Genomic DNA, 72,089 nt, shown 5'->3' with positions numbered 1-72,089 from the left:
ATGTTGTTTTAGTGGGAGTATACATTTAGATGCTCATATGGTTTAGACAAACTTACGAATATAGATATTTCTACAAAAATAAAGTATTCAGTTTTATTTTCACTCTAACTCATGATCTCATAAAGTTTATTAAAGTTAGACTAGTTGAAAATATGTATGCATGAGATCATTTTCACATGTAATTTCTGAATTTTCTCATTCAAATTCGATCTATATTCGTCGAGTATATAAGTATGGTGATCATCGTAGTTCAATCGGGACACTAATGTGATAAAAGTTGTGGTAACTCCATGATTGATATATAAGATGGACCAAATTGCTAAAATAATAAGGAAAATAACATTTAAAAGCACGTATAAAGTTTGTAAGATGTAATTATTTTACTCAAATTTTTGTTACATTGTTAACAACAAATAAATCAACAATTTTTGAGTTTTGTTTCACAATCTTAATTCAAGGAGCGAAAACGACTCCTTTTATGGGTGTCTCAAAGTCTCAATTGTAGTTTCGAAAGTAAAATTAAAGATAAAAAGGAAAACATACAAGGTGCCGGAGGCAAAGTAAAATGCAGAAATTAAAACAAACAGGAAATTAAAAAGAAGATGAAAGAAGAAACATGAACGTAAAAGAGAAAAAGACGTAAAAGTAAAGAAATTTTATTAATAAAAACTGAAAGAAAGCAAAGTACAAGTGTTTGAGTTCAGAGGAATTACTTAAGATTCCCAATTTTACTCTGTGATGCCAAGGGGCTGAGAGCGTTTTGGGTCTCTCAGTGTTTTCCAAGAAGAACTGAACTCCTTACAACGTATTCCTAAAGCTCTATTTATAGACCAGCCTAATCTCAATGGGCAGTTACTCTTTGTACACCACTTGCAGGAAATTTGAATTTCTTGTAGCTGTTTCCCGCACTTCTTGCTTGATGTTAATTTCAAAATTTAAATAAATAACTAACTATCAAATGATCTAACTTAATTTAAAATAGATATAAATATTATATATAGGAACATTACCAAATAACTAATTATTTCTTTTTTTAATTTTCTTATGAAAATAATATTTTGTCTAACATAATGCCCCCCAAAAATTTTCACTTGAAGTCATATAGGGATTGAAAGTGAAAAAAAAATTGTTTTTTATGATAATAAGGAAAGTATATACAAGTGTATGTTTATTTATTTAGTTAATCTTTTTTTTTTATATAAATGATAATAATAAATGATGATAAGGATGAAATTTCGAAACACCATCTAGAGAGTACGTATTGTACTCTTTCTCCTTTTTTTCGTTGTTGTTTTGTTTATTTATTTGAATTGGCTCAACAAAAATGAAATTACTCAGTCCTCTTATCTTCTTGTGGTACGTGTGAGAAAGATAATACGCTAGTGTTAAACTTTTCTTCAACTCTGTACGCCCCACGTACTCTCCCAAATTTTATCTGTTACGATTGGCCTTCTCTGTTCACAAAGGTTTGATTATACCTAATTTTCCAATATTCCAAGTAAGGTTTTACTGTTAGCTCTATCTCTATCTTTTCTTTTCCAATATCTTTTCTTTTCCATCTTTATCTTATCTTTTCTTTTCCAATATCTTTTCTTTTCTATCTTTTTGCAAGGTATCCCTTATATTATTTATGACTATGAATGTTCGAATTTTACTATGAAGAACATTTTTTTTATAGCTTGTTTGTTGATCGTTGATAACCTTAGCACTCAATATTTTAAATTTTCAATTTGTATCGTTATGGCAACCTCAAGTCACCATCTGTCAACAATTCCTCCTTCTTCATCTAAAGCTGCCACTTGCGATAAACCTGTTGTCAAGAATGGTAAGGATTTTGCTCCTGAACCAGAGGCCTCAGAATCGAAGACATGGGAATCTCAGGTGCTACTCTCTTTAACCATTGACGGTATAGATTCAGCTTTTGTTGGTCCTATTATCTCTCTTGAAGTGGCAAATAAGATAAAAAAATATTTTTCCTGGTCACCCTCAAAGAAGACCCGTTGCTTTTCAAGACTCCATTCCCATTGGCTACTTCGATTCCAACAACAGACTATTCAGAAATCTTCCAAAGACCAACATTGAGGGTTACCACGCTTGGTTAAGTAGGGTTGAGACTGAGAAGACGACCTTGTGGAAAGAGATTGGGATATATGACGTGATTCAGCTTAGTAAAATTACCTACACTGTTAATTCAGGATTAATGGGAGGTGCATTGTACTTTTGGGACGAGACTTCTCATACATTTCACACTCCTTATAGTATGATTACTCCTACTCTTCTGGATGTAGCTGCAATAACCGGCCTATCTCCCTTGGGAGAGGAAATTTTAACCACTACCCAGTCAACCACAGGCGTTAAGTATTTCATTGACCTTTCTTCCACTACTTATCAGAGTTTCATTCTTAATAACAGAGGTCAAGATGGAGAACCTGTTTCTGATAATGAGCACATAGCCTTCCTTCTCTATTGGTTGAGTGGCATTGTTTTCTGTGCCAAAAATATTCAAGTTGAAATCGCCTATGTCCCATTAGCCGTTATGTTAGCTGAAGGCAAAAAGCTATGTTTGGCCAAATTGTTCCTGGCTCGACTATATCTCACTCTAGATTGGATCACAGCCCATATGAGGGAAAAGAAAAGAGTCACCAATGCCGATGGTCCCGTTTGGTTTTTTTCAATTGTGGTTATCCGCTATTTTTGAATCCGAGCTACAACCGCGTTCGACCCAAAAAAGTCTTACAGATTCTGCGATTGCCGGACAACGTTTGCTCAATTTAGTCTTTCCTGATAGGTTGATGCCCTCACATGACAAGATGAAATACTTCTTTCGCACTTTTTATTACTTGCCAGAGAAAGACCACAACATAAATTTGACTCCTTTTGCTAATTGTCAAACTGGTCCGGAATGGTTGACGCAATCTCTTACCCCAGCTGGGGTTACACAAAAAGAAAGCATCATTATTTGGTCGCAGTTTTTAACTCCTCGATTACTTTTTGCTGGATTCCCGGGTGAAAATGACCTAAGAACAGCAGTCTATATGCCAAACGCAGTTTCACGACAGTTTGGGTTAGCTCAGGCCATTCCGTCTCCATATCATTTTCAAGAATCACAACCCTCGCATGTCAAAACTATTTCATTAGAAGACCTGCTGCGTATTCAGAAAGATAATGCTGTACGGAGAAATAAATTCCACCTATTCCCTTTCAAGCCTTGTCCATTGACCACCTATTCATTCTTTTTTTGGTGGAAAAACTATTACTCCTCTATTGAAGTTGCTTTCAATACTTGCTGTCAAAGGATGACCACTGTTCTTGTAATGCAACAAGTGAGAAGAGCAAAAAAGGGTAATTACCACTAAACTATTTGCTTATTTTATTATTATTATTATTAGTTAAGGTAATTTCCTCTATTAGTAACATGTCCTCTCTGTGTTGTTGCTATTCATTTTCTTCATGCACAATGTCTTCTAAGGCTATCACAATGGCACATGTTTTAATTATTATTATTATTATTATTATTATTATTATTATTATTATTATTATTATTATTATTATTATTATTATTACAGAGAACACAACTACCCCACTTGCCGCAAATTCTCTTTTGAGAAGGTCTTCTAGTAGGCTTATAGGAAAAAAGAAACGCAATTTTAATAGCTCAAACCGTCGGGTAAAAAGAAGACTTGAACCAATTGAAGCTTCAGTATCTTCAAGTAGTAACGATAAGAATGACGCATCAAATACATCCAATGACAATCTTGATGGACCGGTAATTTCTCAACACAATGAAAGGGACAACGAGAACATCTCGTCAAGTGATGAATCAGTCAGTAAATTCTCTTTGGAAAAATATGTCAATGCTCTTAGCGCCAGTGACCGGCTTGCTTCTCAGGTATTCTTATACATTTTCACATTGAAATAACATCATCTTAAAGAACTTACATGGTGATGGTATACTCATGCTGAGTCCCCTTTTATTACCTTTGTCCTCATTTTACTTTTTGATTTAGGTCACTATGACTCCTACCATTTCTTTGATCGCGCCTAATACTGAAAATATGATGGCTGCCACATCTAATAGACCTATGCCCAAAACCAATGCAAATAAGGTATGGTATGTCATTTAGCCTGATGGTTGATATCTCCTCCTCGTATCTTCCTTAGTTTTATGTTAACATTTGCTTTTGTATTTTTGTCTAGCTTCAAGCTTCTGAACTCCCCCCAAATGATCGGTCAGAAAAACAAATACCCATCACTTCCATCCATGCTCAGACCCCTAATGTGGTGAATGACTTATTGGTTGATTTAGAAAGTCTAAATGAAGCATATGCATGTAGCATGGATACACAGAAGGCCATAGTTGAATCTTGTTCCACCATTCAAAGTCACCCTTCAATAGAGCAGCCCCATACTACTCTTCCCACAACCAAGATTGTTGACAATTCCATCCTGCTTCCATTAAGCCAACAACTCAGTGTCATTCTATCCAAACCTGTTTTGACACTTGCTACGGATCCGCAGTTTAAGGCTCAGCTCTCTGATATTCTTCAAACTTTTTCAACTACACCACATCCTGAGACTACTGATCCTTTGTTGGCTCACTTGCGGATGGTCTATGAGGATCTTTATGCCAAATTTCCAGATTCTCAGGCAGCCATCTCATCGTGTCAACAACTAACTGAATCTCTTTCTAAGTTGAAACAAGACATCTCCTCTTTTGAGACTGTCAAAGCTACCCTGGCTGTCCATATTACAAAAGCTAAAGATCGGGGTCATGAGCTATCTGAAGAGATTCGAGACTTAGAACAACAGCTGGCTGTCAAGAGAGGAGCAAAAAGTAGGCTGGACGCTGCTTTGATAAAGAATGAGGCTCAATTTGCCAAAGCGAGTAGCATGCTTGACAGTAGCAATGCAGCACTACAGTCACTTGAAGAGAAGATGCTCTCCGCACAGGAAGCTGCCAAAGAAGCCAGAAACTTCCAAACCGCTCTCCAAGCTGAAGTTATTCGCTTGAAGGAGATCTTTGAATCTTAGTCTTGCATTTCTTGTGTGAACCTTTATGATTTTAATATGTGTCTGCAATCTTTACTTTTTGAACCTTCAGAATTTTGTTTATTATTCGCTTTTGAATGCACTTTTATCCTTACTTTGGAGATTGGACACTTGCTATTTTTTTTTTTAAAATAAATGCCTACTAGTAATAGACTTAACAGAATTTCTAAGTCTAAAAAATTTTTACATTACTAGTTGAACTGTCAATGGGGTCTATTCTTTTGTATGAAATAGTCTTGACTCTCAATAGTTAATATCTCCACACTAACATTCTCAATAGTTAATATCTCCACACTAACATTTCAATAGTCTTGACTCCAAGCGCTAATAGACTCAACAGAATTTCTAAGTCAATTAGGCTCTTGTATTTATGAAGTACATACCCAAATGTCAATGAGAGATTATTTTTGTCCAAGATTTTAAACCTGATGCTTTGGACACATATTTGTCTCATAAGCTTAATGCTTTACACTGTCAGTAGACTTTGCAATTCAAAGAAATCACAAGGACGTGTTAGCTTTTACAAATTGAATTGCAAATATTAATTATCTCTTTACTTTTTCCTTTGACACTTCAACTGGATATTTTTGTATCCTTAAACATGTGGAATGTTTATCTCATGTATGCCTGGCCTATATACTTTTAAATATTTTCCATTTATTGAAGGAATTCTTCTTCCTGATCCGATTTCAATAATCTTATAGGCATTTCCAGGGTAAACTTTGTCAACTACATAAGGTCCTTCCCAAGTTGGAGACCACTTACCATAAGTTTTCGACTTTCTTTCTATAGGCAAGATTATTTTCCACACTAAATCTCCAACTGCAAATGTCTTTGCTTTAACACGGCGGTTGTATGATTTTGGCATAATCTCTTTTTGTCGAATCACCCGCTCTAAAACTCTTAACCTTTCGTCATCTAGTTCATTAAGCTCGTCATACAAAGAATCCCAATAATCCACTACTGGTATCTCATCTTGTCTAGCCACCCTTATACTTTACAGATTAATATCAATTGGCAACACTGCATCATGACCGTAAACTAACTTATACGGGGTGGTTCTAGTAAATCCTCTTGGAGAATTTCGGTAAGCCCAAAGAACTTGACTGAGAGTTTGGTGCCAATTTCTTGGCTGCCTTCCAATGTGTTTTTTAATTAATGCAATCAGAATTTTATTCGCTGCCTCCACTTGTCCATTGGCTTGGGCATAATATGGTGTAGAGGAAAGCATTTTTATATCCCTAGATTTGGCATATTCCATTACCTTTTTCCCAATAAACATGGTTCCTTGATCAGTGGTAATAGACTGAGGAATTCCAAACCTATGCACAATATGCTCCTCAATAAAATCTATTATTTCATTGTGAGTCACCTCCCTTAGAGGGATAGCCTCTACCCATTTAGAGAAATAATCCACACCAACCAAAATGAACTTATGACCTTTAGAAGACGGTGGGTGAATCTGTCCAATAAGATCTAGAGCCCAACCTCTAAATGGCCATGGCTTAATTATAACATACAGTTCTGACGCTGGAATATGTTGAAGGCTTCCATGTTTTTGGCATTCTTCACAGGACCTGGCATAGTTTATACAATCTCTTTGAATAGTTGGCCAATATAATCTTCTCCTATTTATCACCCATTTCATTTTTTTCCCTGATTGATGGGCGCCACAAATTCCCTCATGCACTTCAGCAAGAGCCAAGTACGCTTCTTTTTCTCCCAAACATGTCAAGAGGTTCCCATCAACAGATTTTTTAAACAAGACATTACTTATTAGAACATAACTTTGAGCCCTATATTTAAGTTTTCTATCGACACTAAGACTTGGATTTTTTAAATATTCTACAATTGGTACTCTCCAATCTTCTGGGTCTAGTTTTTCTAATGACAACACTTCTCTTTCTCTCAAAGGCATAAATATGTCTTTTATCCTTACCAATTTTTCTAGTGTTGAGGGCTTGATCTTATATCTTGAAGCAATTTGAGCTAATTCATTTGCTTCTTGGTTTAACTCCCTTGGAACATGCCTTACAATGATATTATCAAATTTACTCAACAACTCTATAGCCACATTGAAGTACTTTCTTAAATTTTCACTAACACACCTATATTCGAGTGATACTTGACGGACTACAAGCTGTGAATCCCCAAAAATTTCTACATTTTTAACTCCTCTTTCTAATAATAATTCCAGTCCCATTATTAATGCTTCATACTCTGCCTCATTGTTGGAACATGAATAATTCAATTCAAAGAGGAATTTACTTGGCTCACCACTTGGAGAAATAATTAAAATTCCTATACCAACACCACCCTTATGGCATGAACCGTCAAAATACAATTTCCAAGGCACCAAACCAACGAAACTCAGTGAATTCTCATCAATGTCAATACAAGGGTGATCAACCAAGAAATCGGCTAGAACTTGACCCTTAACCGCTCTTGCAGGAACAAAATGCAAAGAAAATTCCGTTAAGGCTAGCATCCATTTTCCTAGTCTACCATGCAATATTGGAGAAGACAACATATATTTAAGAACATCAAACTGAGAAATTACATAAACATTCCTAGGAATTAGATAGTACTTAAGTTTTAAACAGGAAAAATATAAAGCTAAACAAAGTTTCTCAATTGGAGAATAACGGCTCTCAACATCATTTAGCACTCGACTTAGATAATAAATCACTCTCTCGTTACCATTCTCATCTTCTTGAGCCAGCATTCCACCAATTGTTACTTCAGAAGCTGACACATAAAATTTTAGAGGTGCTCCATGCCTTGGAGGTGTCATAATAGGAGGATTAGTCAAATACTGCTTGATGTTGTCAAAAGCTTCTTGATGCTCTGTTTTCCATTGGAACTCTTCCTCTTTTTTCAACTTGATCAGAGGCGCAAAAACCTTGGTTTTTCCTGACAGATTGGAAATGAACCTTCTGAGGTAATTGACCTTCCCTAAAAATGCTTGCAGTTGCTTTTTGTTAGCTGGAGGAGGAGCCTCTAAGATAGCCTTTGCCTTATTTCTGTCAATTTCAATCCCTTTTTCTGCACCAAGAAACCAAGAAAATTTCCTGCACTCACACCAAAGGCACATTTTAAGGGATTCATTTTTAATTTATGCTTTCTCATTCTTTCAAATGCTTTCTTTAAATTTTCTAAATGCTCTTTTTTAGCGTTTGATTTGACAACCACATCATCAACATAAATTTCCATAAAATTTCCAATAAAATCATGAAAAATTTTATTCATCGCCCTTTGATAAGTTGCACCAGCATTTTTTAACCCAAATGGCATCACAACCCATTCAAAAGTTCCTAAAGCACCTGGACACCTAAATGCTATTTTTGACACATCTTCCTCAGCTATGTATATTTGATTATAACCTGAATATCCATCCATAAAACTTAATATTTCATGACCAGCAGTAGAATCTATCAACATATCAGCTATAGGCATTGGATATTCATCTTTTGGTGTTGCAGAATTTAAATCTCTAAAATCAATGCAAACCCTTAATTTTCCATTCTTTTTCATGACAGGGACAATATTAGAAATCCAGTTGACATACCTTGCTGTTCTTATAAACTTAGCCTTAAGAAGTCTTTCAATCTCTTCTTTAATCTTCTGCACGACTTCAGGGGCAAATCTCCTTGGTGGCTGCTTGATAGGTTTAACGTTGGCTTTCAATGGCAATTGATGTTCTACCAATTCACGACTCAAGCCTGGCATCTCTGCATAATCCCATGCAAAACAGTCACAATATTCCTTCAAAATCTCCACCATTTCTTTTTTGAAATCATCAGGCAGCATCTTGTTCACATATGTTGGTCTAGGATAATCACCGTTACCAATATCTACTTCCTCCAAAGGATCCTGCACTTCAACCTTTTTTACAGTGTCAGTATTATTATTTTTTTCAAAACCTAAAGGACCATCATCATATATACAATCATAAAGTACACTGTCAATGCACCCTTCTCTGTCTGCCATATAGGCTGACAGCCGAGCCAGTTGGCTCGTCAAGCTCATCTAAGTTTCTTCTGAGGCCGCATCCGCCCCGGCCTTAGGGACCAAAATAAAACCATTCATATCTATTTTGCACATCTCAATATTTTTAGTATTAAATGCATTGGTGTCAACGGTCAATGGCTTGACTCTAGGATTATACATCCTGAACTCCACATGCATCTCATCGTAGTAACAAGTACTATTGTCAGCAAGAACTTCTTCCACTCCTCCATCTTCATTCCAGAAAATTAATTTTTGATGTAAAGTTGATGGAATAGCACCCATTCCATGAATCCAATCACGTCCCAAAAGCAAGTTAAAACCAGCCTTTGAAGGAACCACAACAAATAGAGTTGGCCTATTGACAGAACCAACCTCAATTGACAGCAGAACCACACCTCTAACAGAAGAAGTCTTTCCGTTAAAATCTGTCACCCCAATGCTACTTTTAATCAGATCTTTTTCAGTCTTTCCAAGCCTTCCCATAATTCTTTCAGGCATGAGATTAACAGCAGCTCCCCCGTCAACCAAAATCTTATTGACTATCCTTCCGTCAACATGAGCCTTGATATGCAATGGACGCAAGTGTTCCTTATCATTTTCAGTAGGCTTCTCAAATAATCCTCCACCACACATATTGTCGTCTAGCAATAAACATTCGCTTCCAGGAAAGACATCATAACAATCATCTTTTAATGACTCTACTTCCTGGACTTGACTATACTCCTCAGGCAGTATTGACACCACAGCTATAGGTTGCTTAACACCAAATATTGCTTCTAAGCTGTCATCAAAACCAGTGTCAAAATTATCAGTAATTAAATCTTCATCCTTTTCTCCCTTGTTTTCAACCATCACCCTCTTCCCAGCAAGATTCTTCTTGATATTTTTATTGCATTTAGGGTGATTAGAAGAATTGCCTGTTTCTACAGACTTGGCCATGGTTGGCAAAGGAGGAAAATCTACTCCGTGTCCCTTGTATGGATCCAAAGGAACATACTCAGGCATATTCTCTTTCTGCTCAAAAGTTGTAAAAGGAGAATATTTGGGAATGTTTTGACAATTTGGCCAAGGAGAATAATTAGGAACCTGCTGCATGTTAGGACTATAACAAGAATAAATTGGCTTTGAGGGAATAGGCGCATTTTTTGGAATATATATACTACCTCCGTCTTGTGCATGATTCATGTTCCATAACTGAGACTCATAGTACCTGGGCTTGAAAAGTCTAGGCTTCACTCATTTGTTTTTTCCTCTTGCAAAAGCAGTAGGTTGATTCTGCACATTTCTCACATTCTGGACCCATTTATTGTTTGAGATTTTGGTGGGAGGAACTCTTGTCTTTTGAGAAAATCCATCAGGTCTTCCATCAATCATGACTACAGTCTTCATCTTCTGGTTGACAGGTTGTACTCCAGTGTTGTTGACGCACTTGTTCAAAGGAGTTTGACCGCCCAACTTTTGTTTTCCCTCGGCTATCTTTCGCTTTAGCTCGTTAGTTTCATTTTCTTTTTCAGCAATCTTCTTTCTCAACTCAGCCTTTTCTTTCTCTTCAACTTTGTACTTTTCAAACTCTTTTACAGCTTCCTTGTCAAAAACAGCATTGCACTTTGGGCACATGGCAATGGTGCTGTCAGATTCTTTAATTCTCAACAAAAAATCTAACAAATCCTCACCAGGACGAGGATAAACTGGCTTCTTATCTTGTTCAAAGACTCTCAGGTCTTTATTTTTATTTTTAGCACTAACCATCGTGGCATCAACTTCTACCATGTTGATTGACAAATCGAATGGCTCAACATAATTTGAGTCAGCAGCAAATGGTTCAGTGTCCACCTTCATAGTAGTTTTATCCTCAAACTTCAGTCTTCCCTCCTCAATTGCTTTTTGTATCAAATCCCTGAAACGGACGCAATTGTTAGTGGTATGCGAAAATACTTTATGAAACTTACAAAATTTCTTATTCTTTATTTCATCAGTTGTAGGCATCTTTTTTCCTTCAGGTAAAATAAGCTGCTTATCTTTTAATAAAACTTCAAATATTTGATCTGCCTTAGAAATATCAAAAGAATAAGTCTTATTTTCAACTTTAGAATAAGAAGAAACTTTTTCCTTTCCTTTAACAGGCTTCAAAGATTTGCATACATAAGGAGGACCCCTACGTAATTCGGCAATATAAATCTCTTTTTCATCTGAATCACTACTATCGGAAAAACAATCAACATATGCAACCTTTTTTGAACCCCTTTTAAAATTTTCTTTTTCTTTCTTAATTTGTTCTATCTGTCTTACTCTCTCAGCTAATTGGGAAAGATCTAAAGTATGTTGATTAACAAGTTTCTTCCTAACTCCGAATTCTAGCCCATTAGTAGCCATTTTGACAACTTCAAATTCTGGAATCGGAGTAAAACATTTATTCCTCATGTTTCTAAACCGCGCCAAATAGGTATCAATGGATTCTCCTTCTGCACGTTTGACAGAGAATAAATCCGTAAGACTATCTTTCAATTCACCTCGGAAAAACTGATCATGAAAATTTCTCTCTAATTGCGTCCAAGAATGAATAGAATTTGGTCTCAAGTTAGAGAACCATGTAAATGCATTTTTTGTTAAAGAAGAAGGAAAGTATCTCATCTTGAGATATTCATTAGAAGCTGCTTCCCCAATTTCAACAGTATATCAAGCAATATGCTCTACTGTAGATTTATTTTCTTCTCCAGAAAATTTTGTAAGGGATTTTGGAATTTTTCAACCCCTTGGGAGCTCTGCTTGTTGGACACACTCAAGAAAAGAAGACACAAAATATGGCCTATTCAAGCAACCAACATTAAATCCCAAACGGTTTAAAACTTGTTCAACATTTCTTGCTAGATTATAATGCCCCCCTAAGTTATTTTGTCTAAGTCTTTCTAACATATCATCAGCATTTTGACCATGTCTAGGCATATGAACATCATAATTAGGAATTGCCCCACCGTTCTGATTGACATTATCAAATCTTAAACCCAAGTTATCATTTTCTTCTAAATTTACCACAGTAGCAATCCTATTGACTTGCCTATTTAATTGTTCAATTCTAGTGTTTGTGTTTTCTAGAAGAGGATTTAAAACTGTCACCATTTGATGAGTTAACATGTTTACTAGATCATGGTGGCTTTCATCCATCTGTTGCCTAATATTTGCTAAAGATCCCACAGTTTGACTAGGTTGATTAACATGCATTGCTCTTGACATGTCAGGAAATACAGGTCTGGAATTTTTTACCCTAGTGACAGTGGACGTAGTAGAATTAGATGCACTGTTATTTCCTGTATTAATAGCATGTGAAAAATTTTTTTGTGATACGTGTGAACCTGACACCCCAGAAACAGGTACATTTGACATGCCATATGGATTTTGATAAAGAGGATTTTGAAAAGTTGAGTAGAGAGGCACAGGCAATCCTTGTGTCACCATGGAGGGGACATACCCCGGTGGCAAGCCATATGGCGGCCACCCCATGGTATTTATGTGAGTTGCATTTAACCCTGTATGGGCATGGCCAACGCCATCATGCCTCACTGACATCAAGGTAGGCTCTGCATTTGAAATCACAGGAGAATTCCCGGATTCATTTCCTCTAATCTCATCACTAGAAGTAGAAGAAGATGCTGCGGAAGTATTTGACATGTCAACTGACGCTGATTTTCTTGGCTCTGGACGCACGAATTTACCACTGCGCAACCACATGCAAATTCAAAACTCTTGATTTTTCTTTTGACAAACTACAATCTATTGACAAGGTCCCACCGGGCGTGCCAATTTGTTACTCAAATTTTTGTTCCATTGTTAACAACAAATAAATCAACAATTTTCGAGTTTTGTTTCACAATCTTAATTCAAGGAGCGGAAACGACTCCTTTTATGGGTGTCTCAAAGTCTCAATTGTAGTTTCGAAAGTAAAATTAAAGATAAAAAGGAAAACATACAAGGTGCCGGAGGCAAAGTAAAATGCAGAAATTAAAATAAACAAAAAATTAAAAAGAAGATGAAAGAAGAAACATGAACGTAAAAGAGAAAAAGACGTAAAAGTAAAGAAATTTTATTAATAAAAACTGAAAGAAAGCAAAGTACAAGTGTTTGAGTTCAGAGGAATTACCTAAGATTTCCAATTTTACTCTGTGATGCCAAGGGGCTGAGAGCGTTTTGGGTCTCTCAGTGTTTTCCAAGAAGAACTGAACTCCTTACAACGTATTCCTAAAGCTCTATTTATAGACCAGCCTAATCTCAATGGGCAGTTACTCTTTGTACACCACTTGCAGGAAATTTGAATTTCTTGTAGCTGTTTTCTGCACTTCTTGCTTGATGTTAATTTCAAAATTTAAATAAATAACTAACTATCAAATGATCTAACTTAATTTAAAATAGATATAAATATTATATATAGGAACATTACCAAATAACTAATTATTTTTTTTTAATTTTCTTATGAAAATAATATTTTGTCTAACAGTAATTATCTCAAAAAAATATATATGTGTAGTCCAAGTAAGAGATTGTTAAAAAATTATAATTTCTTAATATATTTATGAAAAATACATATAAGTGATTATCACATTAACTATTTCATATTAAATGACTTATATAGATGATTTCATTTATTATTATAAATGCTAACTGAAATAAGTATTATCACTTTTGATTTGGGTTTAAATAAGAATAAAACAAAATATATTTTTTTTGAGCTTTCAGAATTTAGTGAGAATCAATAGCCATATATAAATAAACTTTTAGAATTTTGGTCTTTAATATACCAAAATTATCTTGCAACTCTTGCCCCACCAAAAAGTTGTTATTTAACATAAAATAAGAATTTAATAAATTTTGGTTGAAAAAAATTTTAAAAATATAAAAATTAAATTCTATTAATTATATTCACAAATTTAAATATACTTTTGGTCTTATATATCTTTTTTAATAATTTATCATAAATAATTTTAAAATTAAGAAATTCAAAAATTTCAACAATAAAGCACATAACTGTCACGCTGAATCAGGTAATAATTAGTTGAGGTGACAATTAAAATTTGCCGAGCCAATGTAATTCTTCTCCCCCTTTATAACCAGGGTGTATAAATAATCAAATTATGGTTAATTGGTTAAAAAATAGTAATTATATTTTGGTTAACCGTTTTAATAAAATAATTTTAAAAATTATATCCATATTATTAAAAAGTGGTTAACTAAAACTAAATTTTTAAAATTAGTTTTTAACTGATTAACTAAAACTAAAACTAAATTTTATGTAACTCTTATGATCAAATTAGTTAATCTATTTTTTTGTAAATATTGGTTTTTAACTTTGGTTTTTGAAAAATTTAATTTTTTTATATAAAAATCGATTTTTTCTTAAAAAATCGATTATTTTTTAAAATTAGTTTTTATTTTTATAATTGATTAAAAAGTGATTTTTAAATTTTTTAACTGGTTAATAACAAATTTTATCATATAAAATTAATTTAACTAATTAATTAAATTATATTTTTAATTAATCCAAAAATAAATTTAATTTTTAAATTAACCAAATCATGTACAGTCTTATTTATAACTCTAAGTTCAGCCTTCTTTCATTTTCAACGCATTATTGTTGTAGTTCATCCTTCTTTCATTTATCAAACAAATTCTATTTCATTTATCAAACAAATTCTATCTATCAGTCATAGAGGAGGAAAATTTAAATACAAAGAGTTTGAGTGAAAAAAAAAAATATATATATATATATATATATATATTAGTCACTCTATTAATTATTTATGTTAAATTTTATGATAAGATAATATTAAATTTATTTAAAATTTAAATAAAATTTTTAAAATATTAAAATTTAATTTAAATATTAGAAAATAAAATAATATTTTAACCTAATAATACTCGAATGTCTGTTGGCGAAGTAGGAGAGAAAGGGGGCGCTTGCATGCACGGCAAAATCCAGTGGGCCCCAAACACGTAACTTAGTTAAGATAATCCCCATTAATTGAAACACGTAAATTAAGAAAGGTGTAGGCCATTTTTCTTGATTTCCCATTTGAAATAATTTCTTTTTTTCCATAAAAGTTTGCACATTCTTGTAAGTACCTTTCAACCTCATATTAGCCTGTCTTATACTCTTATACCTTTCTCCAGCTGCTATTCTTGTTTTTGCTCTGTACTGTACCTTTCTCCAGCTCAACCTTCACATGATCCTACACCCAAGTTGCTCCCCCAATTAATTGCTTAAGAACCTGGATGGGCAATTGGTCATTAAAATAATCCTATGATTTCATGACTAGCTTCATTTCTTTTTGGTTTTCTAAGTTACGTACAAGTACGCTATGTTGAAGAAAAAGATTATTTCTTTGATAAATTATTATTTTAATCATTTCATTTTTATTAATTAAAAATTGAGTGCACGCTAAATAGGTCCTTATAAAAATTTTGTAATGGGACATATTAATTCCTATTTTTTTTATAATAATAGTCAATTAATCTCTAACAAAATAATTAGACAAGTTTTTATTTTATCTTTTGAAATTTTAGGCAATTTAGTCTCTCAGTTATGTTATTTTTTAAAAAAAATTAAGGACTAACTTATCATTTTTAAAAAAATAAATGTTAGGATTAAATTTGTCTTGTATTATATTAAGAAATAATTTTTTTATATTAAAAAAAGACCAATTTGTGTTATTATTTTTTTTCAAGAGCTAGTTTATCTGAAATAAAAATTATTGGAGATCAATTTTGAATTTCACTTTTAGAAATTTAAGTAACTTTTTCACCGATTAACACGTTATGAAATATGGTATGCTCAAATTTGAGAATGTACAAACTCCTCCCTTATTTCTTGGCCTAATTTCCAAAACATAGAAAATTAAAAAAAATAATTATGTCTCTTGGCTTAATAAACTCAACTACTCACAAATTTTATTACAATTAAATATAACATAAAAAAATAACTAAAAATCTTAATTATTTTCAATTAACTAATTATTTTATTTTTTTTATTCTCGTATCAAGAAGGAAAAGAAAAAGAACACAAAAGAAAGAGTATAAAAAAAAGAACATATTATATATATGACTTAGTTAAATTTGATTATTAGATGTCTTACCGTTTTAAATTTGATACGATAGATTAATAACTTATGGTTCAATATTCATCTTAACAATCCAATTTTAGGAATGATATTGTTAACCTTATTGAAAATAATAATGTTGATTAAAAAAATAATGCTGATTAAATTATTGTACTTCTATTTTTACTTTTTTTGTTACTAATTCCTAAGAACTAACTCATTTGTTTTCGTGATTAAGTGTGATGTAAATTTGAAACCTGAATCTTTCTTCCATTTCATGGTGGAAGAAGCCGAGTTAAGTTGAGTTGGCATGAAAAATGATTAAAAAAATGTTTTTTTTTAAGTAAAGTGAGCTCAACACAATAGAGTTGAGCAATAAAAGTAGCTAAAAGCAACATCGAAAATTCAAATACAACAACCTTTAGTCATTTTCGGCATGACCATCAACAACCAAAGGGTTCACCCCCAATCCATTCCTCGGGATACGTAAACGACCTGTTTATAATTTCCACCACACTTGAGGCATGATTTCGGAAAAGGCTATCATTCATTTCTAGCCAGATTGTTCATATAACAACAAAGAATCCAATAAACCACCTTTTCCTGTCCACCTTCCTTGGTGATGAAGCTATAGCTTGTGATTTTCTCCGGTAGTGTTTCCGCTGCAACACCCAAACAAATGAATTAGTTGAATAAACACCTGTTTTATCAAATTTTCATACCACTCTATCCTCTCTCTCAGTTGTGGGCTTGACTGATTGTAATATCTCATGAAGTTGGTTTACTAAATCCAACTCCCATTGGAACAACTCTCTCCTCCATTGGAAACTCCAAATCCACTCTAACCCATCTCAAAACCCACAATCACCTATAACAGATCTGTGAAGGTTGGAAACCGAGAAGAGCCTAGGGAACAAGTATTTCAACACCCCATTAGGTAGCCAGCTATCCTCCCAGAAGTGGATTGTTCTACCATTCCCGAGGTCCATAGCCATCCCTCTGATCATCTTTTGTCTCACTTGCGGCTTGCTTATTTGTAGCTGACATATATTCTTCCAAGGACCCCCTCTTGTGGGTACAGGCTGGGCGCCCAGCATCACAGCAGTATCCATGTTGTTACAGGAGCAAACCATTTTCTTCCATAAAGGACAGTCTTCTTTTGAAAATCTCCACCACCACTTAAAAAGCAATGCTGTATTTCGAACCACTGCATCACCAACTCCCAATCCACCTGCCTTCTTGGGAGCCATTACCACTTCTCATTTCACGAGCGGTATCCCGTGCCTCCCACCTTCTGTACTCCACAAGATCTGTCGTTGTAGGGAAATCAACTTCTCTGGCACTGTCTTTGGCAACTTATATAGGCTGAGATAGTAAATAGGCAGGCTATTAAGGAAAGACTTAATGAGGATCAGCTTGCCTGCTTTGTTGAGGGTATTTGCTTTCCACAAACTCAGCTTTTCTTCCACCTTGTCAATTACCGGTTGTCATGTCTTCACTAGCCTCGGATTTGCTCCCAGTGGGATGCCCAGATATCTTACTGGTAGTGACGCCTCCTTACAACCCAATAGAAGACACATTCTACGGACCTACAGCCTATCACAATTGACTGGGATAAGGCTGGACTTCTCAAAATTAATGCTCAACTCGGACATCAGTTTAAAGCATCAGACCAGCCGTTTATAATTCCTAATGGTCTCCTCTTCAGTCGGGCAGAAAAAAATAGTATCATCTGCAAACTGCAAGTGGGACAACTCAATGTTCCCTTCCAACCAGTAGCGGAGAGATACGTTCGTTTCTTACCGCCTCACCAATCATCCGATGGAGGACATCAACAACTAATACAAATAGAAAGGGAGATAGTGGGTCGCCTTGCCACAAATCCCTTTCCATTTTGAAAGGCTTCGAAGGTGATCCATTGACAAGTACCGACATAGATGCAGAGCAGACACACTCCTTGATCCACCCTCTCCACCTCTGACCGAACTCCATCTTCTGCAGTACAATATCCACAAAGCTCCACCTGACCCTATCATAGGCCTTTTGGAAATCAAGCTTTATAATCACTGAGCTCTTTTTCCGTGACTTCAGCCAGTGCACAGTTTCACAGGCGATCAGAGCCCCGTCATGTATTTTCCTGCCCTTTACGAAGGTGCTCTGTGTCTCTCCTACCAAATCCGACATTACTTTCCACATCCTCCGAACCAACACCTTAGATATGACCTTATAGACACAACTCACCATACTAATCGGCCGGAGATCCTTTATTTTTCTAGCTCCAGTAAACTTCGGCGCCAGTGCCACCCAAGTGACATTCGACTCGCTAGGTAGCTTAGATGACTGGAAGAACCCTATCACCGCTCCAGTGAACTCCCTTCCTATTTCTCCTCAGCACTTCTTTATAAAATTCATATTATACCCATCACTGCCTGGTGCCTTTGTTGACTCACAATCTCAAATTGCATCCTTTATTTCTTCAAAAGTTGGCATCACCTCTAACTGTTGCCTCTTCCTCATGAATCTGCTTTACCATCCCATCCCTAAAACCAATATTCGGCGCTGCCTCCTGGTGGTATAGCCCCTTATAGAAGTCTCGTATAGCAATCTTGATCCTGGCTTTATTCCTTATCAATCTCCCATTAACCATCAAGGCATCAATCCGATTGGACCTTCTTCGGGCTGAGGCTAAATTGTGGAAATAGCAAGTATTTTTATCCATCTCCTTTGCATGCCGAGACTGGGACATCTGCTTCCAATGTAGCTCCTTTCTGATATATCATTTCCTACAGAAGCTCACGAGCGCCTTTCTCCTTGCTTCAACCGTCCCATCAGCCGCTCCGGTGCTTACCATGTCATCTACTTTCTTTATTTCATCCTCAAGCTGTGTAATCCTTGTGTCTATGTCCCCAAAGTTCTTTCTATGCCATCTTCTCAGTGGGGTCGTCAGAGCCTTTAACTTGTCCATGAGCTGTACCTCACCTAAGCTCCTCCATTCCTCCTTTACCATCCTCAAGAACCCATCGTGAGTAAACCATGAGTCCAGACTCCAAAAAGGTCTTGGCCCCCCTCTAAGCCGAGTGACCTCCATAATCATTGGACAATGGTCTGATAACCCTCTTGGGCCTCCTCGCAGCCTTGTTTCAGTAAACTCTTCTAACCATTCCAAATTAACCAGAACCCTATCAATGCGGCTGCAAGATTGCCCCTCTGAACCAGGTGAACAAGCGATCAGTGAGTACCAAGTCCACTAACTCCATATCCTGAATCCATGATCTAAACTCTGCTGCAGACACTATCAAAGAAGTAGCTCCCTTTCTCTCTTCCACATGAGTTATCTCATTAAAATCCCCATGTAACAAAACGGGACTTGGCATAACCCATATAAGAAGCTTAGCTCTTCCCACATAACAAGCTTTTCCTCCCTATCACGCGGACCATAAACTAGGCAGAAAGCACAAGAAAATTTATTTTTTAGTAAGACACCCTCCACACACAACCATCTAGCTCCTTTAAAGCAGTTGTTCATCTAAAATATTGTTTCATCCCACATCAAATATAGGCCACCTGAAGCACCAAACGACCCCACAAACTCCCATTTAACTGCACTATTATCCCACAGTTGCACTATATCAAAGTTATTCATGACCTCTTTCTTTGTCTCTATCAATCCTAACATATGCAATTTAAACTTTCTCCGAAAATTCTTTACCATGCTCAGTTTACCAACTCCTGCCAACCCCCTAATATTTCAGGAGCTAAAGATCATTTTAAAGCATTTATACACACCTTTTTCCGATTTTTTGGTCGACTTCTCCGTGCTTTCTCCTTCTGCTTCGCCTGTTTTTTCTTCTGTGGCGATTGCCTCGTTCTGTGCTTGTAGTATTGTCATAATGTCATCTTCCTCGTTATAATGCACTGTCCCAAATTCCACTGCAAGTTTTTATGCTTCCCGATTTTCTTGCATTTCAGCTGCCTATCTGTTCTCGACCGTTTCCGATTCAGCTTTGCTTCCTACGTCACAAGTGGCATTGCACTGGCCCTTTGAGGCTCCCCCCGTACCACCGGTATGTAGCTCCGACGGAATATCAACCAACCCTGGATAGCCACCTATGCCACTACCCTCTACAAGACCCTCACCTTTGGGATCATTACACTGCTCTCCCAAGCCACCCCCCTTCCATGGCAGCTCCACAGATAGATCTCCCAACCTTATTCCATCTCCTTCCAGCTGACAGCACCACTCTCCCTCATGGCTTTCATCAATATTTCCATCACATGCCACCGCATATCCCGTTCCCCGCCAGAGAGAGTCACTGCCAACCCACCGCTCACCGACGGTGTCCCCCACGCGTCAATCCCACCAGAGTCATCTCCCTGGTCCTCCTTCCCAGTGAGTTCCCTTCCCATCGCAAGCCTCTCAGACTCCCTACCTGCAGCACAAGGCCAAGATTCATGTGGCCTCTGTCGCGTCCCACTAGCCCCAGCATCGGTCGCCAACCAAACCGGGCACCCCTCACTGACAGTCGCCTGGCTCGCCATCGCCCCAGCACCATACACCACCGTGGAGGACTTCAAGTGGTAACCACCCGTGACAAGGAGGTGCATCGCGCTCACCGAGTCAAGGTTCCCGCAGGCCTCCCTACTCCTATCCGCACCGACCAAGACTGCGCCGCCTTGTTCACCCTCTTTGACGTCGCAGCGCAGATCCACAGCAGCCCTGCCCCCAGGTCGAATCAAATGAGGACTCCGCACTGTGTTGCCTCTGACCCGCTCCACTTCAGGCCCAAGTAGCACCAGCTCAGATCTAACAGCAGGCGTAGCATGTGGGCCTTGGTTGGTTAGGCCCAATCCGCTTTCAAATTTCTTAGACAACTCTAATTGGGCCCTGGAGCTAGGTCTCATGTCTCTGGCCCTTCTAGCATTCAAACCCACCCTAACCCTACTTGTAACCTCACTCGCAACCACCCGATATCCATCATAATCCCATGATTGAGTTCTTTCTGACGTAACTACTGCATGGTCAGCCCTTCCCTCTTTGGGAGCCAAATCCGTATCCGTTGCCGTTGATGTTTTTGAATTCGAAAAACAGTTACTCCATTCGTTCAATATCTTGGGAGTAATTACGACTCTGCCCTCTGGCCTTTCTTCCATCCTATTCGTCAGGGCCACTATCTCAGCCGTCGTGTCCCAACCCTTTCGCTGCATGGGACTTCGAGGACCACTAGCATTACTTTCAACGTTTCCCTCATGCTCGTCCACAACAACTTGCGTCACGCCACCCGCATAACCATGCGAACCGCTTCCCATCTCCCTGACACACACATCAAAGCCAGACGACCCTATAGATAAGTGAAGCCTTTCATGAATAGCATCAAACCTACATGTATCGATCAGCACCCGGCCAACCCGGAACGACGTGACAGAGTTTGTTTCGTCCTCACAAACGACCACCTCACCCCATTGGCCACCAATCGCCCGGAATGTATCCTCCGTCCAAACATATAGCGGGACTCCATAACACTCAATCCACACTCTTCTCATATCACACCTTTCCTGCTCATTCCAGCAGCACACACTCTGAAAAAACTGTAGGAGGCTATCCTCGTAAAGCCCCAGCGCTTCTTCCGCACTCTCGGTGGTATCAAAAATCAACAAGGCCTTGTATTTCCCCACGTCCCAAATTTTAACAACGTGAGGCTAGGCCTTTTGGGCTAGATCGTTCAACAATCGGAAGTCAATTTCTCTCGTGGTACTCCCAATAACACTCTTCTACAGCCAGTTCATATTAGTCATAGCCACAGAGACCTTCAGACCCTTCACTCCCACTTTCGTCAGCTCCTTCCCCGGAACCGTGGTCGGAGCTGGAGTGATTCCACTTGCGCATTTTCTATCATTGGCACGAACCCCCTCCTGATGATGCTCGATCCCTCGATCAGCCACCAGCGCAACTGTACCTCTCCGTGCAATGGCAACATCCATTGACCTCCCTCCCTTAGAATCCTCTCTTCTATACTTAGCCTCCCCTACAAATATCTCATTCCCCCTTAACTGCATGCGGTTCATTTCTGCAATTACTTTTAGTGCTCCTCCCTTCGTAGTATATCGTATGAATGCGAATAGGTAGATCATCCCATTTCGCAGCTTCCTTCAGAGATAAATGTCGTTAATCCTTTCTGTCCAAAAAAATAGTCCAAACAATTCCTTTTTCGAAATGTCCTCTGGTAATCTGTCTACAAAGATGCTGAAAGAATCCTGTTCCAAATGAACGTACTCCTCCCGATTCCAAATCCTGGAATCCTTTTTATGTCGCGCTAAAATCCTAAAGCTACCAATTCCAGTGTTTCCCATCCCTCTCTCGTTCTCGCTCGCTCTCGCTCTCTTATTTAAATTATGATATAAAAAAATGTTTTAAAGGGGTGAATAATATATATCAATTTAACTTTTAGAAGTTACAAGCATGATCATAAGAAATGAGTAATATCAAATGTAGTTCTTAGAAGTTACAAGCATAATCATTAATCAAGCTCTTAGCTAGGGTGTATGCCCGTCAAATTTAACTAGACTTGAATTTTAATCTAATATTTTTTTATTTTAAAATTTAAATTCAATCCTAAATTAATTTAAAATAAATCAGATTAAAGTATTAAACTGATTGACTCTTTTTATAATTAGTGTATATAAATTTATAAGTTTTATATAATAAGTTAATAAATTTTTATCTTTAAAAATTAAATTTAATAATATTATATAATATTTATATTAAAATAAATTAATTTAAAATAAAAATAACACTATATAATATAAAATATTAATTAAAATATAAAAATATAATATTTTATGATTCATTTACCATAAAATATATATTTTAATTATAGAACATAATTTGTCAATGAATTACAGCTTAAATGGCATAGTCTTCTCATACTCACCTAAGAGGTCGAGAGTTCAATCTTCTTATTTTTAGTAAAAAAAAATTATAGAACATAATTTTAAATTAAGTTGGATTAATTCATAACACAGTTCAAACCTTCAAATTCTAATAAGAGTTCTACTCATAAAGTGAGTCTAGTCAAAAGAGTCAACTATTCTTTTAGGCAAATCATGTAACAGGGGAGAGCACATGCTAAATCTTGTACATGTCAGGTGCATGGCATTACTAAGAAACATAATTTGGCTTCATCTTCTAATATGTCATCTTCATTTAATACACCAACGCAAGGAACAAACGGGAGTTAAGCCTCAATGTAGTTCCTGAAGTTGCACTCGAGTCTCATAGTAGTCCCTGAACATAAAAGTTACCCATATTCATCCCTGAAGTTGCACTCCGGGACTCAAACTTTTCCTTCCGACAATTTCTGCCCACCTGGCACTACCGTAAAGCTGAGTTGGCAGGCTTCGTGACACGTGGGCATTACAACGGCTAGTTGATGTGGCAGAGTAAATTGTCCGGAATCAATTTGGTCCCTCAAATCAAGTTAAAACCCTAGTCCCTAATTTTGAAGCCCACGGCGCTCTGTCTTCTCTTCTCTTCGGTTCTCTGTTCTTGTCTTTCCCATCTTTGAAGCCTGACTGTTATGGTAAGCGCGAGCAATGCAGCTAGGAGCTCAAACAACCCACGATCATTTGGAAGCATCATGAGGAGAATGAATAGAAACAGAGAATCGCTTTTGCCAGAATGGTGGTTAGGGACAGATTCTAATCCAGGAAGACTATTCCTGGGTTGCCCAAACTACAATGTAAGTATTATTGTTGTTGATTGCTATATTTATGGATATAAAATTTGCTGACTGAATTTTTTTGGCTGTGCAGACTGTGGGTAAGAAATGGTATGGATTGTTTTTGTGGGTTGATAAAGTTTTGGAAGAAGATGTCATAGCATGTAATGATAGAACAAGGCATTCAGTTGACAATGAAGAATGGAAGATGAAGATTGCTTAGAAATTTGGTAGATTAGAAGCTGAAATTAGGGTTCTAAAAATGGGGAGAATTTTGATGTTTGTGTTCATGCTGCTGATTGTAGTTGGTGTTCTTGTATTAAAGTTGGATAGACAACAGGGTCAACTGTATCTAGCCAAAAATAAATGACATGCATGTTATATGCATATGTTGTTCATGTACTTGTTCCTGTCCTTTTGTTTGAAAGAAATGCAAATTAAAGTGTTTGATTATATGCATACTTCTATTCCTGCACTTCTGTTCAATGAAATGGAAATGGACAGGGTCTGAATTACTCGTAATTCTGTAACACAGGACAAAATATAACCAAAAAGCTGATAAAACTCAATTCAAGAAAGTCAAAATTCATATTGGTAATGTTTCATCCAAAAAAGGCATTATAGAGCCAAAACACCAAGTATATCAAATTTTTTAACATTTTGACCTCATAAGTTTCAGATACTAAAATTTCCAACACTAGGACAACGTTTAAGAAAGCATACATGGTAAAAAAAACTTCAGCAAAATAGATACACAAAGACACCATGTGTCCCCTGTCCCTAAACATAATCATCCTAATCTTCATTTTTTGTGCCTGGGTGCCTTGAATGCAGGGGTGGACACAAACTTCATAAAGTTTGCAAGCCTTGTGGCATTCCCCTGTGTTGCACCTTGCATAGGGTTAGGTGGGGATTCCTTGTTGGTTGACTGCTACCTAGTGGATTGCTACTCCCTGAAGTTGTTTTTCATCATGCTTGGAGAACTTTCTTTTTAGAGGGACCACATCATGAACTTCGACAACCATGTTGGTTGGCTAGCCATGAACTTCGAACTTCTCATAGTCTGGGTCACTAGACCACATCGGGACCCAACTTTTTGATTCCTTCACTTTTATAAAAAATTGTCAGACACTTGTTTTCGAGCACCAAAATAGTCCTTACACTTTTATAAGTGACATCAAACTAGTCCCTAAACTTATGTAAGTGACATCAGACTAGTCCCTAAACAGCACTGTTATATACAAACAGGACATTATGCAGCATGTATAACCACCATTAGCCCAGGAATAATTCAGTATATATAAACAGCAGGTATTGAAGGCGATTGATAAACAAAAATAAAAGAGAAAGTATACCTGAGTGGATTGAGCTACAGCAATTACTCGAGAACTGCACCTCACCGAATAGACAACTGATCTAAATTTGAGTGCATGGACATAAGCATGGGATTTCATAGAATAATAAAATTAAAAGAAGTACCTGCTGCAAGATTCCACCCTTGCTCTCCAACTTGTCAAATCCCGCCCAAATTACCTATGCGAATTTAGAATTGAAATCAGACATCACTGATAGTAATAGATTGAAAATGTGAAAGGATAGAATAATCAATTATTGTCCACTAATAAGAAAGGAATAAACATTATTGATGTCACATCAAGAAATCAGATCCAGCTGTGCTGAGAAAGTGTTACATCAAGAACATTATTTTGATGTAATTAAGGATAGCAGTTCTCTAGACACTCACTTGAATCTTGATGGATCAAACCATTAAAATTTACATTCCCTTTCCAACAACTAATCCACTAGTCCAAACGAAATTTATCAAACAGCTTGACTATTCCAATAGCTAAGTTAACTTGATTGGCAATTGCAAAACTTACTTTATAATTAAAGTTAACACAAAAATATCTGAATGTAATTTTATTGTACCATATGTATGCAAGACATCAACAACATATTACATTCAATTTAGCTAAACCAACCCAATATAAAGAAAAGGAGTTAGGTAAACCAGTCAAATTCAGAATCCATTATCATGACACATTAAGTTCGTTTAAGAAGATTAATATAGATATCCCGAATGAGGTACAAAAAATTGGTGAGCTACAAGAAATTTCAAATCTCAAAAGATCTTTAGTTCTAGTATCATCATGCAAGGTCAAAGTTCAACAAAAACAGGCAAGTTGTACAACCACAAAGGATGCCTTAAAATTAAGATAACTGTGTCCTTAAAATTAAAATAACTGTCTATCCAAATTGCAAAAATCCGTTGCACTACTCTCTTAAATAGTCCCTGCATCAACATGTTCAAAATTCTATCCTACAAAGTATCATTGCATAATAAACACAACGAATAAACAAGGCACATGCTCACCCACAACTTCATAAAATAGCAACAGCAAAACTTCATCAGCAAGTGCACTAGTGAGCCTAATTTCCACAGAATAAAATCTTCACCCTGGACAGGCCCAAAATGAAGAGTTACAGTTGCACACAACATACTACAAACTCTCTTTTAAAATATGTACTATAACTCCTTATTCAAGCACAAAACAATACTAAAAAGCTAAATTACTAATTAAAAGGAACTGAAATGCCAACAGAGTAAAGCAACTACGTTCAAATATGCAATTGAGTTTCTAAGTTCTAATAAATATCCATCCTTTTAAACCTGATGAAATTGAACTCTTCACTGTAATCTGTAATCAGCTTTTGACACAATCACTTAACAATTTATAACACTTAAATCGCTCCCTCCACCCATTGTTATGCCAGATTGACAAAATTGGTACAATTAAAAATCAATATATTCAGACATAAGTTGCATACAAATACATTAATTCTTGGATATATCAATTCGGTAATACCATAAAGGGACACCAATAAATGCAAACCAATTAACATAATCAAAATCTAAACTCATCATAAAGTAATTACCATGACCAGTCTAGCAACTATTCTCAAAATCTAGAGAACTCTTCCAACACATACCTGATAGTAATCAACGAATCACCCATCTGCAATTTAAAAAAAAATTCATTGATCAGAGTCATTGTCCTGAAACAATTTGGAAACTCCACAACTAACTGCAGTAAACCCTAACACATAAAGAACAAGTTTTAATATCATCAAAACACAAGAAACACTCCCAGTCTATAATTTTGTTGGCCAAACCACTAAGAAATCCAGTTCTAATAAAACCCTAGCACAGAGCACAAAATAGAGGTGTTCATACCCACAGATTAAAATCGAAAAAAATGGCCTGAACTTTTGTGAATATTAGATTAACAATAATATCAAAAAATAGAGAAATCACATATTTTTTTATTTTTGGCTTACCTGTTTCAGAGAAACCAGCCTTCCCAACTTTGTGTATGAAGGAGATGACAACAGCGATGCTCCAGAGCCTAAGTTTTTGACTGAAATTGGTGCGGTTAATGCACTCGCACATGCGCCATTGGTGACTGTATTGGAGAAGAAAAAACCTCACTTTGTGTTGTGTTTGTTTTGTGTTTTGAGAGAAGGGAGACAATACGTTAGTGTAATGTTGAGAAAGGGAGGTTTTCAGCGTGAAACGACGTCGTTTCATGTCATTTTGGTGCCACAGCCAAAACGGCGTCGTTTCTGTAACGCCCACGTGTCACGAAGCCTGCCAACTCAGCTTTTCGGTAGCGCCAGGTGGGCAGAAATTACCGGAAGTACAAGTTTGAGTCCCGGAGTGCAACTTCAGGGATAAATATGGGTAACTTTTAAGTTCAGGGACTACTATGAGGCTCGAGTGCAACTTCAGGGACTACATTGAGGCTTAACTCGAACAAACGGAGATAAACATATGGCATCGGTGGTGAGACTCCTGGGTACTCTATTTCATAACAAATTCAAACATATGAGTTCAAATTCTCTCTAAAACTCTCTGGTAGAAGCTACTAGTGCATGTATGAAGGGAGAGGAGGTAAATATTTCAAATATTACTGTAGTAAGTTATTTTTATGGATTGTAAAAATATTATTCTTTAGAATGTGAGGGGCCTAGTAATAAGCTAGCTCGAATTCATTTGAAATAATTGGTAAATTCTTTTAAGTTATCTACTTTTATTCTTTTAGAAACTCATTATTTTTTTTTTAGAAATTGTTTTTGTTTTAAAACAGGTTTGGTTATAGTGGTGGTATTTGGGTTCTGTCAGTTTGGCCATGAGTATCTTGTAATGTGGTTGCAAAAAGTTCTTAAGTGGTTTGTGTTGAATTCTCTTGGGGAGAATTGTCTTGGGCATATGCGGCTGTATATGCAAGTTCAGTCCCTAGTAAGTGAGAGGAAGCAAGGGAATCACTTTCTTCATTTTCAAGGGATTACTCGGGATCACGATTGACTATCGAGGATTTCAATGAGATTTTGTTGTCTTCATAAGTTAAAGGTGGTACTTTTCTTTCGAGAAGAGCTGATAGGTTTAGTGATGTGTTAAAGGAGTGTGTATTAATTGATTTGGGGGCTCAGGGTTTAGCTCACATTTGGTTCAACATATGCAGAAAAACAAACATATTTCCAAGAGACTAGATAAAGCTCTGTCTACTAATAACTGGTGCCTCCATTTTTCAGAGGGTTATGTAGAAAATATAATCAGATTTCATTCTAATCACTGTCTAATTTTGCTTAGATGTCAAGAAAATGAGAGAAGGGGTGGTTGCAAGCCTTTTCATTTTCAAGCAGCTTGGGCTTCTCATCTGGATTTTTCAGATATGGTGCAAAAGGCTTGAGAGAAGAGAAAATTGAAATAATTCAGTGTCTCTTGTAAGTGAGGAATGATGCCATTTCTTTCAATAAAGAAATTTTTGATAATATCTTCAAAAGAAAAAGAGATATTTAGAAGAAAAAATCATTCATTCAACAAAAAATAGAAAAAGTGGATGCTATTTCTCTGATGTAGCAAGAGCTCGATCTTCAAGTAGAGTATAATAATTTTTTAATGCAAGAAGAACTGTTTTGGTTTCAGAAATTTAGATAATAGTGGGTATGACACGGAGACAAAAATATTAAGTTCTTTCATATGCAAATTGTTATTAGAAGAAAACGAAATATGGTTCAAGGTTTGTTCTTGGGAGGATGGGAGATGGAGAACTGATCAAAGTGAGCTTGAGATGGGAGCAATGGAATTTTATAGGAATCTATTCTGTAATGTGGAGAAAGTAGATCTTAATGCTTTGAAAAATCAGTATTTACCCTCTCTACCCCAAGAAGAAATTGCGAGTCTTGTTAGAGATGTTTCTAAAGAGGAGGTTATGAGAGTTGTTATGGGCATGAATTCCTTTAACGCTTCGGGTGCAGATGGCTTACAGGCTTATTTCTTTAAGGAGTATTGGGAAGTAGTTGGTGATGAGGTGTGAGAGTTAGTAAAAGGGCCTTTATAGGTTATGAGCTAGATAGTGCACTTTTTGAAAATCTAGTGGTTCTGATTTCAAAAGTTACTAATTCTTCTTGTATAAAAGAATTCCCCGATTAGTCTTTGCAATGTTTTATACAAGATCATCACTAAAGTCATTGTGGAGAGGCTTCAACCTTTCTTGCAGGATATCATAGGCCTTTTGCAAGGTGATTTTATTCTAGGAAGAGGGTCGCCAGATAATATGATTGTTGTCCAAGAGGTCCTTCATTTTATTAAAAAGACTAAATCTAAGAAGGGTACCTTAGCTTTTAAAATTGATCTTGAGAAGGCATATGATAGAGTTAATTAGAACTTCTTGGAACAAATTTTAGGTATGTTTGGATTTCCTCCATCTATTATTTCTTTGATTATACCCTGTGTTCGATCTTCTTCTCTGGCTTTGATGTGGAATGGTAACCGCTTAGAAGGTTTCCAACCAAAAAGGAGTTTAAGACAAGGTGATCTGATGTCTTCCTATCTTTTTGTGCTTTGTATGGAGCGCTTGAGCTGTCTAATTACACAGAGGGTAGATTCTGGTAATTGGTGTTTAGTAGCTATTTCTAGAGGAGGGCCTATCATCTCTCATCTTTTATTTGTATATAATCTTATTTAATTTTATAAGGATAAGAAGTCTCAGGTTATGCATGTCCTGGATACTTTGGCAATGCTTTGTAAGGTGTCAGGTATGAAGGTTAACTTTGATAAATCTCGAGCCATATGTTCTATTAATGTCTTCAGGCAACAGAAGGATCTCTTTACAAGTATTTCATCTATCTGATTTGCTAACTCATTGAAAATTATCTGGGGGTGCCTCTCATGCATGCTAGAGTTATCAAAGAAAACTTTAATGATGTAATGGGCAAGATTCGGAATAGACTTGCTTCTTAAAAAGGGAGATTCCTCAATAGGGCTGATAAGGTTTGCCTAGCCAAATCTGTTTTATCTTCTATTCCTATTTATAGAATGCAAGTTAGTCTTTTTCGAACTCTGTGTGTTCAAAAATTGATGAGAGCATTAGAAAGTTTATCTGGAATGGTAGTGCTACTAGCAGGGGGTTACATTTAGTTTCTTGGAGGACTTTAACTACTTCAAAGAAATATGGAGGCCTTGCAATTAAGGACTCTCGCTTGGTAAACTACTCGTTGTTGGCAAAACTAGTTTGGCAATTAGGAAATAACTATGATAAATTGTGGGTCCAACTCATGCTTCACAAGTACCTTAAAAATAGAAATGTTTTCAAGTCTACTGTCAATGGTTTTTCGTCTCACATTTGAAAGGCAATTGCTTATGCTGCAGCTATTTTCAGTGATGGTTTTGCATGAGAAGTTGGCTCATTTAAATAAAATTTTCTAGTTTGATAATTGGATGCAATTAGGTCCGGTGGGTGCTAAAGTGGAATTTTTACAAATTGTTGAATCAGACATGAACTCCGCTTATGCTGCACCTACGGTACATAGCCGGTTTCAAACCCGGATAAAAGATGAGGGTTGTGTTAGGCTTTCGGCAGCCAACATAAAAACTTAGTCGAATCTTCATGACATGGATCAAAGATGTTATTGCGTTAAAGCTAGGTCATTGTCCGGAAGCAACGCACTGTATGGCTCACGCACAGTGTCGAATGAGCAAGAGCCGTTGCATCGGTACCCAGATGTAGTGTTAAATGAGCAAGGATTCCCGTATTTTCGTGAACAGATGAGGATAAATAAGGTAGTTCACAAAAAAAAAGGTAAAGGTAAAGGTCGGAGCAACAGAAGGTTGAGATTTGGGACATGAAACATAGGCACTCTAACAGAAAAATTTATTGAGGTGGTGGATACCATGACAATGAGGAAGATTAACATTATGTGCCTACAAGAAACAAAATGGGTCAGCACAAAGGCTAGGGAGTTGGATACTTCCGAGTTCAAATTTTGGTATACAGAAAAAGTAAAAAATAGGAATGGGGTAGGTATTATCGTGGATAAGCAGTGGAAGAAGGACGTAGTGAATATCAAGAGGATGGATGATCGGATCATCTCCATCAAACTTGTGGTGGAAGGAGGTACTTTTCATGTGATTAGCACCTGTGCACCACAAGTGGGTTCGGACGAGCAATACAAGATAAGGTTTTGGGAGGATCTAGAGTGTTTGGTCCAAGACATACCTTTGGGAGATAAGATTTTCTTATGAAGAGATTTAAATGGTCATATTAGAAGAGAAGTGACTAGGTATAGAAGTATTCACAAGTACCTTTGGATTTTTTCTCAACCTTTGACATTTTCATCACAAATACATGTTTTAAAAAGAGAGACGAACATCTTATAACCTATAGGAGTGGCATGACAAGCTCTCAAATTGACTTCTTCTTGTTGAGGAAAGTCGATAAAATTTTTTGCATTAATTGTAAAATTATTCTGGGAGAGATTTTAACAACATAACATAGGATGCTCGTCATGAATTTTCGCGTTGAGCAAAAATTGAGGAAAAGACATCATACGAAGAATCCAAGGACGAGGTGGTGGTGGATGAAAGGCGAGAAACAAAGAAGCATCCTAAGACGGGTAGAAGAAGAGGCAAAGTGGAAAGGGGATGGAAGTGCGGAGGAGATATGAAGGGAGATGACAAAAGTTATTAGAAGAACAACAAAAAAAAGTTTTGGTAAATCTAGAGGGATAGGACCAAGAGACAAGGAGTCCTGGTAGTGGAATGCGAGTGTACAAGAAAAGATAAAGGCAAAAAGGGAGTGCTTTAAAGAGTGGTCTTTATACCGTAATGCAGATAATTGTAAAAAATATAAGGCAGCTAAGAAAGAGACAAAAGTGGCTATAAGTGAAGCAAAAACAAGAGCATATGAGGGTCTCTACTAGTCTTTAGGCACGAAGGAAGGAGAAAAAGATATATATAGAATCACAAAGAGCTGTGAAAGAAGAATGAGAGACTTGGATCAGGTTAAATGCATAAAGGATAAAGACGAAAAGGTTTTAGCCCAAGATGAGAAGATCAATGAAAGGTGGAAGAGCTACTTTTACGAGTTATTTAATGAAAGATAGAATACTCTTTCAAGCCTTGGTCGGATATACGTTAGAAGAAGATCAAAACTTTGACTACTATCGAAGGATTCGAGACTTCAAGGTAAAAGAGGCTCTAAAGCGGACGAAAAATGGCAGGGTAGTAGGACCCGATAATATTCTTATTGAAGTTTGGAAGGGCCTTAGAGAGAAAGGCATTAGTTGGTTAACCAAAATTTTTAATGAGATTTTAAGGTCAAAGAAGATGCCAGATGAGTGGAAAAAGAGCATATTGGTACCTATCTACAAGAGTAAGGGGGATATACAGAGTGGCGAAAACCATAGAGGGATCAAGCTCAAGAGCCATACCATGAAGTTATGAGAAAGGGTGATAGAACGGAGGCTGAGACAAGAGACACAAGTAACAGAGAACCAATTTGGTTTTATGCCAAGCAGATCCACCATTGAAGCTACATACCTGTTAAAAAGGATGATAGAGAGGTATTGTAGTAATAAAAATGATCTATATATGGTGTTTATTGATTTGGAAAAAGCGTACGATAGGGTGACAAGGGAGGTCTTATGGAAGATTTTGGAAAGAAAGAGAGTAAGGATCACATATATTCGTGCAATTAAAGACATATATGATGGGGCTACAACTAGTGTCAAGACTCAAGGTGGTGTGACAGAGAAATTTTCTATCGGTATAGGATTACACCAGGGATTAAGAATGGCAACGAGTCCCCATGGGGGCGGGGACATGCCCCCGCCCCCGCCCCTGCCTTCAAAACCTGTCCCCGTCCCCACGACGGGTAACGAGGACCTCGTATCCGCCGGGGACCAGGGTCTCCACATATATCCGTGGATTTTTATAAAAAATAATAAACAACGAAAAAAAATGAAAAAAACAAAAAAAATAGAAAAAATAAAGATCATTCCCAATTGTTATTACAAACATATTTTTTATTGTCTCTAAATACTTAAAAGAGCAATAAACAACAAACATCTCTACTAAATATATTTATAAAACATTAAAACAACCAAACATATTCAAAAACTAAAAAACATAATTCTCAAGCCTTCTTTCATCCTGTGACGGTAGTGATGGGAAATTCTTATTTATTTGAATCCTACATCGAACAAAAATCACAAATCATAGGACTTATAAAACTTCAAAGAAATCACAAAAATCAAATCACATAAATCACAGAATATAAATTGTAATGAACAGAATCAAAATGAGAAATAATCAGAGTAAAAAATAATACTATAATAATTAACAATTTCTTCAAAGTAAAGTAAAATTAACAAGTTGTTCAAAGCATATTAAAATAAATCAGAACAAGTTTTTCAAAGCAAATTAACAAGTTCTTCAAAACAAATTAACATTAACAAGTTTTTCAAAGTAAATTAAGTTAAATCAGAATAAGTTCTTCAAAGCAAAATCAAATTAACAAGTTCTTCAAAACAAATTAAGATAAATCAGAACAATTTTTTCAAAGCAAATTAACAAGTTCTTCAAAGCAAATTAAAATTAACAAGTTCTTCAAATCAAATTAAGATAAATCAGAACAAGTTCTTCAAAGCAAATTAACAAGTTCTTCAAAGCAAAATAAAATTAACAAATTATTCATAGCAAATTAAAATAAATCAGTACTAATTCTGCAAAGCAAATTAAAATTACAGAGATAATATGATAGATGAATCCTAAAATCACAACTGAATAAATTTAAATGGTAGTTCACAAAACTTACTGGGAGGAAGAGTAGCTGAGCTGAAGGTGAAGATTGGCGACAAGGTGAAGAAGTGAAGACGTGAAGACGAGAAGACGCGGAAAGGCAAAGATGTGAAGGTTGGCGAAGGGGCTCTATTGCCACGCTGGCGCTGCTGCCTTGGCTGGGTCAGGCGGCGACGAAGATGCTCTCCTTGACTGGGTCAGACGGAGACGGTGATGTTCTCCTCGGCTGGCCAGATGCGACGACGATGTTGTGATTGGGAACGGGATGCCTAGTGAGACTCAGACGCACGAGAAGAGGGTAGGAGCTTCGGGTTGGCAGTAGTGAGGGGGTAGGAGATGGCGGACGACAGTGGTAACTGGTAGTGGTGAGAGGAAAGGAGAGTAGTGGAGAGGAGAGGGAGAACGAACATCAGAGTTCAGAGTGAGCGAGTGTGAATGACGACTAGGGTTGGAAATTTGGAATTTTCAACTCCTCACTTTGATATATAAATGGCAGGGGTATTATTGTTTTTTTATATATACGAAAATTATACGGGTCTCCACGGGGCGGGGACCTCTATCCCCGCCCCCACCTCATATAATAAATGGGTCCCCGTCCCCCGTCCCTACGGGTACAAAACTCCCCCATATCCGCCCTCTGGCGGATAAATCTCCGTGGGTATCCACCTCGCTGGAGATTTTTTCTATCCCTATCAGGGATCATCCTTAAGCCTATACATTTTCACATTAGTCTTGGAAGTACTCAGAGAGCATATCCAAGAGCTTGTGCCATAATGCATGCTTTTTGCCAATGATATCGTCCTCGTGGGAGAGTCAAAGGAAGACCTAAATAAGAAGTTAGATTTATGGAGAGAAGCTCTACAAGTGTATGGTCTGTGCATAAGCCGTAGCAAGACGGAATATATGGAACGTAAGTTCGGCCATCGAAGGAAAAACCCTAATACAAAGGTGAAGATTGGAGAAAACATCATACAAAAAGTTAAAAGTTTTAAGTATCTTGGGTGCATCATATAGGATAATGGAGAGATTGAACATAATGTAAATCATAGGATCCAAGCAGGTTGGTCAAAATGGCGGAGTGCGTCTGGTTTTATATGTGACAAAAAAGTGCCTTTAAAAGTAAATTCTACCGCACTACTATCAGACCGACTATGCTTTATGGTACAGAGTGTTAGGCGGCCAAAGGGGAGCACGAACATAAGTTAAGTGTGACAGAGATGAAGATGTTGAGATGGATGAATGGTCATACGCAATTGGATAGAATAAAGAACAAATATATAAGAGAGAGAGAGAGAGAGAGAGAGAGAGAGAGAGAGTTGCAGTAGCACCTATTGTGAAAAAGATGGTAGAATCACGTCTCAGGTGGTTTGGACATATGAGAAGAAGACCGACAGAGCACCCAGTCAGGAGGGTGGATGAGATGGAAAATGGACAAGGGGTGAAAGGCAGAGAAAAACTTAGGAAGACCATCCATAAGGTGGTCAAACGAGATCTACATGTAAACAGTCTCTCTGTAGACATGATACATGATAGAGCTCAATGACATTGTTTGATCCACGTAGCCGACCCCACCTAGTGGGACAAGGCTTCGTTATTGTTGTTGAATCAGACATGAGAATCAAGAAAGAGAATGATTCTTGGTATTTGAAAAGAATTTATTCTTTTATTCTTGAGAAACTAAAGGATGATATTTTGAGTTATTCTCCCTTTTGTGCTACGAATGGTGATTTAGGTTAGACGTGGACAAGTTCTTCTTCGAATTTATATTCAGCTAAATCTGAATATGAGTGGCTGCTAAAAAAAAGTTAATTGGGATGATGATCTTAATTGCGCCTGGCTATGGAAAATTCATATACCAAAGAAATTGAGGCTTTTAGTGTGGCTTTGTCTCCAATCTTCTCTACCGACTCATTAGCTGCACGTTCGACGAAATCTCTCTACTTTTAATATTTGCACTAGATATTACCATCTTCCAAAGACAATTATGCATTGCCTTCGAGACTGCAATGCAATGAAGCTGATATGGGGTTATATGGGATTCTCGGATATCAATTTTTTTATCAGGATTTGCTCAATTGGTTCAAGCAAGGTCTCAAAAATGACATCAGCTATATCTTTGCAGCTATGGTGTGGGCTATTTGGCAAGACAGAAATGGTGGTATTTTTTATGGTTCCTTTAGCTCTTATGGTGAGATTGCATTTAGAGTTCGAATGTAGATTGTTGTGTATAATGCTGCTATGATCCCGAAAGTCCACTCGTCGTTTAGCATGAAACCTTCTAATTGGAGCGTCCCTGAATCTAGTACAATTAAGCTTAATTGCGATGGTAGTGTAAAAGTGTCGATTGGGAATGCTGATTTTGGATGGTGTTTACACAATAATTCTGGCAACTAGGTGATAGGACATGGGAGGAGCAGACCGAATTAATAATGCCAATATCATCAAAGCAAAACTTTAGAGCATTTGGAGAAGATTACGTTATGTTGCTGAATCTGGAGTTAAACTCATGGTGTATGAGTTTGACTGTCCCGAGACGTATGACCTAGTGTCTAAGTGGAAATTATCTGATCGACGTCGTAAAATAAAAATTGTTAAAAAGATCTTTCATTTGAAGATAAAAACAAATTGAAAAGTGATGTTTGAGCTCATATCAAGATATTCTAATAAAATTTTAGATTGGCTCGCTAGGAGAGGGACTTGTGTTATTAACAACGAAATAGTTTGACTATAACTTTTAAGTGTCTTGTTTCTTCTCTTAATGCAGGATCTTAGATAATTGTTGTCTTTATTTTTTCTGTTTTTTTAATTAATATTCACCAAAAATAATATGGTCCAAATTCGACCTAAAAATGAGGAAAGATAAAAATAATAAATTTAAACTGAAAAATATGTTTGGGTCTGAATCGGATTGAAGTCTTCAACACCTTGCTCCTACCACTCCCATAGCCCCAACTCCCAACGGTAAAATTTCCTCTTAGTTAGTTACTACTACACCGACTTTCTTTTGGGTAGCACTATCATTCGATTCATTTCTACCAACATTTCGCAAACAAACTCCAATATCAAAATTAAGTTCTAGCAAAAAAAGAAAAAGAAAAAGCATAAAGAAGCAAACGTAATGAATGAAAAGGTTTCTTCAAAATTTGCAGACACTTTGGGGCACCAGCTGTTAACCTCTCCTCTGCTCTGCACTGCACCCAAACTAAGCAACAATAATAAACAAAACCCTGCAAGAATCAAAGGCAAAAAAGTACTACTTTATTCTCTCTCTCTCTCTCTCTCTCTCTCTCTCTCTCCCCTACTTCCTCTCTAGTCTCTTCATCCCCATGTTCTTGTACACGAAGGTTCCTTTTGTTCTATATTCCCTGAATTTCTAAGCTTTGGAGTGTAGGTCGCTTTCAATCAACTTTCCAGACTTAGAAGAAAAGTCAAAATTCATAATCTTCTTCTTTTCCTGAGGTCCTCTCTCTCTCTCTCTCTCTCTCTCTCTCGGTGTCGGTGTTTCTCGAGGGTGGTAATAGTGATGAATGCTACAATAAAACTTGATTGTTTGATTAGAAAATCATAGACGGGGGAATGGAATTGAATTTCATTACCAATTCTGAATTCCAATTCTAATGCCTTTCACTAAAAATTTCATTGGACGCGCTTCTTCTTTGAATGAAAAATCCTTTATTTATTTAGGTGAATGTTTGTTGTTAATTTTTAGCTTAAAGTCTTTGATTACTGAAGCTGGAGTTTGCATTTCACTGATGTGTGTGTGCTTCCCGTTGACTGTAAACCTTCTTTGAATTGGTTCTGATTTAGGAACTGGCTTGGATGCAATAAGATTCAGTAGTCGAAGATTATATATTAAGGCTTCTTCTTGCATACTCTAGATTAATGCTATTTTCATAATCTAATGATGCTGATTTGATTTGATTTGTTTTGTCTACTTTTACAATTCAGAGTAGTTTTTTAAGTCAATTTCATAAGCGTAAGATTGTATCATACTTACCAATAATGCTTAAATTGTTTCCCATCTTGTAGAACGGGATTGGGGATTTTCTCCAATGTTATACATATTGCAATTATATAATTTTATAAGTTAAACTGTACAAGATTGACCCTACTATAAACTAAAAAATAAAAAACCCTAAAACTATGAAGTAATGTCATGACTAAGACCCAAGTTCAATCTTCTTTCCGCGTGTTAACGTCAAATATGAGTGCTAAATCAGGCAAAGTTGACTTTGGGTTTTGGTGTTCTATGTACATTTTTTTATATGTAACTTGTCTTGAGGTTATCTCATTTTATTAATTTGATTGCAAGTATCTGAATCTGGAAGGTCATATTCAAGTTTCAATTTGATTATATTTTCAGTTTTGTTTTGCAGAAACCAATTATATGATTCTAAAAACTCTAATGGAAGAAAAGCAGTTAGATTTTAATCAGCCACTTTTATCAGTAAGACGATTCTCATCAACAGTGGTGGCATCTGAAAGCGACAGTAAAAGGAAAACCAATAAGTCATCCGCACCCAAACTACCTCCTCTTCCTGTATATAAATCTGAGTTAAAATCAGGTCCTGTGAGTAATCCTGGAACCGTTCCCTTTGTGTGGGAGAAGAGTCCTGGGAGGCCAAAGGAAGAAGGTAAATCGGAAACTCTGCTTCTCGAACGACATGTCATTACTCCAAAGCTTCCACCTGGGAGGGCCTCAAAGGTTGAACAGAAAGATTCTGATAAAGTTCCTAAAGCTACATTAGTTACTCAGTCCGGGATAGGAAGCAGCATTTCCAGCTCTCAGAGTTGCTCATCTTCGGACAATAAGGTGACGACAAAACATGAAAGCATAAAAGAGATAATTCAGGAAAAGACAAGTTCTGGTTCGGATGATGGGGACGAGATATATCAAGATGCTATTGATACACTTTCTAGAACAGAATCATTCTTCATGACTTGTAGTATCAGTGGTTTGAGTGCATGGGACGAGCAAGAGGTCCAACCGTCCACGAGTTTCTCAGCTGATCAACAGGCTCGTGATTTCATGATCGGGAGGTTCTTGCCTGCAGCGAAGGCAATGGCTTCTGAAACATCTCAAGTTCAATACACCTCTAAGAAACCTGTTGTTATGAAAGAACAGCCAAGACTGGTAAAGAAAGTAGTAAATGGAGAAAAGCCTCGTCCCCTTAACCCCAAATGGCAAAATGTCATGCCACATTATGCCCAAAATATTGGTAGGGAAGAAAGCGAATATGAAAGCGATGATAATGACATTGCTGAGAACTTTGCACCCAAAGTTTGTGGGCTATTTCCTCGTTTCTGCCTTTTGAATCCAATGCCAGGATTAAGAATGGAGGATAGGATTCTGAATTCTCCAGTCCATCGAATGCATGGTGCATCTCAGAGAACAACCGCAAAACGGGTATTAATTGGTCACTACCTACTTTATGTTTTGGTAGTTCACTTCGTCTTTATCTATATTCACCTTTTTTTTTTTTACTTCTTTCTGCAGCATACTGGAACTGCTAATTATGGAAAAAGTTTAGCAGGTACTCAGTCTGGCTTCACAAAAGAGAAAGATTCTGCAGGTATTCCTGAAAAATCTAATCATGTTATTGATCCACATCGAAGAGGTTGCAGCGAATTTTCATCTGCTGAGAGAACTCGATTCGAATCTATCTGTGAAAGCCCTGTTGTTGAGAAAACTCTATATGTTGATTCTGTACGGAAGGTTAAGTCTTCAACTTCATGTTCTTCTGAAATTAAGGGTCAAATAAATCAAGTCAATCAACGAAGGGATAATTTCAAGACTTCAAGAAAAGACAGTGTGATTGATAAAAATCCTACTATAAATTCTTCACTTGAAGATTGCAAACCAGTGGATATTGCAGATGAGAAGACAACATTAACTCCTGAAAGTTTAATGTCTCTTGATTCCTCTCGCCTTCTTTGTTCTGATAATTCTAGTAATAATATGAAGGTGGAAATTGAAAATAATTCCAACACCACATACTTGGAAAAGGAAGGGTTGACAAAAACTGGCTACAAAGAAAATAACTTAGATCATGAGTTGGTTGTGACTTCAAGTCAAAAAATCATTGGAAGCAAGCAAACAGAATCACAATCTCGATTTCCTGGTAGTAAGAGAAGTTGTAAGGACCAAACTGTGAATCCCATGTCACAGAAGAATTTGAAGTTGACTGGCGATTCAGAAGTTGATCTAAAGATCCACGGGGCTACCGAATCTGTCGATCAAGAATGTGCTCAAAGCTCTAGCCAGGATGACAATAATACTTTGGCAAGCTTAAACATGGCAAGTGATGGAAAGATGGGCTTAGAAAGAAAATTGCTTACATGTTTAGGATGTAGAGAAACATCAAATGCGAACTCTGCAAAGACTCCTCTTGCCCTTCCTTTGCCAAAAGCTCCTTCAGAATCTTGGTTAAAACGCACTTTACCTGCAGTTTCCTCGAGGAATTTACCCACATGGTCTAATGTTGCCACCAGTACTCATGCTCGAACTCAAACTTCCAAGACAGCATTAGCTGATCCTAAGTGGGAAATCATTGTTAAATCTTCTAATGTACATCACGGACAGTTGCGGCTGGCTGAGGTAATTCAGTGAATTCTGTGCTTCATGTTGTATTTCTAACTTATCAATGTGGTATAGTCATGCTTATAATCCTACAACTTTTTTTTTTTTTAATTTCAGGAACCTCTACCCCCCATTCCTGAAGCTTGAATTGTCTGGACTCTGGAGAAGAGCAATTGACCATTTGTCTTACTTCCAAGATGTGGAATAATTTGGTAACGTAATTTGTTCTATTTTGTTTTATTTTCCCGTCCTAAGTTGATCTCCCTTTTGCTTCAATATACATGAGGTGGTATACAAGTCAGCGAAATAAATCGCAATTTCCTTACCTTGTAAATGTCATAAGTTTCATGAAAAAAAATCTGTATAAATTATATCATCTTCAAGTAATGTTCTTGTAATATAACAGTCCTAAAGTTTTCTTCTGAAATTTACTTTTTCTTTAGAACGAGTTGCAATCTTAAGAAAACGTGAGTTTCACTATTTGAGTATACAAATAAATATTCTTTCTTAAGCCTTGACAGGCTAAGCATTGATCAAATTAGATCAACTATCAATATAAGAACTTTAGATATTCTTTTCATTAGCTTTTCCAAAACTAAGACTAAGAGTGACTTACATTAGATCAAACACTAATTTAAGAATTTTATGGTGTGTTTGGTTTGCGTTTTGATTTTCAATGTTTCTATTTTCAGGATTTAGTGAAGAAAAAAGGGAAAATAATAAAATTTTGTTTTCTACTTTTACTTCTTATTTTTTCTTTTTTCTTCATAACATTCTGAAAATATAAAATATTGAAAATTAAAACAGAAAATAAAATGCAATGCAAACACACCGTTAGATATTCTTTCACAAGTCTTTTCAAGACTAAGAGTGACTCAGATTGGATTAAACATCAATCTAAGAACTTAAATATCTTTTCTTTTAAGTTTTCTTAGGATTAGAGATCACTACTGAATTAGTTATAGTGACGATTGAAAAGAATCAGTCAGAAAACTCTGCAATTTCTAAGATCTTGATGAAAGATGTTATGTAATGTGTATGAACTATCCATGATTTATAAGAATGTGATGTGGACTAAGATATAGATTAGAAATGCCTAGATTACAAACTGTTTTTGAGTCTCTTCTCAGATGAGTAGAGTGAAGAAAGAATGAAAGATGAGAAGAAAAATAAAAACTTAAGATAGATATGATTGTAGGAGCTTTCTTTGGTGGAGAAAGAATATATAAGACCTTCAAGCTCCATATACTTTTTAAAATTATGAAGAATTATAGAGGTGAATTTATAACATTAAATTGTTTAGGCCTTGGGCCAGCAAAGCTACCAGGCCCGAACAATCATAACCTGCCCGAGAAGGAGACCCCTATGGGTATCCTATGGGTATTCACGGATGGGGTTGGTTCGGATTTGTGAGAGAATGAGAACTGAACTGATTAAATTTTAATTGATTCGGGTTGGTTTGGATTAGTTTGGATAATTGGGTACCTACAAATAAAATTCAAAAAAATTTGAAAGAAAAATAAAATAAAAAATCATCTAAATACTATAAATATGTAATAATAATATTTAAAAAAATACATCATCGATTCAAGGATAAATTACTTAAATAAACTAACTGAGTGTGAAAACTACCAATTTGTCCTAAATAAAAAAAGACAACATTTTTGTCCTTTTGATTTTTATATAAATCGCGGGTCTGTTATAGGTTTTCAAAAAATTATATAAAACTCAAATGAGTACCACGATTCATGCACTGACAGTGTGCAGTGGCTAAATTCTCCTTTTGAGCTAAATCATGGCATCAACCTAGTTTTTATGTCAAGAAAGAGTAAAACATGAGAGATTCCCATGATTTATATGTACGAGACCAAAAACAAAAGGAAAGTTCATGATTTACGTACATCTACCACAGAACATATTGCAAACCAACGATTTATGCTATATATGGTTAAAACAGTAAGAAAGTCAACGATTTATGGGTAATAGAGAACAACCCAGCTGCATAAATAGCCCGAGACAAGATACAAGTGTTGTAGAGTTAAAAGATGGGTGATAGTGATGATAGTTTTCTAGCACTCATACATTGTAACACGGAGATTGAAGAGACTATGGAGGGTGTTACCTTTACCGATAAGAAGAAGCCATATGTTATAATTTATAAGGCCATCCACAACATTAGTAGAGTTACAGAATAATATTCTACAAAAAACTGGGTCAGTTGGAAAAAAGAGTGTGTCATTTGTTATATAGGAATCCAATTGCAGTTGGTCAAGGATTTGTAAAGTTCGATTCGTTCGAATTACAGAACGATAATGACTTGCAAGTAATATTTCATTGTCGTCGAAACTTTCCGGAGGTCCGTATGGCAGAGTTGTATGCAAAGCTTGAAGATGTGGTTAGAAGTTTTAGAGGATTGGCTCTGAATCCTCTTTCTGTGGGCACAATCGGAGCGTCTAGCTCTACTCTCGTCAGTTTAGCCATTACAATTTTTGTGACCTCTCCTACTTTCGCTGTAAATTTGAATCGCAAGTGGAACATGGGTGCGACATCGGAGATAATCACACGTTTGGTGAGCTTGCTCTTGCAATATCATCACCTATTGGGGTTGCTCGGGGACCCATCGATGCTGGCGAGGCAGATCCAAGAGAAGAAGCTCTTGGCGAGGACAATGATGATGCCGAGCCACTTACGATTGGTGTTGATAGTGACGAAGACATGGGGGCTATTCCAGTTCAACTCACCAGCCTTCCGTTTGAGGGTTCAGCCACACAACGATTTTCTCCTAACTTGTCAACCTTCAATCTTGATGTTATGGCTTAACAGGGATTTGCAGATTTGGGCTATAGGACTAGGCAACTTCAATCATCTCGGGCTCCTATACCGAATGAGTTTGAAGTTGGCCAACAATTTCAAAACAAGGAAGAGGTGGTTCTTTGTGTGAAGAACTATAGTATCCGTCACGGGGTTGAGTATAAAGTGTTAGAGTCAGATTACATGAAGTATCATGGCAAGTGCAAGGAGTTTGGCAATGGGTGCAACTGGTTGAGTTGGGTGACCTTCCGACAAAAGAAGGGATACTGGGAGGTAAGATGATACAACGATCTTCATACATGTTTAGCGACCGAGATATCGAGTGACCACCGACTGCTAGATTATCATGTCATTTGTGCTTCAATCTTTCCGATGATTAGAGCCGATGCTTTTGTTTTTGTGTTGCAGAATGCGACAGAGGCAAATTACGATTTTATGCCGAGTTATAGGAAGGTTTGGATGGCCAAGCAGAAGGAAATTGCACAAATATACGGTCACTGGGAAGAGTCATATAACGACCTTCCTAGATGGGTTGAAAGTGTACAGGTGTCCTTGCTAGGCACTGTAGCTGTGTTGAAGACTTTGCCGGTAAGGCAAAGGAATGGAGTCGACGATAATACTGTCTATTTTTATCGGCTTTTCTGGACTTTTCCACTGTGTGTTGAGGCGTTTAAACATTGTAAGCTTCTAGTCAGCGTTGACGGAACTCATTTGTATGGTAAGTACGGTGGAACATTGCTTATGGCCAACGTTAACGTGGCGGGGCCCCAACTATATTTTCCCAACTCATCCATCTTTGCAACATAGGGCAACCAGCGAATGTGTACCCGAGCACCAGACTTATCTCCAAATAACTAAGTAGACAAAAGCACCATAATGTACGCTCAAGAATAAATCCTAACAGTATCTTCATTGACATCCGACAGGAGAACCATAAATCATTGCTGGAACCAAATTTGATAGATAGTGTGCTTGTGAATATATTAATTAGGAGGAAGCTCACCAAATAACTCATAAAATCATATCCATGCTGGTCTTCCTTCGGACATGTACAACTCAAACTCTAACAGACAACCACTCACCATCTACAGGAAGTCCAAACTGGTAGGCAACATTCTGTAATGTAATTATGCACTCTCCGAAAGGCATATGGAAGGTATGAGTCTCTGGATGCCAATGCTCTATAAATGCGCTAATAAGAGCCTCATCAAGCTTAAACCAGTAATCGTGAAGACTAGCAACATGATACAACCCAGCAACCTAAAGATAAGGGATGATGTGATCGTGTAATGACATTTTCTACTACCTCCTCACAGTAACAACACATCAACTCATCTATAAAATTAATATCCAAAATTCACTAACTATATAAGTATGAAATTAGCAACAATACGTTTATCTAACATTTACTAATTATATATGTAAGAAATCAGCAACAGTATGTTTATTTAAAATTTTTAATTTCAAAATATACGAATACGTTTATTTAAAATAATACAAATATGTTTATTGAAAATTTTTAATTTAAAAAATAATTCTAATACTCTTGAAAATCAAACATAATTATATAGATCTTTTCTAGCATAAAAAATTCACACTCTCATGACATTTATCATAGTCAAGACAGTAATAGAAAAATATTTAACATTTTTAATCTCTTCATTTATGTTTTCTACCACATGAGCAATTCCATTTAGTCGGTATAGTTGATTCGAGTTATCCATCATAGCATTATGTTGTCCAGACACCTCACTAAACTGATTAAGTGCCTCAAAATATAAATCGCTGCAATGGTTTGTGATTTTTTTTTCTTTCAAATGGCCAACCAGAAATGTTAATGAGCGAAAATAGAAGCTCACGGATACTGTTGCGGAATTTACAACCACAAACTAACCGACAAGTGCACCGGGTCGTACCAAGTAGTACTTCAAGTGAATGAGGGTCGATCCCACGAGAATTGATGGACTAAGCAATAATCGTTAAGTGATTTACTTAGTTAGACAAACAGAAAGTGGTGTTTGAGAGTTCAAAAAGCATTAAACAGTAAATTCAGAATATCAGAAGGCAGGCAGTAAACAAGTTGTGAATGATATAAGAAGAAACAGTTAAGACTTCAGAGTTATCTATTTTCCTGATTGACTTTTCTTACTAACTATTTTAATCATGCAAGATTTAATTCATGGCAAACTATATGTGACTAAACCTTAATTCCTTAGACCTTTTTAGTCTCCTCTAACTCTCATCAATCGCCAATTCCTTGGTCAATTAATTCCACTTAGAGGGTGAAGTTTAATTCTAGTTATATGCCACAGAAATCCTAATTACCCAAATATAAGAGGATTATATGTCACGTATCCCGTTAAGTTCAGATAATTAGAAATTTAGGAGAATATGTTTTCAAGCTATTGTTCAAGTAAAGAGCTTTTCCAAGTTATACAAGAACTCGATTAGAAAGAGGGTCATACTTCCGTTCCACCCAAATTCATAAAATAAAGAACGAAAAAAATTCTTGAATTATATGAATCAATACATGAATTAAAATAGAAAAACAATAGAATCAATCCATACAATAGACAGAGCTCCTAACCTTAACAATGGAGGTTTAGTTGCTCATGGTTCAGAGTGGAAACTATGATTCTCTTAAATTGTAAATTTGGAATGAGGTGGAATAATCCCCAGAAGAGAAGTTTCTTTTCTCTTTTATATCTAATCCTAATTAATTTAAAATCTATTTTCTAAAACTAAAATAATATCTTTTCCTATTTTAAAATAAAATAAAGTTTAAATCAGAATTAATTAAAATCTTCGAATAGCCTTAATTTGGACGCTGGGACCACTTGAATTGGAAGATCATGCGCCTTACTTGGTCATGGCCGCATGGATTGGAGTTTGAGTGAATGAGCTTGCGCCTAACTCAAGCTTTGGTGTGCCTTACTTGGAGTCGAACTAATTGGTGCGTGTTGTTAATGCTGTCTTGCGCCTAACTCAAGCTTTGGTGCGCCTTACTTGGAGTCGAACTAATTGGTGCGTGTTGTTGATGCTGTCTTGCGCCTAACTTGAGGAACCTCAAGTTAGGCGCAGCCTAGACAGCGTTCCTTGGATGCCCTTTGCTTCATCCTTGCGCCTAACTTGAATATTCTCAAGTTAGGCGCAGCCTTGGCTGCATTGGATTGATGTGGGTGGCTTGTCTTGGCGCCTAACTTGAAAAGTCTCAAGTTAGGCGCCATCTTTTCTGACTTGGTGGAGAAGAAGTATGAACTATTATACATCGTTGGAAAGCTCTGAAAGTTAGCTTTTCAACGCCACTAGGATCACGTCCATTGGATCTTCGTAGCTCGAGATCTTCAGGTTTGAGTGCAGAGAGGTCAGGGTTGACAGCATCATTCGCCTTCTTCTCTTTTTCTGCAGAAACTCCATCAAATCCAGTCGAATGCTACCTAAAACAAATAGAGTTGCACACGACTCAAAGTAGCATCCATAGTGGCTAAAAGATAATTAATTCTTGATTAAAATCAACAAGTAAAATGCAAATTCACTAGGAAAAGATAGGAAAGATGCTCACGCATCAGATACCGGCAAGTGCACCGGATCGTTTAAATAATACAACGATGAGTGGATATCGTCTCCTCGAGGATTAAAGGACTGAGCATGCAAATATCGAATAAAATTACGAATTAGATCAATAAAACCTAGATTGGAGAATTCTTGAGACTTGCTGGAAAGTAGAAGGCTTGAAATTGAGGTTGCTTGAGTGCTGAATGCTTCGGAAGAGGGAGTGAGTGTTGAATTGAGGAAATCATATAGGTGAATGTCTAGGGTTTCGGTGATGTTCATGTTCTCAGGAGAATTAAACCTTATTAACTTAGTTCTAAAGTTGCATTCACGACGAATCTAAAGTAATCGATTTCCAATGTCTCGGCTACTCGGTTTCTCTTTAATTAACCAATCGCCAATGTCTTGGTCGATCAATAAATTAAAAATGTTAAGTTCAAAAATCCGATTCAATTCCTCAAAGAAAAAACATAATTTTCAAGAATTGTCCTAATCTAGATTATATGTCACGTATCCTAAAGTAGGGTAATAAAAAATTATGTATTGCCGCACGCTTACAAAATTCCCTACGTCTAGTTGATTTAAAAAGCTATGTGAAAGAGTTTTCAAGCACGATTTGAAAATCAGTTCTGTCGAATCAGTAAACAAATCCAAGACGAGATTAGCGCACCTGTTGATGCTACTAAATACTAATCCTTTATTGATGAAGAACGAAATACTCAATCATAAACAGATTAATGCAAAGTTTTAAAATAAAAGAAAACTTAGATTAATAAACTATTAAAACACAAATAGAGCTCCTAACCCTTTGATAGAGGATTAGTGACTCATGCTTGTTGTAAAATCAAAAGTGGAGTGTCATGCCGTCGCTAGCTATTGCTTGTGAATATAATTCACTTTTCATACCTAGGTTAATTCTAATTTAAAATTTAAAACCTACTCTTATCTTAATCATAGTAATTAAGATAATCTCTAATTAATTCAAATCCTGAAATTCAAAACAGAAAGCTGATTTGATTACAGAATTTTCTCAAATCTTCAATTTGAATTCAAATATCTGAAACTGGGCCTTTAGGGATTGATCACTGGGAGATAGCTTTTGATCAGGGTGTGGCACGCTAACTTCATTGTGTGGCATGCCTTCTTGAGCCTTGAGTTGGTGCGTGGCACGCCCTTTTATGCACGTGACACGCCTGGCTGAGAAACTGACTTGTGCATACACACAAGCGTGTGCGTATGCACACAATGACAAATTCCCTTGGAGAGTGTGACATGCCTTAGGGTTTATAACACGCCCTGAATTGTTTTTTTTTAAGCGTGGCACGCCCTGCACCAGCGTGGCACGTTGTGTGCAGGATTCTGAACTTGTGCGTACACACGCTAGGCAAATTTTGGGGCTAGTGGGCAACTTTTGGGGCTGGTGCGTACGCACAAGCGTGTGCGTACGCATGCAATGAAACACCCTCTTTGATGCGTGCGTGCGCACCTTAGTGTGCATACGCATACCTTTTGTTCTTCTCACAGTTCTGTTGTGTTGCTCCTTTAATCATCCTTCATTTTGCTTCTTGATTTGATTTATTTTTAACTATATTTCTTTGAAAACACTGAGCATATACCTTAGTAACAAGAGATACTAAAAAGTAATGAGATTGGGGGATAAAACTGTAATTAATCCTACGAAAACAAGAATTAAATACAAGATAAACAACTAAAGATGTGAATGCATCAAACATTGCAATCCTTCATAATGGGTTTTTCTTTTGGTTTTGGTCTCGTACACATAAATCATGGGAATCTCTCATGTTTTACTCTTTTTTAGCGTAAAACCCAGGTTAATGCCATGATTTATGCTCAAAAGGAGAATTTGGCCACTGTACACTGTTAGTGCATGAATTGTGGTACTCATATGGATTTTATATAATTTTTTGAAAACTTATAGCATATCCGCGATTTATATAAAAAAATATTATCTTTTTTCATTTAGGACAATCTGGTAGTTTTCACACTCATTTAGTTTATTTAAATAATTTATCTTTGATTCAAACTTAAATAACTATCATAATTTAAAAGACTTTAGGATTAAGAGATAAATTTACATATATATTATTAGATTTTATTTATTTTTTAATTAATATTAAACTAATCGAATAATCAAGTTGGTTCGGATTCTGCGATTCATTGTGAATCTTATAAGATTAGTATTGTATTATTATTATAATTAGTGTTTCTCTTCTCTTTTTCATTGTGAATATGTGATCGTTAATCTCTCCTATTGTCTTCTATTTTATCGTTTTGGTTTTTTTTTTTTTTTTCAAATTGAACCTTAAAATGACGTCTTTTAGGATCTTATAAATCAAATCGCATTGGGCAACGATTTCTGATTTGACCGGTCAGTTTTGTCTAGTTTTCGAAATAATGAAAGTTACAACTTACAACATTCTTATAAGATTAGAGAATTTGAAATTCGATTATTTTGTTGAAAGTGTGTATGAATGCAAATCAAAACACTATGAACAAAAACTTGTATATTTTGTGTAAAAACACTGTAATTGTATAGAAAAATAAAGAATCTCACGAAAGCTTAGAATGAGGCTTGGTTACTAAAAATATGACTTAAATGACTCTTCATAGGCATTTCAAATCTTAGAGTCTAGAGAAATTATAAAGTAGGTGAAAATTGACCAATTTATCAAAATTAGTGGTTGCAGGCTTTCTGACATGAACTAATTGATTGTTTAGCAATTGTATAAAATATTAAAATTTTGGCTCTTCTATCCATTTCCTTGGGTTACTACTAATCTATTGTTTTTTATCCACCCCAATCAATTGGTTCAATCAATTGTATTAGATTACAGAATCAAAATCAATTGTACTGGATTACAGAGTCAAAAATTAATTTTGCTTCTCAGACAATCGATTGTTTTCATTTCCCAATTGATCGTTTAGGCCATCAAATCAATTTCCAAGATCTGCCAATGAATTGGTTGAATTACAGAATAAAAATTTCACTCTGTTTGAGAAACCAATCAATTTCATTTTAAGTTATGTTAGGTAATCAATTATTTTCTTTAACAACATGAACAACGAACTCTAAATTTAGTTATTATTAAATATTAATTACTCATGTCACTAATTAAATTTAGAATTAATTTATTTTTTTAATTCTATTATTTATATTGTTTAATAATATTATTGTCTATTTATACTTCTCCATTACATAATTAAGAAATCATTTTTCCAATTGATTAGACACTTAATCAATCGATGGTTTTATCCTCAAATGCTAAGATTTCAATTCTACTTATCAATTGTTTTAGCATAAAAAGACTTGAAGAAAGAATATTTAATATTCTTAAGGTGGTAGTATATTTAATTTAGGTTATTTTATAAATTTAAAAAAATAATATCTCAATTTCTTAGATTATTATGTTACAATCAAATGTAAATCAAGACTTAATCTAAAAAGACTTGAGAAAAAAAAAACTATATATACATTTATTTTAATAATAAAACTCTCATGTTTATTTGAGGATTAAACATGGATATTTTAGACTAAATTAATATATATTATTTATGTACTTCTAAACGGTCATGTCACTTCATTTTAAGTTTATTGTTTATACTTTATATAGCATTTGCAAGTTAGGTTCTCTCATATCAAGTTAAATTTAAGATACATCAGAAAACGTTTTTAAAGATATATGAAGTATGTTCAAACAATTCTAATAGATGTTTTTGAAGTATCACTTTTGATATTTATAAGAAGTAATAAAAAGATTTGTAACTAAAACATGTTGATAGATAAAATGAAATTATTTTTATTTTAGAAAGACCGTATTACCTTAATGAAAAATTAGTAAATTTTTATTATTTATATAATTTTTTTAATAAAATAATTAAAAATAATATAAAATTTAAATTGAGTTAAGACTAAATATTATAATAATAAATCTTATATTTAGTCTCAAATTATTATATATATCTGATTCTATAAATATTGATATAACATTTTATAAATTCCAAAATGAAATTAAATGAAAGTTAACATTGAAATATAGACTTGCTCTTAAAACCTCGTAAGGTTGAATTATTAGTAAAAGTTATTAAATTTTTTATTTTAACAATGCATAACAAATGCATTGGATACTTAAACCTTCTATGTTTTCTGTTAAAAAAAAATTCAATTAATAACCTTAATGTGTGTCTTTAGGTAAAAGATACATATTAATTAATCTCTACAAAATAATGCTTTATGGTGTTTTACTTGTATGTGGTGAACAATAACCAAATCAATTGGGCTGATTTTTAACCACTGACAAGCAATGAAATCGGTGGGGACAATTTTTGGCCACCTAACAAAAAAAAAATTTCGTCAGGGGCTATTTCTTGTGGTGTTGATGTGCGGCGTTCATAAAAGAGGGAGAAATTTCGCCTTATGCATGTAATAATTTATTGGTTAGTGACAGACTCTTAAATAGAGCTCAGATTTGTGATAGATTAGTCCTTGACATGTCGGGTTGGGGGATACCGTAAGAAACAAAAAAAAATAAAAAATAAGAGAGGGAGAAGACCACCCATGACCTTCATTCGATATAGAAGGCTACATCATTCTTCCCATTTCATTTCAAACATTATAGAGAGCATCAAGAAAAATCAATGAAGCTCAGACAGAGAGAAAAAAAAAAGATGGTTTGTAATAATATCACACGCACTAAACATTATATTCTTGAATATCTTGGATATCCTACACGTGTAAATTTTTTTTATATGTATTTTTTTTTGTATTAATTTCTATGATGTTGATTAAAAAATTTATTTTGATAAGTGTTGTGTACAATACTTGGTATAAATAAAATTTTTAGTATTGTTACGTAGTTAAATTTTTTGCTGTTGTTATTAGATAATAGTAGGGCAGAACTTTTTTTAAAAACCTTATAGTAATATTATATTTAATAGTTTCCTACGCATGTTAATTTAATTTTTTTAGAGTCAGTTTACTAATTATGGTAATATGATATAGCAAATTAGTAATTTGTTCAGGTTAATTTTATTAATCATAGGAAATTAACCTGTATAGGAAATGATTAATTTTTTAACCTGTATTAATTTTATTAATCTTATAAGAGAAATTAATAATTTTTTAAAGTAACTTTTTTAATTATATTAACCTGTATAGGAAATGATTAATTTTTTAGGGTAATTTTATTAGTTATAGTAATATTATATAAGAAATTAGTAATTTTTAGATACATTTTATTAATTATAGTATGATTTTATGGAAAATTAGTAATTGTTAGAATAATTTTTTAATTATATTAACGTGTATGTTATGGGAGATTAGTAACTTTTTTAGAGTAATTTTATTAATTATAATAATATAATATGAGAAATTAGTAATTTTTTAGGTTAATATGATTAATTATTCTAAGATGTTAAGGAAAATGAGTAATATTTTAGACTAATTTTTTAAATTATAGTAATATGCATGAAACTACTTTTTTTAGTGTATTTTTTTAATTATAGTAAGATATTAAGAAAATTAATAATTTTTTAGAGTAATTTTTTATAGTAAATTTTTTACATAATTTCGTTAATTATAGTAATTTCTTTCCATGGTAGACAAATACGTTTTTTTTTTCATAGCAACTGATGATTTTTTTGACACATTGTTTAAAATTATATGGACAAAGTTTCACAATAAACTTTTCAACTACCAAAAATGCTCTCAACTAACTTTTGTTTAACCAACCATACTTTAGAATAATTTATTGTGTAATTAAATTTTGACTGAACATTTGCAAAAATTGCATGTTTAGAAATGAATCCGTTTTTAAATGATTTTATTACTTCTACAATCATATTTAAATTCAGTTTAAAATAATATTAAAAAAATAATAACTCTAGATCAGATGTAGTTATTATTGTATCTCCTTATCTTTTAATAATATTTATTTTAAATTATACTAGTCTTGATAAGTTAATTATAATTTTATTCTATATTATACACATACATTTAATATAAAATATCGTGAGTTCAAACTCAGACATCTAATAATTTATACCTCTATAAATAATATAATATTTAATTATTGTAATTACAATTTTTCTAGAATTAAATTCCATTCTGACAGATTCCTCGTCTACGACAATACAGGCCGGGAGTTTGCAATTATAACACGAAATAAATTTAAGTACGAGAAAGTGCAACCACATTAACATACTTTTAACAAAAAAAGAATATTAATTACAATGACAACTCATCATATCAAGGAGTAAGTACACTGATTCTTACATTAACATTTAACAATCTTATTTTAGACAACATATAGAGTTTTTTATTTTTAATATTGGGCCTAACTTTGTGTAATCCACTGAAATGCTCAAAAATATATATTTAACGTCGTTGTGGAGATACAGAAAAATGTCATTGTCGTTTTCACAGCAACGTCACTTTTATCTTCAATAAAATGTTGGCGACATTTTCTACAAAACGTCAGTGACGTTTTGTGTGTACATGGTTCACACATGAATGAAAAGTTCTCCCTTTCACCAGCGTGAAGATTTTTAACGTTAGTAAACCTTTCTCTTTTCTATTTTTTCGTCTTCTCAGCTCCACCACAAAACAGCTCCTTCCATCTTTATCAATCTTACCCCACTAAAACTAAAGAAATCTACAAAACAAAACGGCAGCTTGCATACTGAGGACCACAACTAAACCAAAACCATTCAGGTAAATGATTTAGTGATTGCTTTTCTTTTTTTTTTTTTTTTTTGAACTGAAAGTATGAACAAATTTTTTAAAAAATAGACTAAGATTTTGTAATTTTTTTAAGTTATTTTACTATTAATTAATAGTAAGTTAATTAATTGTTAGTACTTAATAGTAGTATTATCGGCGTTAGTATAGGACTATAAGTGTTAGTTAGTGTTAGGATTAGTTTTAGTAAATTAATTATTGTTAGTGACTTAATTACTGTTAGCACTAGGTTAGGTTAATGTTATTTAAAATTTGAAATAGCTGTTTTGAAAAACAGATGTATTAATAATTGATTATTATTGATATATGTTTGGTCTTTTTTTATAAGAAATTTATTTATTTTATAATTGATTTATAACTTTATTAATTTTAAAAACAGAATTAAAAAAGAATTAGTTAATAATTTTCAGAAATTTTTTTAACTTATGTAAAATATTAGTTTCAGTAATTATTAATTTATATTTTAGTTTTGCTTAAAATATTTAATTAAATCTGAATTATTATAAAAATTATTTAAAGTAGAATTATTTAAAAATTATTTTAATTTTTTTAATTTAAATAAAACATCAGTTTCTATTATTATTAACGCATGCTTTTAGTGATGTTAGTTTAGTTTTGGTTGAAATATCTTTTAGTTAAATTTGAACTATTATTAGAAAATAGAATTAATTATATAGTTACGTTATTTTTATTACTATTAATTTTAGGATATTTAATTTTGGTTTAATTTTGGAATGTGTTTTTAATAAAAAAATAGAATTATAAGATATATTAATAATAAATTTTCATTTATTTCAATTTTTTTTTAAAAATATTTTAATTATTTAAATATGTCATTTCTAATCTAGAGTTTAAAAAAGAGGAAGATGGGAAAACGTGACATCATACGTGCTGAAGATCATATTGTAAAATATCTTCGACATCTTGTATATGTAAGTAATTTTTATGTTTACTGTAGTAGTTAATAATTAGTAGTTTATTTAGTAATAATCAATTATTAGAATATGTAGTGATTTAGTAAGTGTTGAATATAATAGTAGTCATGAACTGGTTATAGTAATTTACTGTTAATGATTAAATTTTGTTTTCAGGGTTCAAGAAATTTGCACATGAGACACTTACACCAAATAGATTCATATGATAATAGAGTGGAAGAACAACTGAAGGCGAGCTGGTTCTATTATGTTTCTCAAATTGGGAGGATCGTATCTCATAGGCCGACTGTAGACGCACTGGTTGGAAGAACAACTGAAGGCGAGCGGGTTCTATTATGTTTCTCAAAAAGTTGGATGCTATGTCGGATGCAAAACATGTGAATAGCTCTCGGATATTCCCATGCTCCATTACTACGACCCACAGCTGAGATGATTGACTCGTGTCGATCAGAGATAAGGGCAACACCATCCCGATTAACTACATGTGCTCGCAAATGGCTAAGAAAAAAGTGCCAGGCATTGGCAGTCTCACCTTCGACTATGACAAATGCAAGAGGCACGATATTTCTATTGCCATCTTATGATACTGCAACTAAAAGAGCTCCTTCATACTTTCCATACAAATGTGTGCCGTCAATCTGAACCACTGGCTTGCAACTTCTGAATGCTTTAATGCATGGGTAAAAAGCCCAGAAGACTCGTGTCAGAATCCGGAGATCTTCAACTAACTCATCCCCTCAATAGCCATATGCAGTTTCATACTCAACAGCTGCTGATGGTTCTTTTGCAACCATTGCTTCAAACCATGTGGGCAAAGCTTCATATGAAGATTCCCACCCACCAAATATTTTCTCCACTGCCTTTTGCTTGGCCAACCATGCTTTGCGATAACTTATCGTGTAGTTGAATTTCGATTGTACTTCAGTAATGACAGATTTCACATTTATGGACGGATCAGCTTCAACTAATGGCTTTATTGCTTCTACAATTGTTTTAGAGTCCAGTTTAGCATGATCCTGAGATATGGTACTTCTGGTGCACGTGTGACTACCATTGTACCTCCTTATCACCCAACAATACTGTCTTTTCATAAGACTAACTCTGATAAGCCAATCACAACTTGTTCCATACTGTACGCATTTAGCATAGAATGTTGTTGGTTCTTATTCATATACCCTGTAATCAACTCCTCTTCGAATGGTATACTCTTTAACTGATGCAATAACAGCCTCTCTAGAGTTAAACTCCATTCCAACGGCAAATTCACTGGCAGCTACAACAGCTGGGGCTACACCAATAATAAAATAAAAATAAATCTAAATAATATTCTATTAATAATAATAATAATAATGAGAACAATAAATAGTAATAACAATCTAAAAATTAAAAATAATACTAACATAAAAGCAAAACAAATAATAATATTACTAATATTAAAAAAGTAAATAACAACAACAACAAAATTACCTGTATTGACGTATTCAGGAAATTCTGGTGCATGCATGGCATCAAGATTCAAAGCATGCATAAAAGATGGCTCTCCATATGGATGTTGTCCGGTTAGTGCATTTGCAACATCAGCCACATCTCTTTCAACCATTATCTCATCTTCCTCTACATCTTTAGTTGGACCAACAACTTCATAATTACCTTCAAACTCTTCATCGCTTTCAGTATTATAACCCACCCAGTCTATGTTGGGTTCTGGAAAGTCAACATCATCGATTTCTTCGAACTCAACATACAACTCGATAAGTGAGGCATGTGCTCTAGTTTGATGATAGGTAAAAAACATTCTTTGCATACTAGCTTCATCAGTCACATGCATTATTTGAAATTGGCCGAAACCACCAAATACTAGCACAGGCTGCCTATACAGAATATTTATGGCTATTTTTTGCACTTGATGATCTATACTTTGAGAAAGTATACTCTTAAGTCCTTCATATGTTATTGAAAGAGGAACAACAATAACACATGGATTCTCACATAAAAAACTCACACCTTCATGTGTATGAGATAAAATCTGACCATTGTAATATATTTTTAAACTAATATAACCCTCCATTTTATACACTCATCACACTCACTCACAAATTTTTTTCACACTCAAACTGAGAACATTTTATAGAACAAAGCTCTCATTACTTCACTTAAACTTTAGTCTCATCTTCCATTTTTGCGTTTTTAACACAATCCAGAACTTCTTTTATAGTTACTTTTATATTTTTTATTCCCTCAGCACAAAACGTCGCTGACGTTTTCACAATACGTTACTAACGTTTTTATTTTTTTAGCAATACGTCAACGACGTTTTGACCAAAAATTATTTTAAAAATATATCTTCTAGCAAAACGTCACTGACGTTTTCCTTTATAATAATTAAAAAATAAATTCATATACAATACGTTGATGATGTTTTGCCTATAATAAAATAAAATAAAAAAAATTTACATAAAACGTCGCTGACGTTTTCTTCTTGCAAAATTTGAAAAAAAATTTTGTTCATTTCGTCAGCGCCGTTTTCCCTGGTTTATTATAAAAAAAAAATGTCACCCTCCCACAAAACATTTTTAACGTTTTGTTTCTTTCAAAAATTTAAAGCAGACCCATAGTAGAGTAATACACAATACTCTCCAAATATAATTGAATAACACACGTTAGTTTCTAATATACAAAAAACTGAGCCACAACATATAATCTAGGACATAAATATCCAATCTAAAACTTTTTCATATTAGAGCGGAATTGGACTACGATTCTAATATTAACGAACTTTTTCATAACATATAGATGTATAATATAAATATCCAAATTACAACTTCTTTAATTATAGTGTTTTTGGATTATGATTCCAATATTACTAAACTTATTTTATATAACATATTAAACTATAATAAAAATATCGATTATAAAGTTCATCATATTAAGGTGTAATATTTTTATTCTTTATACTAATATCATTGTCCATTTTTTTCCTCATTCAACTTTGTTTTCTTTCCTTTACTAAAGAGGAATGAAGGAAAATATAAATAAAGAAGAAGAAGGAGTAAAAAAAATGGAGAACAAAACTAATTCACCTGAGTTTAAATTTGATTTGTAAACAAATCGCTCTCACCGAATTGCAATTTTAAATTAAAAAAAAAATTAATCCTAGTAATTTTTTATTTTTTAAAATAAAATTATTTGTAATGTACTTTTATCATTTTACATTTTTATAATTCAACCCTGTATTTTTAAAATTCTAAATAACTCTTTTTTTTAATGAGTATTTACTAAAAGTGGTTCCTAAAGAATTTTAAAGTGGACGTTTTAGTCTCCAATAAAAATCAATCACCAATTTTGTTCCCAAATTTTGTAAACGTCCGTTACTATAATTCTTCTATTAGTTCACTTTGTAAAACCCTAACGATGGAGTTCAACGTGTCACGTTAAGGTAAAGAGAAGTGACACGTTAGATGGTAGACAAAATGGTCCTTGCTAAGTTAACTACAAAAATGCTCTTGTATCATGCCCTAAAACCTGAAACAATGGGTTGAAAGGTCATCAACTTCTTCGTTTGCTAGTGGAGACAACTCTGAAAAATAAACCATGGCAAGTGGATGGAGCTCGGCAAGTTCTTATCATCGACGATTTAGAGGTGACAGAGATGGTAGTGTTAGCAGTACTTCAAGTGGTGCTAGATTTGGAATTGTAAAAGAGAAGAATCCAAGATGCCACTATGAAGTGTTAGGAAAATTGAGGTTTAGACAAGAACTTGTTTAACAGTGGAAGTATCAAAAATAATTTTCTCACAACTTATGCGATTGAATAGGCAACACCAAAGATACTCTAAGCAATAAATATAATGGCAAAAATTAAATAATTAAACACCAAAATTTTTACTGTGAAAAAACTCCTAAAAGAGGGACAAAAAATCCACGGACCTAGTCTAGTAAAATCTTCCACTATCAAAATAATGGATACACAATCAGTCTTTCTAGTAGCATTAAGGCATCTCAACAATCAACAAAATACATCATCAAAACTAATGAAATCAACATAAACTCTCCACAAATTGAGTATCTCAAATCAGACAAAAGAAAAAATAATACAAGTAGCAAGTTATATCATAATGTTCATCTAATACAGGTTGGCCACTCCCAAAGCATAAACAAACTCTGGAAGTACCATAAGATATCTGAGAATCCACTTCACTACTTGCCAGTGTTTCTTGACAAGATTAGAGAGAAACTGACTAACAACTCCAACAGCATGAGCAATATCTAGCCTAGTGCAAACCATAGCATACATCAAACTACCAACCTCATATGCATATGGAATCTTCTTTATTTCTGCTTTCTTTTTCTCACTTGTAGGACATTGCTGCGAACTCAGCTTGAAATAACTAGCAAGTGGAGTACTAACAGGTTTAAAATTACTCATGCTAAACTTCTCTAAAACCTTCTTAATATACTTTTGCTGCGATAACTACAGTTTCCCATTTTTTCTATCACGGGTGATACTTATGCCAAGGATTTTTTTGTAGAACCCAAATCCTTCATAGCAAAGGATATGTTCAAGTCTTTCTTAAGACTTTCAATCTTCTTAGTGTCATGACTAATAATTAACATGTCATCAACATAAAGCAAGAAAATTATAAAATCACCATAAGAGAATTTCTTAATATATACACAATGATTAGAAGAAGTCTTACTATACCCTTAACCTTCCATGAAGGAATCAAATTTTGTGTACCACTGCCTTGGCACTTACTTTAGCCCATATAAGCTCTTCTTCAACTTATATACAAGATGCTCCTTTCATTTAACCTGAAACCCTCTGGTTGCTCCATATAAATTTCTTTATCTATGTCACCGTGAAGTAACATAGTCTTCACATCAAGCTGCTCAACCTCTAAATTCAAGTTAGCCGCTAATCCAAGCACAACTCGAATAGAGAACATCTTCACAATTGAAGATAAAATCTGCTCAAAACCAATACATTTCTTTTGCTCAAAGCCTTCACAATCAACCGAGCTTTGCACTTTGGTGATGAGACATTTTCATCCTCTTTCAATTTGAACACCAATTTATTCTTGAATTCTCTCTTACCACTCAACAACTTCACCAATTCAAACTTATGATTCTCATGTAAGGCATTTCTTCTTGCATGGTCTTCAACCAATCTTCTTTATGCTCATCAGACATAGCTTCCTGGTAGCTCTTTGGCTCTCTAGTCTCAGTGTTCATCACATACTCATAAGGAGAGTATCTCTGAGAAGGATGACGCTCTCTAGTAGAACTTCTGCATCTGGCACCTCAGGTTGAGGTGTAGGTTCATCATGCAAATTATCACCATCATTATCAACTTGTATATTGATGCGGAATTTACAACCACACTTACTAACAGGCAAGTGCACCGGGTCGTACCAAGTAATACCTTACGTGAGTAAGGGTTGATCCCACGAGGATTGATGGATTAAGCAACAATGGTATTTGATAGGCTTAGTTAGACAAACAGAAAATAGCGTTTGGGAGTTCAAAAGCATTAAAAAGTAATTAAGAATTTCTTAAAGCAAGCAGTAAATGAGCTGTGAAATATATATGGAAAAATAGTTAAGGCTTCAGAGTTATCTATTTTCCTGATTGACTTTTCTTATTAACTATTTTAATAATGCAAGATTTAATTCATGGCAAACTATTTGTGACTAGACCCTAATTCCTTAGACCTTCTTAGTCTCCTCTAAAATTCATCAACTGCCAATTCCTTGGTCAATTTATTCCAATTAGAGGGTGATGATCAATTTCTAGTTTATATGCCACAAGAATCCTAATTATCCAAAATGTAAGGGGATTATATGTCACGTATCTCGTTAAATACAAACAATTAGAAATTCAGGATAATATGTTTTCAAGCTATTGTTCAAGTAAAGAGCTTTTCCAAGTTTTACAAGAACTCAAATAGAACATGGGTCATACTTCCGTTCCACCCAGATTCATGAAATAAGAACGAAAACAATTATTGAAATATAAATCAAAACATGAATTAAAATAAAAAAATAATATTATCAATCCATACAATAGACAAAGCTCCTAACCTTAACAATGGAGGATTAGTTACTCATGGAATATGAAATGTAAATTTGTATGAAAAATGTTGTGGAAAATTATTCTTTTGGAACCACCCTATTGGGATCCCTTTTATATCTAATCCTAATAATTAAAAAAATCAAATATCTAAAATTAAAATTAAAATAATATCTTTTCCTAAAATAAGATTTGAATTTAAAATTCGAATTAATTAACAAGTCTTCAGCTGATGGGTGGGACCACTTGATTTGTCCATTTTGCAGCTTTTAATCTGTGATTTCTGGGCTAGAAACTACGTCAAAACAGCCCAGAAATCGCCCCCAGCGTCTTTTTGCGTTTTCTCCACGTGGCGCATGTGACGCGTCCGCGTTGTCCACGCGTTCGCGTCATTTGTGCAGATTCCAGTCCATGCGATCGCGTCATGCACGCGATCGCGTCATTGTGATTTCCTCCATTCCGCGCGGTCGCCTGAGCCATGCATCCGCGTCGGTATTCGCTGGTCATCTCCTTGGCTTCTTCTCTTTCTCTGCAGAAACTCCATCAAATTCCGCCAAATGCTACCTAAAATAAACAGTATTGTACAAAACTCAAAATAGCATCCATAGTGGCTAAAATATAATTAATTCTTAATTAAATTCAACAATTTAGATGCAAATTCACTAGGAAAAGATAGACAAGATGCTCACGCATCACAACACCAAACTTAAACTGTTGCTTGTCCTCAAGCAACCAAAACTAATATAAGCTTAGGATGTGAATTTGCATGAGAATGAGAGTTCGATTAAGCCCATGTCTTCTCTTGTAGTGGGGTTTATAACTGCAATCCTGAATAGTTTTGGCATCTCTTTTTATCCTTTGAAGTTCAGAATGATTGGCATCCATAGGAACTCAGAATTCAGATAGTGTTATTGACTCTCCTAGTTCAGTATGTTGATTCTTGAACACAGCTACTTTATGAGTCTTGGCAGTGACCCTAAGCATTTTGTTTTCCAGTATTACCACCGGATACATAAATGCCACAGACACATAACTGGGTGAACCTTTTCAGATTGTGACTCAGCTTTGCTAAAGTCCCCAGTTAGAGGTGCCCAGAGTTCTTAAGCACACTCTTTTTGCTTTGGATCACGACTTTAACCGCTCAGTCTCAAGCTTTTCACTTGACACCTTCACGCCACAAGCACATGGTTAGGGACAGCTTGATTTAGCCGCTTAGGCTAGGATTTTATTCCTTTGGGCCCTCCTATCCATTAATGCTCAAAGCCTTGGATCCTTTTTACCCCTTGCCTTTTAGTTTAAAGGGTTATTGGCTTTTTCTCCGCTTTTTTTTTTTACATCTTTTTTTTTTGTAAGCTTTGTGTTTTTCACTGCTTTTTCTTGCTTCAATAATCAATTTTATGATATTTCAGATTATCAATAACATATCTCTTTTTCATCATTCTTTCAAGAGTCAACAATTTTAACATTCATAAACTTCACTATAAAAAATATGCACTGTTCATGTCATGCATTCAGAATCACAGAAAATACCACCACATTTAAGTAAATAAGACTATTCTTCAATATAGACCCACTTTCTCATGCAATATATCACTCATGTATTTTTTATTTGAATTTAAGCTCAGTGAGTAATACATGAGACATCTTTTCAAAATTAAAGCAGTAGAGAGAACTAAACTAGTCCTGGGATTTTAACTAATAAAGTATCATGCAACAAACAAAATAAAATAACAGGAAACCAGAACATAACATAGAAAAAGAGGGGAGGAATAAAAATGAAAGGAACTCAACCACCTTAATTTTCCTAGCGGTCGCTTTATTCTTCAGGTTGTGCTCCTTCGCGAAGATGATTCGCCTCCCTTTTATACTAGAAAACCTATAAGCGCAGCGTCAACACCAAACTTAAAAGTTTTCTTGTCCTCAAGCAAAGAAGAACTGAAAATAGAAGAGATAAATATTAAAATGAAAGAAAAAAAATAAAAGGATAAGAGAATAAGAGAGAATTAGGATTGGGAGAGAGAGAGAGAAAGAAAACTGGGCGACGCAAGCGATGCGTTCGCGTCAACGACGCGATCGCGTGCCCTGGGTTTTGCGCGATTCGCGCGAAGCCAGCCGCGCGCCCGCGTGATTTTCTGTTCGCATGGCTTGGGAGCCACATTTTCTTACGACGCGTTCGCGTCATGCACGCGTTCGTGTGGATGGTTATTTACGCAATTGACGCGGACGCGTCGGGCACGCGTCCGCGCGACCTAATTTGTGCTTTTAGCACACTTCTTGCCTCAAGCCAGCTTAACTCTCTGTCCAGACACCTTTTACGTCGATTTTTCGGGTCACGCGTCCGCGTGGATGACGCGGTCGCGTGAAGTGGCAAAAATCATGAATGACGCGGACGCGTGAGTCATGCGTCCGCGTGGGCTTGTTTGTGCTAGAGGCATCATTCTTGCGCCATTCCCGCGCAACTCTCTGTTTAAATTTATTTTTCACACACACATGATTGACGCGTTCGCGTCAGTGACGCGATCGCGTCGTGTGCCTCTTTTTTTTTTATATCAAATAGCTTGAGGTGTTCGGTTTCTGTGATAAAATAGCTGCATGATCAGAAAATTAGTAAGAACTTAATAAAAACCAACAAGTAAGAAAACTACTACTACGAAAAATAACTAAGGATACGAAATTATCGGGTTGCCTCCCAACAAGCGCTTCTTTAACATCACTAGCTTGACGGTCAGTTCTGCTAGTTCAGCAGATGAGTGGACCTCTGGCGATCAATCTCGCGCCCAAGATAGTGCTTCAACCTCTGGCCATTCACTGTAAACTTTCTGTCAGAATTCTCTTCCTGTATTTCCACATGACCGTACGGTGAAGCTCTGGTAACCACAAATGGTCCTGACCACCGGGATTTCAGCTTCCCGGGAAAGAATTTGAGCCTTGAATTATACAGAAGCACTCTTTGTCCTGGCTCAAAGACTCTGATGGCAATCTTCTTATCATGTAGTAGCTTGGTTCTCTCCTTATAGAGCTTGGCATTCTCATAGGCTGAATATCTGAATTCATCAAGCTCATTCAACTGAAGCATCCGCTTAATTCCTGCAGCTTCTGAATCAAGATTCAGATACCTAATTGCCCAATAAGCCTTGTGCTCTAGCTCAACTGGCAAGTGACAGGCTTTGCCATAGACCAACTGATATGGGGACATGCCAATTGGAGTCTTGTATGCTGTCCGGTATGCCCAGAGAGCATCATCAAGCTTCCTAGACCAGTCCTTCCTTGAAACACTGACGGTCTTCTCCAGAATCCTCTTAAGCTCCCTGTTGGAAACTTCAACCTGTCCACTTATCTGAGGGTGGTAGGGGGTTGCCACTTTATGACGGACTCCATATCTATGCAGAAGAGAATCCAGCTGTCTGTTACAGAAGTGGCTTCCTCCATCACTAATGAGTATCCTTGGGACACAAAACCGGCTAAAGATATATCTCTGAAGAAAGCTCATTACCACCTTGGCATCATTGGTGGGTAGAGCTACAGCTTCCACCCACTTGGACACATAATCAACTGCCACTAGAATATAGTTATTTGAATGTGAGGGTGGAAAAGGTCCCATGAAATCAATACCCCACACATCAAACAACTCAACCTCAAGAATCCCCTGCTGTGGCATTTCATGGTTGGCAGGGAGATTCGTTGCTTTTTCACATCTGTCACAGTGCTTTACAAATGCTCTTGAGTCTCTGAAGAGAGTCGGCTAGTAAAACCCACTCTGAAGGACCTTTGTAGCTGTCCTTTCACCACCAAAGTGGCCTCCATACTCAGAACCATGACAGTGCCAAAGAATCTGCTATTTTTCTTCATCTGGGACACACCTCCGGATAATTCCATCTGAACACCTTTTAAAAAGGTATGGTTCCTCCCAAATGTAGTACTTTGCATCAGTCAATAGCTTCTTCACTTGTTGCCTACTGTACTCCCTTGGGATAAAATTCATGGCCTTATAATTTGCAATGTCTGCAAACCATGGAGCCTGCTGAATGAGGAACAATTGCTCATCCGGAAATGTCTCAGCTACAGCTGTGGGTGGTTGCACTCCTGCTTCAGGCTCAATTCTGGAGAGATGGTCAGCTACTTGATTTTCTGACCCTTTTCTGTCTTTTATTTCAATATCAAACTCCTGAAGGAGCAACACCCATCTGATTAATCTTGGTTTAGAATCCTGCTTGGTTAGAAGGTACTTCAAAGCAGCATGGTCAGTATAAACAATAACCTTAGAACCAAGTAAATAGGACCTAAACTTATCAACAGCATACACAACAGCTAATAATTCCTTTTCTGTAGTTGTGTAATTCTTTTGAGCATCATTTAACACACGACTAGCATAATAAATGACATGTACAAGCTTACCATGCCTCTGTCCTAAAATAGCTCCTATAGCAAAATCACTAGCATCACACATTAATTCAAATGGTAAATCCCAGTCAGGGGGAGCTATAATGGGAGCAGAGGTAAGGTTTGCTTTTAGAGTTTCAAAAGCATGCAGACAATCAGAATCAAAGACAAAAGGAATATCAACAACCAACAGGTTGCTCAATGGTTTAGCAATTTTAGAAAAATCCTTTATAAATCTTCTATAAAATCTTGCATGACCCAAGAAATTCCTAATTGCCTTAACATTAGTTGGTGGTGGTAATTTTTCAATTACCTCCACCTTTGCTCTGTCAACCTCAATTCCCTTACTTGAAATCCGGTGTCCAAGAACAATGCCTTCTGTAACCATAAAATGGCATTTTTCCCAATTTAAAACAAGGTTTGATTCTTGACACCGTTTCAAGACAAGAGATAAATGTTTAAGGCATGATGCAAAAGAATTACCAAAAACAGAGAAGTCATCCATAAATATTTCAATAAACTTTTCAACCATATTAGAAAAAATTAAAAGCATACACCTCTGAAAAGTTGCTGGAGCATTGCAAAGTCCAAATGGCATTCTCCTGTAAGCAAATACCCCAAAGGGGCATGTGAATGCTGTCTTCTCTTGATCTTGAGGGTCCACTGCAATTTGATTATATCCAGAATATCCATCTAGAAAACAATAAAAAGCATGACCAGCTAACCTCTCAAGCATCTAATCAATGAAAGAGAGGGGAAAATGATCCTTCCTTGTAGCAGTGTTGAGCCTCCTGTAATCTATGCACATTCTCCATCCCGTGACTGTTCTTGTAGGAATAAGCTCATTCTTTTCATTCTGGATCACTGTCATCCTTCCTTTCTTGGGAACTACCTGCACAGGACTTACCTAAGGGCTGTCAGAAATAGGGTAAATAATACCTGCTTCCCATAATTTCGTTACCTCTTTTTGGACCACCTCTTTCATAGTTGGATTGAGTCTCCTTTGTGGTTGCACAACTGGTTTAGCATCATCTTCAAGAAGGATCTTGTGCATACACCTGGTTGGACTAATCCCCTTCAAGTCACTAATGGTCCACCCAAGAGCTGTTTTATGGCTCCTGAGTACTGAAATAAGCGCCTCCTCTTCTTCAGGCTTCAGAGAAGAGCTAATTAATCACTGGATATGAATCATTTTCACCCAAAAACACATATTTCAGAGAAGGGGGTAAGGGTTTGAGCTCAAGCTTGGGGGCTTTCTCCTCCTTAATTGGCGTGTTCATCAGCTCCTTTTGGGGTGGTGAATCATCAACTTCAACTAATTCACACTCAGAAATAGGATCTAGAACATCATCAAGTACCTCAGTTTCCAGTACTTCCTGAATAAGTGGTTCAATAACATCTATTTTCATACACCCCTCAGAATCATTGGGGTGTTTGAGGGCTTCAAAAACATTTAGAACCACCTGTTCTTCATTGACCTTCAGGGTTAATTCACCCTTTTGTACATCAATCAGAGCCCTACCTGTAGCTAAAAAGGGTCTACCAAGTATAATAGAGGGTTTTACCTCCTCTTCCATGTCTAATATAACAAAATCAACAGGGAAAATAAATGGTCTTACTTTAACAAGTAAATCTTCAACTACACCTACAGGTAATTTAATAGACAGATCAGCAAGTTGAAGAGAAATACGAGTGGGTTTCACCTCCTCAATTTGAAGCTTTTTCATCACTGAAAGTGGCATGAGGTTGATGCTAGCTCCAAGATCACATAAAGCTCTCTGAATGCTGACTTCTCCAATGGTACAAGGAATGACAAAGCTCCATGGGTCTGGCATCTTCTCAGGAAGGGTGTGTTGAATAATAGCACTGCATTCCTTGGTTAACACCACGGTTTCTTGCTCCTTCCAATTCCTCTTGTGTGTCAACAACTTTTTCATAAATTTAGCATAGAGAGGCATTTGCTCCAGAGCCTCTGCAAAAGGGATGTTGATCTGCAGCTTCTTAAAGACATCTAAAAATTTAGAAAATTGCTTTTCTTTGGACGCCTTCTGAAACCTCTGAGGATATGGAATTTTTGGCTTGTATTCAGGGGCCTTTGGTAAGGTGGGATACGTGTCAAGAGAGTCAGGGAACGGGTTGTCTGCTCGCTTAGGAGGGGCGTGTTCTACTTCTTCCTTCTTCTCCTCTGGAGCTTCTTTTTCAACTAGATCTTCATTGATCTTGGTCTCAGAACCAGCCATCTTACCACTTCTCAATTGAATAGCCTTGCAATCTTCTCTTGGGTTCACCACTGTATCACTAGGGAATGTATTTGAAGACCTTTCAGGTAATTGCTTGCTCATTTGACCCATTTGCACCTCCAAGTTTCTAATGGATGCTCTGGTTTCTTGTATGAAACTCATCATCATCTCCCACTTAAAATTTTCTTGGGATTTAGAATTTGCCTGCTGAGGTGGTTGTTGTTGCTGAGACTGAAATTGATGGTTATTATAGTTGTTCTGTTGAAAACCGCCCTGAGAATTATTGTTGAAGTTCTGAGGTCTCTGAGGTTGATCTCTCCACCCAAAATTTGGGTGATTCCTCCATCCCTGGTTGTATGTCTTAGAATATGGATCATTGTTGGGATTTTTAGGACCACTTCCCATGTAATTCACCTGTTCAGAAGAGGGTTGAGCATAATCATAATTATCATTTTGCATAAGGTTACCTGCCATGTCATAGGAGGTCTCTTGGGGTGGATTTTGAGTATTGATAGCTGAGACTTGCATGCCACATCTGTTGAGTAAGTAGATTTATCTGCTGAGACATAAGCTTGTTCTGAGCAAGAAGAGTATTAACAGCTTCTACTTCCAACACGCCTCTCTTCTGAGCGGTCTCAGAGTTCACAGGATTCCTGTTAGATGAGTACAGATATTGGTTGCTTGCAACCAATTCAATAAGCTCAATAGTCTCCTCTGGTGTCTTCTTCTTGTGCAATGAGCCACCTGCAGAGGTATCTAAGCTCATCTTGGACATCTCACCCAAGCCTTCATAAAAGATATCTAGTTGAGTCCACTTGGAGAACATGTCCGGAGGGCATTGCCTAGTCAGTAGCTTGTACCTCTCCCAAGCTTCATAAAGTGTTTCACCCTCTTTCTGTCTGAAGGTCTGAACCTCTAACCTAAGCTTAGTCAGCTTCTTTGGTGGGAAAAATTTAGTGAGAAACTCTATAATAACCTTGTCCCAAGTATTCAGACTCTCCTTTGGTTGTGAATCTAGCCATAGCTTTGCTTTATCCCTCAGAGCAAATGGGAAAAGCATGAGTTTGTACACCTCTAGGTTCACTCCATTTGTCTTCACAGTATCACATATCTACAGAAAATCAGATATAAATTGATTTGGTTCTTCGTGAGGAAGACCATGATACTGGCAATTTTGTTGCACCAGGGTGACCAATTGTAGCTTCAACTCAAAGTTGTTTGCAGTTATAGGAGGCACCACAATACTTTTTCCATAAAGATCCACAGTAGGGGAAGAATAAGAGCCAAGTACTCTCCTCTGTTGATCATCCCCATTCGGATTTACCACATTGGCATTAGCATTATTATTTGCCATATTGGATTTTGTAGCCTTGCAAAGTCTTGCTTGTTGTAAACATTGCCTGAAAGTTCTTTCAGGTTCAGGATCAAAGTCTAAGAGATGTTCTTTGTCTCTATTCCTGCGCATACACAAGCAGAAAACAAGAAAAAATGGGACTCTCTATGTCAGAGTGCAGAGAAGTCCCTGTGAGGTAACCTGTGTAAAATAAAATAAAAATACTAAATAAATAAAAAAATTTTTGAAAATTTAAAAGAAAAAATCAACAGAAAAATTAAAATAAAATCAACTGGGTAACACCAAACTTAATTTCAGAAATTAAGGAAAAAATATTAATACTAAAATATTTTTTTATTTTTATTTATTTATTTATTTATATATATTTTTTATTTTTTTTTTTAAAACAAAGCAAAAAAAAGAAGAAACGAAAAAGAAGGAACAGGGGAGATGGATATAAACGAAAAGGAAAAGAAAGTAAATAACGTAAAGGAAAAAAAAGAAAAAAATTAACATAAAAGAAAAGAAAAAAATTAACATAAGAAAATACAAAATAAAAATTAATAATAAAATAAAAAATATAATAATAAAAAAATTATCTAATCTAAGCAATCAAACAACGAATAGTTGTTAATCACAGTCAATCCCCGGCAACGGCGCCAAAAAGTTGATGCGGAATTTACAACCACACTTACTAACCGGCAGGTGCATCGGGTCGTACCAAGTAATACCTTACGTGAGTAAGGGTCGATCCCACGAGGATTGATGGATTAAGCAACAATGGTATTTGATAGGCTTAGTTAGACAAACAGAAAATAGCATTTGGGAGTTCAAAAGCATTAAAAAGTAATTAAGAATTTCTTAAAGCAAGCAGTAAATGAGCTGTGAAATATATATGGGAAAATAGTTAAGGCTTCAGAGTTATCTATTTTCCTGATTGACTTTTCTTATTAACTATTTTAATCATGCAAGATTTAATTCATGGCAAACTATTTGTGACTAGACCCTAATTCCTTAGACCTTCTTAGTCTCCTCTAAAATTCATCAACTGCCAATTCCTTGGTCAATTTATTCCAATTAGAGGGTGATGATCAATTTCTAGTTTATATGCCACAAGAATTCTAATTATCCAAATATAAGGGGATTATATGTCACGTATCCCGTTAAATACAAACAATTAGAAATTCAGGATAATATGTTTTCAAGCTATTGTTCAAGTAAAGAGCTTTTCCAAGTTTTACAAGAACTCAAATAGAACATGGGTCATACTTCCGTTCCACCCAGATTCATGAAATAAGAACGAAAACAATTATTGAAATATAAATCAAAACATGAATTAAAATAAAAAAATAATATTATCAATCCATACAATAGACAGAGCTCCTAACCTTAACAATGGAGGATTAGTTGCTCATGGAATATGAAATGTAAATTTGTATGAAATAATGTTGTGGAAAATTGTTCTTTTGGAACCACCCTATTGGGATCCCTTTTATATCTAATCCTAATAATTAAAAAAATCAAATATCTAAAATTAAAATTAAAATAATATCTTTTCCTAAAATAAGATTTGAATTTAAAATTCGAATTAATTAACAAGTCTTCAGCTGATGGGTGGGACCACTTGATTTGTCCATTCTGCAGCTTTTAATCTGTGATTTCTGGGCTAGAAACTGGGTCAAAACAGCCCAGAAATCGCCCCCAGCGTCTTTCTGCATTTTCTGCACTGGCGCATGTGACGCGTCCGCGTCGTCCACGCGTTCGCGTCATTTGTGCAGATTCCGGTCCACGCGATCGCGTCATGCACGCGATCGCGTCATTGTGATTTCCTCCATTCCGTGCGGTTGCGTGAGCCATGCGTCCCCGTCGGTATTCGCTGGTCATCTCCTTGGCTTCTTCTCTTTCTCTGTAGAAACTCCATCAAATTCCACCAAATGCTACCTAAAATAAACAGTATTGTACAAAACTCAAAATAGCATCCATAGTGGCTAAAATATAATTAATTCTTAATTAAATTCAACAATTTAGATGCAAATTCACTAGGAAAAGATAGACAAGATGCTCATGCATCATACATCTCCCCCATCAACAGGAGGTCTAGTGGAGGGATCAAGTTCATCATCAGTAGAATGTCTAACAGTTATTGTTGGCTTATCTGTATTCTCAAGATCTTCAATAGTTTGGTCTTTAAGAAAAATTACATCTCAATTTCTAATTATTTTCTTGCTCACTGGATCCCATAATCTGTAACCAAAGTATTCGTAACCATAACCCATGAAGATACATTGCTTTGACTTCCCATCAAGTTTGAACCTTTCATCTCTTGGAATGTGAATAAGCCCTGCAGTTGAAGGAGAAAGGTTGATCAAATCTATTACAGTCCTCGTCGCTTCACCCCAAAAGGATTTAGGAAACTTTACATGAAAGAGCATACATCTGACCCTATCATTGATAGTTCGATTCATTCTCTTTGCAACTCTATTATGTTGAGGAGTCTTAAAAATTGTCTTTTTAAACTTGATCTCATGTCCTTTGCAATACTCTTCAAATGGATCCCTGTATTCACCACCATTATCTGCTCGAACACATTTCAATTTTCTTCCTGTTTTTCTTTCAACACTTGCACAAAAGTGTTTGAAGATACCAAGCACTTGATCTTTAGATTTTAAAACAAAAGCTAATACTTTTTTAGAATAATCATCAATAAAAGTACCAAAGTATAATGCACCGCCTAGTGTCTTAGCATTCATAGTGAAAATATCAATGTGAACTAAATCTAGAATATGTGATCCCCTATGACGTCCAGAACTATGAAATGATACTCTAGCACGCTTTCCAACAAAATAATGAGTACAAGTATTTAAAGTTGTATCTTTCACTGGAAGTGAGTGCTTCTTGACTAAGACGCTGGTGCACGGAAATTAACTCCGCACAACTGAACCAGCAAGTGCACTGGGTCGTCCAAGTAATACCTGAGGTGAGTCAGGGTCGATCCCACGGAGATTGTTGGTTTGAATCAAGCTATGGACACTTTGTAGATCTTAGTCAGACGATTAGAAAAGATAGTTTGTTGAGATAAATGCATAAAACAGGAATAGGGATGAAATTACTTAATTTGAGTAAAACCAGTGATAAGAGAACAGTTGAGGCTTTGGAGATGCTTCATTCTTCTGGATCAATCTTTCCTACTGTCTTTCTCCAACTGTGAGTGATTCCTTCCATGGCAGGCTGTAAGTGATCAACGTCGGTTTAATGACCGCCAATCTTCCTCCCTCAGGCCGAACGCCAGGTTTAGTGTGCACCCAACCTGAATGAGGGTGAAGCTCTGCAGTTTATCCCCTTGATGATCCTACTCAAAACACCATAGACAAGGTCAAATCTTTCGGATCAGAGAATGCTGCGCCTTTGGTTCTAGCATCTACCACAAAAACC

At 35.6% G+C, this 72,089-nt stretch overlaps 1 protein-coding gene across 6 annotated transcripts; it reads left to right on the top strand.

Moving 5' to 3' along the window:
- Positions 1-36,679: 36,679 nt before the first annotated feature.
- LOC112737771 (uncharacterized) lies at positions 36,680-41,119 on the top strand. Of its 6 annotated transcripts, none has more exons than XM_025787855.3 (5): positions 36,907-37,251; positions 37,393-37,460; positions 38,378-39,408; positions 39,499-40,599; positions 40,699-41,119. In XM_025787855.3, the coding sequence occupies exons 3-5, from the start codon at positions 38,389-38,391 to the stop codon at positions 40,726-40,728; spliced, it is 2,151 nt and encodes a 716-aa protein (XP_025643640.1). In that variant the 5' UTR covers positions 36,907-37,251; positions 37,393-37,460; positions 38,378-38,388; the 3' UTR covers positions 40,729-41,119. The 6 variants fall into 6 exon arrangements, with proteins under 6 accessions (XP_072067601.1, XP_025643643.1, XP_025643639.1 ...); XM_025787856.3 differs by having other exon boundaries at positions 37,036-37,251; positions 38,365-39,408; XM_072211500.1 differs by having other exon boundaries at positions 36,680-37,685.
- The last annotated feature ends 30,970 nt before the right edge of the window (positions 41,120-72,089 follow it).

The sequence above is a fragment of the Arachis hypogaea genome, chromosome 13 (genome assembly GCF_003086295.3).
Source record: "Arachis hypogaea cultivar Tifrunner chromosome 13, arahy.Tifrunner.gnm2.J5K5, whole genome shotgun sequence".
Taxonomy (NCBI): Eukaryota; Viridiplantae; Streptophyta; class Magnoliopsida; order Fabales; family Fabaceae; genus Arachis; species Arachis hypogaea.
The sequence above is the reverse complement of the archived record's forward strand: the minus strand, read 5'-3'. Positions and strand labels throughout refer to the sequence as shown.

Bases quoted from the DNA above. Each gene is read 5' to 3' on its own strand.
- LOC112737771 (XM_025787854.3), top strand. From the start codon at position 37,120: ATGAATGAAAAGGTTTCTTCAAAATTTGCAGACACTTTGGGGCACCAG. The intron at 37,252-38,364 runs GTACTACTTTAT...TTATATTTTCAG, and splicing joins CAAGAATCAAAGGCAAAAAA to TTTTGTTTTGCAGAAACCAA. The intron at 40,600-40,698 runs GTAATTCAGTGA...TTTTAATTTCAG, and splicing joins GACAGTTGCGGCTGGCTGAG to GAACCTCTACCCCCCATTCC.